Below are 72,089 nucleotides of genomic sequence, written 5' to 3'. Positions count from 1 at the left end.
GAATCAAAAATAAATAAATTCATAATAAATGTTGTAAAATACTTTCTTTAAAATTAAGACCAATATGCCACATTAGCTTAATAAGTTCTATAAAACAAAGTGTTTTTGATGTTACTAACTTGATTTTGTAATGATGCATATGTTTGATCTTACCACCACAAAGCAAAGAAGAATTGAGGCTCTAAGTGGATTTACATACATATGTTTTGAAGGCGTATCTTTGTTATAAGAAGTAGTAGTTGCTACATCCTTTTGATCTATTTGTGACCATGTATGAAGAATGTCTAACTTGAGCTTAGAAAATGAAAAAAAAAAAATACACTTCCATAGTTGTTATATGATTTCCTATCAAATGTGTGGCCATGATTGCCTTAAGTCGCTTCTATCCAACCATTATTCTAATTGACAAAGAAAAGAAAGTTATGAGAGTGCACACGATGGGACAAAATTCTAGTTATTTCTCCACTAAGAATTATTGGATTTCATTATCAATGTTGCTTACTTCATCATTCAAATTCAACAAAAGTATATCTTTTACTTTTAAGTTTGTCAATAAAAGTACTTGTAACCTTATCACTTAGACAAATAATACAAAATCTAGTTTTTAGATTAATACCATTCAAGGTAGTCTTGTAAATTTTGCATCATGTGTAATTGGAACTAAATCAAAAAAGAAATTGGTGATATATAGGCCACCTTTAGATACAATGAGGCAGACAATTTTTGCACTTTGTAGCAACATGCTATGCCTTTGACTATCCACCTCCACTTCCATGAGAAGTAGAGGTTTCAATTTAAATTTTATGCACCTAATCAAGATGGTCTTAAAATGTTTCATTGCATCTACCACCATTTCTTGATTTGTAGTGTAAAAATTAGAAAGATATGTTGTGTGGCTACCAACCATGCCAACATTATTTCATAGCTATAATGATATATTGTATGCCATTGATTAATAAATTAAAAAAGACTACCAAATTTGAATGGACTTTTGAATGCCAAGTCAAATTGCTATTATATCTATGTGTATACCACCAAATTGGAATCAACCTTCCTATGTCTATTGTGATGCTTTTGCATTGGTAGTGTATAGTGCATTATGTCAACCGGATGATAAGAGTGTGATTCATCCTATTGCCTTTCATAATAAACAATTGACAATTGCTGAACACAACTATACATCTACAAAATAGGAATGTTTGGCTATGGTCTTTAGTGTCAAAAATATCTGCCATTACCTTTTGATGAACAAAATCATCTTCTTTGTGGATCACATGGCCTTTAGATATATTGTAACTAAATTAGATTTAAGTAGTGGATTAGCAAGATAGGTGTTACTTTTAGTAGAGTTTGATTATTCTATGCAATACAAACTAAAGAAACAACACAAATAAGCTAATCATCTTTCACAATTATCAATGACCATAGATATCCAAAATATATATGATAAACTTTTTGATGCTCATTTGTTTTAGATTATGGTGGAAATTATATAATATGAATATATTGCCAAATTTTTGAATACTCAATAACTATTCAATGCCTTGTCAAAAAATGAACAACAAAATATTAATACATAATGTTCATTTTGATCTTATAGCTAAGAAATTATATCATTGAAGGATTGATGGAATTTTAAGACATTGTCTTACTTATGAAAAATACCATTTGTATGAGAAGTTTGTCACTCAAGTGCTTATGGTTGGCACTTCTTTACTCAATTAGGAATTCAAAAGATCCTTAAAAGAGGCTACTTTAGACCTAAAATATTTGTCAATTTAAAGTCTTTTGTAAGATCTTATAATCCTTGCCAAAGATATGCACGTAATGATTTAAATATTGAAATGTCTCTTAATCCTTAACTTTCACTTATTCCGTTTATAAAGTGAGTTATAGAATATATTGGACTTATTTATCTCACATCTTTATGTCAAATGTAACATATTGTTGTAGCTACAAAATATTTGACAAAGTGGGCAAAAGTAAAAGTTATTAAGAAGACAAATGCTAAAAAAATTGTTATATTTTTGTAAAAAAGCATCATAGCTTATTTTGGTTGTTTCAAAATCCTTGTGAGTGATAATGGCACTTATCTTTTGAATGAGGCTATTTAAAAAATGACCACATTCTTTATCATCAAGCATAGAAAGATTACTCTCCATTACCTTCAAACAAATGATTTTTTAGAAAGAGGCGACCAAACTTTAGTTTGGATATTGAAGAAAACTTTGATGTATTCCAAGTATGATTGGAATCTTAAGCTTACTTGAATTCTTTAGACTTATGAAACTTCTTACAAAGTTTTTACAAGAACTACAACTTTTTCTTTGATATATAAAATAAAAGCCATTTTACCTATAGAACTTATAGTTCCATTCTTATGTATTGTCAATGATAAAAGAATGGATACTTTATAATCTTTGAAAGAATAATTAGAGCATTTAGAAGGGCTAAACAAAACTCAAAGATTTGTAATTCAACATATAAAAACTATTTAGAAGAGAAGAAAGAAGATCTTTGATAAACAAATAAAAAAACATCTTTTTACTTTAGGAATGTGAGTGATGGTTCAAGGTGCTAAAAAATTAGAATTTCCAATCAAATTTGATTCACTTTAGATAAGACCATATATTATCAAAGAAGTCTTTGATAAAAATTCAATCCAATTCAAAACATTAGATGAAAAAGACTTTTCTATACAATCTAATGGAAGTTGTTGAAAGGAATATAAGATATAAATATCAGTTACAATACCAACATATTTAGTCATTTTTATAATGGTTCTAAATCATATCTATAGATGAATTTTATTTTTAATATAGTGCAAGGTAAGGTTTAGGGCAAAGGCGGCAAATATTGTTAAATATTATTTTTTTAAGTCATGATTCTCTCTTATGTAGCTAATAAGATTGGATTAAATTGTTACGGATTTACAATCATGTAGTCTATAGTATAAATCTTGATAGAAATATAACGGCTATCCAATATTGAGCAAGTGCCTAAGTAGAAAGTTGTTACATGTAGAAATATATTAAATCAAATACAAAAAAATTATTCTTATTTGTTTTTTTGATCAAAGTTTTGGTACTTATTTTTTTATTATATTCTATTTTTTTAAATAGATTATAATAACAATTTTTGTAATTTTCTTTATTATTTTTTATAGATCACATTAAAGATAGAGTTAGTTGTGTAAGTCCCATATAAGTTGTAGCATCTTGGATGTAGATAGAAAGATACATGTAAGGCCTTGAGGCCTTTCTATACACCCTTATACACCACATGTGAGCCTTGGTGAGGCTTAAACCTTTGATCTATAAGCAAGATATATCTTTGAGGTAAAATATTTTTATTTATTGACTTATTATGCTTATACCTTTATAACTTCTTTATAGTAAGTAAAATTTAGATGTCTCTTACATCATTGGAAAGATAATGAAATTATTTTTATAAAAAATTAACTTTTATTTCTTTAATTTTTATTTTTATTAAAAAATAAAATCTAACAAATAGATTGTGATCAAATTTTGAAGAATGTATTTGCTTGATTACATTCATTTTACTTGTTATTTTAATTACTCTTCTTTTGTTCTTTTTATTTTCTTGTCACACTTTAGACCACCATTTATAAACAATTCTTAATTAAAGCCAACTTTTAATTCAAATTGAGAAATCAATTTTATCCTCATAATTGTACATAATTGTATTCACATACTTTCAATAACCATACAACTAATTAACTTTCAAATGATGCATGGTGATATATCAAAAATAATAAGCATACATGGCTTTGTAATTCTTTTGATCCCAAATACCAATTGGTTTTTAGAATTTGACATTGTTTTGAGTAGCACAAAATATAAATCAACGTTTAAAAGCAATCACGATTGTATAAATGCTTTTAGCATCCAATGTGATTTCCATATTGAATTCCCAAATAAAAAAATCATTGTTGTGAAAAATTATAATTCTAAATTTTTCTCATCTTTCCATGAATTTCAAGAGTATTTAAACCAAGTGAATAGAATAGATTAGTTATCTATAGGATATCAAGTTGATAAGAAGTTATCAAATTAATAGTGAACAAAGAACCAAAATAACTACAAAGAGCCAAATTAGTAGCATATTCAAAAAATAATAAAGTAAAAAAATAAAAAATCCAAAGAATACAAAAGTGATTCCAAGTTAAGAAAGAAAGAAAAAACAACAAGTTAACAGGCATACAATGACAATCTAACAAAAAGAAGAAATTCCAAATCCAACAAAAAGAATAAGAAATGAAAATAGAACTAATAAGGTGATATAAAATATAACTATAATCTTGTAATATGAAAAACCATATATTTGAGGTGAATATGTCTATTACTTATTGAATTAATACACTTGTCACCAATAATCATTTATCCAACAATAGATGTAATTACATAAATTTTAAAATTATACAAATCTACTTTATAAGATTTGTCTTCAAGACACACTTGATTCTACTTTCATAACTAAATTCTACTCAACAAGTAATTCACTCACTAGAAAAGCATGATCCAACTTTGTTTAATATACTACTTTATATATTGCTAATTATGATTTATATTCTTATTCAAAAAATGGATGAACATATTCATCCAACAAAAACTTGACATGTAATATCCAACATTCCCTCCAATCAAGTCCACCATAATATTAAAATACCATACAATAGAAAAATAGGTTGGAAAAGCAATCACTAAAAGCCATGTATTTGCTTGTGACATGTCTCAACCTTGATTTCCATTATCCAATGTAGCCGTTTGAGATGTCAATATGTGGGTCAAAATAAATGTTAAAGAATTTGTATATTAGTGTGGACCCAACCTTGAAAGTATTCCTAGCATTGCCATACACCTATGGGGTTGCATTTGCCCAAAGAAACTTGAGAAAACAACAACTTTCTACTCCCCAATGCAACGTTCAAGTTGAGGATTGAGCTCAATTGTAGGATTCTCTCAAATCTGTTTCCCAACCCGTTCCAGTACTTTGACACCCTCCGTTGTCCCTCACTTGACTTCGTAAAGGCAATGCCGAACTTCTAGAAGGCAGACCAGAGGATTTGGTTTATCCTAGGGCGGTCGGGCCAGAGGTTGCTGCAACCATTTCAACGTAGAATGCTGGACAGTGCCAACAAATGGTTTCGAGGAGCGGGCGATGTCTAGCATGATGTTTGCACCAACCCACCCACCCTCGTCCAAAATCGGCTGCCGACCAAGTTGATCCATTCCTACATTTCAGACCGCGGTTACACAAAGCTTCAGGGCTCGATGCGCGCTGGTCTCCCCCTAAAAGTTTGTCACATGAAATCAGTTGCATCTGGAACGGGAGCACCATTGCATTACGGCATTCGAGAATCACTGCCAATCCGCTATCGGATTAGTTTACGATTGCGGAAGACTTGCATGTGACAAGAAGGATAACCCACAGCCTGGACACGAGGCATGGTATCCAGATTGAGGTCTGGCTTCCAGGAGCAAGCCTCTATTCCCATCCACACGCCGGATCTGCATCGTCCCGGCTGATGAAAGCCTGAGGCACACAGGCCCTAGTAGGGCTGGTCAGCAAGCCCATGACAACACTGCTCACCTTCACCGTCAAATCAAACCCTCGCTCGTCCCACCGCTCCGACGACCTCACGACCACGCACCAACGACTGAGCAATGAGCAGTGCCAAGTGTTCTGAGAATGGCACCCGCATGAATGCGTGCATTTCGGTGTGGATGTAGGGATTTTATTAATCAAGCAAGCCAGCTACAGCGCTTTCATCGCCCTCGCAGCGCTACATATTTCGCTATCACTCGCTCAATCTCCTACACATGTACCCTTTCTCACACATACGCCCGCTTCCTGTCGGTGGTCGGCGGTTCTGGTTCACCCAACGCATCCGCGGGAACGCCGCGCGCGGGTCGCCACACAGAAGCCATGCTCCAACGCTCAAACGCTCACAGAACTTTCGTGAGGCACAGCGGCAGGTCCACCTTCACCAGCAGCTTCAGCGGGTTGAGCACCCTCAAGATAACGTAGATGCCGCCGGCGCACTTATGTGCGTCCTGGCGGACGATAACTTCCAGTAAAGGCACGGTCAAGCCAACGACCTGTAGCAGAGCATCCACCAAGCCGAGGACTGTGGCGAGGAGCGATTGGAGCAAGCCTTCGTAGACGTAGGTGTGCACCTTGCCGTCGTGGGCAAGAACCTTGACGGTAACTGAAAGCGGCCCGAGCAAGAGGCTGAGGACAACCGGGGGAATGTTGACTAAGCCGTTTAATAGCTGTACACCGTTTACTGCTACGTAGATCACCTTCCCGGCTGTGGCCGGCACTTCATCGACAACCTTGACGGCCGTTCCGACGACCGTTCCGGAGGCATGGGCGCCTGGAGCACAAGTCCCCACCAGCAGGGACACCAGCAGCAGCATCGCCAGAGCAGAAAGCTTTCCGGAGGCGGCCATCACGGACGTGAAAAGTGCGGATCGCTCAGGAGTGTATTGGACAATCACCGTAATCGGGCCGCCACAACTGAGCAGTAAGCGATCGAGGGAAGGGGCGCTTGTAGATGGGTGTGAAGATGAGTGTGCTTATATACCCTTCCCCAACTGGCACCAGGCCGGGCGATCTGGGGCGAGATCGATCATCTACATGCAGACGTGCAATCGGATGAGGTCCAGTCAGTTCATGCAAGACCTCCAAAAGTGGAGCGCCGCGGTAGCAGCGTGTCAGAGCGTATCGTGAAGGCGTCTGTGCTGCTTTGACAAAGTCCCTGTGGCGTAAAATGCTTGGAGACCGAAATGAGGAGATGGTACTAGGGATAAATGCAACCTTTGCGTCTTGGAAATAGTAGAAACAGTTCCTCATTCACAGATTCATTCTGGGATTGCCGGGTAGCCAAGCAAAACGTTGAAAATGGGGGCTGGTTGGGCATCACAACCTGAATGGCCTCAGCAACAACAACAGCCAAGGGCGATGGCCATCTTTAAATCTTCAACAAGTAGTGAATCCAATCGAGCCATTGGCCACCTTTAAATCTTCAACTAGTGAATCCAATCGAGCCAATGATATGGAGGAGCAATTCATTGTTGGAGCAGCAGATTAGAATCAATACATGGATGTCCTACAAACCAAAAATGATGATGTAAGAAAGTTCCCAAAATTTGGATTCATCAAGATAAACTAAGATACACTAGGCATAACATGCATAGCTATAAGATGGAGTTATGATTTCTTTATCTTTTAAGATTTCCATGTTTGATTCTAATTTGGAGAATGGCCTCAACATAATATCTCCATCTTTTTAATCATTTTTTTTTTAATAGTTTTTGAAGTGATAATAAGAATAATAAAAAATAATTAACACCATGAGCCTTAGATGGTAGAGTTGACCAACCATGAAGGAAAATAAATCAAAGATCAAACCATAATTAGATGCACATTGCAAAGAATTATGTTTCTCTTTACATGATTAAGATCCTATAGTAGAAGAATCATTGATGTCATTAAAATCAATGCTTAACAAAGTACAAGCAAAAATTGCAAAACAATGAGCATCGATTTTAATAAGACTGTTTTCTTAAGATGAAATTTATGACAATGTTAAGGACATGGCAACAAACACAATCATAGGTCCAAATGATGTGGAAAGAAATGTTTTGAGATATTTTGGAATAAAAAGAGTGGAGATTTTTTAAACATGATCAACTTTGCATTATCAAGAGAGATTTTCCAACCAATAATATTGTGAGGCAATATCATCTTATTGTACAAAATGAGAGACAAATGTCTTTGGAGTGGTTATAGACCAATTTCTTTTTTAAATACATCTTACAAAGTATTTGCAAAAATGTTATAAAGAAAAGGCTCAAACTAATATTTATAAAAACCACATGTCTAAATCTATCAACCATTTTTTCATTTATGTTTATTTTACAAAATATAGTAGTAATATAAGAAACTATCATCTAGATAACGAAATGTTATTATTATTATTATTATTTTTTTTCTTTGGTAAAGATAGGTTTTTTAAAAGTACATAAGAAAGGTTTTAGAATTTCTTATTTCAGTTCTATAATTTAAGGGCTTCTATCAGCATTCTATATAACTTATTGGAATAGTATGTGTTAAAACAAAAATGAGTACTAATACCAATAGAAGTCTAATATGAGTTTTTTGAAATCCAAATTAGTAGAAGACCAGGGTTTCATCTAACCACCCATCTTTTACAATTGTCAACAAGGTTTATCAACCTAATCTTACAAATTACAAGTAATATAGAAGAAATTACAAAGATCAAAGTACACAATTTTTTAAAAAAAACTATTAGTGAATATGTTGATGTTTTTATGCTAGTAATGGTAAAAGAAAAATTATAAAAGATAGATTTGGCATGTTTTATTATTTCTATCCTAGCCTTTTTGTTATTTAAGTAAAATGCAAACAGAGTTTTTATACATTGCCAAGATAGAAAACAACCACTACTAAGATGGACAAAGAAGTTTGGTTGGCTATAGAAAATCACATAAGCCATAAGAAAATCTATAATTATGCCTATTGGTTTTTTTATTCTAAAATTTTGACCACGATTGAATTTTGATAGAATAGACCAAAATAAAGTTAGATTATTAGTACATGGTTCAATCCAACATAGCAAGTCAAAATCAAATTGTTCATGATAATTCTTTATCTTTGCTTTATTCTTTTACAATTTTATGGATTGGTTCATTGAAAGTCATGTATAAAATCAAATTCATGATCAAATTGATTTTAATGAGGAGTAGCACAATAAAAAAGTTATATTTGAGATTGCTTAAAAAATATGTTGTATATGAAGATCAAAACATAAGATTGCCACAATTGGTCCAAAAAAAGCCATGCTTGCAATCTAATCTAAACGGATTGTTGAGGCTTTGTAACCAAGTGACTTCAATATCCAAACTTTCAATGTGCATAAACTTGTGCTAGTCAAATCAACTACAGGCAAATGGTTGTCAAATTTCACCAAGTTGCTTACAACAAATCACAAATAGAATCTACAATCTAATCAATGATCTAAGATTCAAAAGGTATAAACCAAAATGGCAAAAGCCTTACATCTAAAAGAATTGAAATCATTAAAGATGATATGAAATAAATTACAATGTTGGAATCTTTGGATTTGGATGATTAATAAGTTTTTTCATATTATAGAGCATACAACTTTATAAAGAAGTCAATTATAAGTTTATTATGTTTATTTATTTAAAAATAAAAAAATAATAAACAACATAAAACAAACATTAGAAATAATAAAAGAATTTGATTTGACTATTTAAAAATACAAATTTTGAAATACAACAATAGTCTTAATTCCAAGGACTTAGATAAGTACACTTTGAAGATAGATTTTTTTCTAAAAATATAAAAATTGAATAGGTTTGCATGGAATAAAAGAAACTAAAATCCTCTAAAGAACTTATAAAGTACTTAAGTTGTTACAAATCATATTTGGAAGAAATCATTTTTGTTCTCTCAATATCTAATTGTATTAATACTTATAAAGTAGAAGGCCAATTCAAAGTCTTAAGATGGGCCAATGACTACTCCAAACATTATAACACTTAAAAATCTAAAATTGTTATATCTCCAACATCCATTGTATAAAAGATTGCCAAAGTAGTAAGATTCAGAAGCATTGCCGATGACAAAAAGAAAAATTCTATGGATCTCTAACTTTCTTATGAACCAATCAATAAACCTTGGTTTAATTCCAATCCTTAGTATTGGTATTAAGAAATTCTTATGATGACATATTCTACTAAATCAAAGTAAAAACCATTATATCTATGCATCAATTTTATAAAGAAGAATTTCAAATCCTAATTACATGTTTGATTGGCACAAACTATAGAACTATCTTTGTACTACCAAACAAGTAATAAAAAATTAAGTAAATTAGTACCAAGGTTTGGAAATTTATGCAAAGAATTATATTTTTTTCTTTTTTTTCTTTTTTTTTTAAATAAAAAAAATAAATGAAAAAATTAAAAATAAAATCAAAACCAGAATTTTTACAAGCTTGTTATATGTAAAAACTTCCATTTGTGAAATCAATCTCCTAAATGTTTTTGGAATTGCATACAAAGATGTCAAATATGGAATTAGGCCACCTTAACCATAATATAGAAAAAACTTGTAAAAAGTATATAAAGATGGAGACTGCAATAAGCATTTTCAAAGGTACAAATAGTTTTTGCTTAATTATTAGGTATATAATTTAAATGCTTTAACCAAGTAGAACCACTACATATAAGAATTTCTTTGTGGACAACATAGACCCACTAAAATTCCATGACACTTGCAAAAAATCAATACAAAACAAAACAAATATAACATTAGGTGATATAAAAAATAAAAATAAAAAACTTGTACAAACATATGACATGGACTAAATGAATAAAATCAAATGTTTTCAGAAAGATTCCCAAAAATAGTTTTAAAAAAACTAACCAAAACTTTTGAATACATGAAATATCATGCAGATGGCAAAAGACATGACAAGATCTTAGTATGAAATGATCAGGACATGACACACCAAAGATTTCCAGAGCAGTGCAGTACTTTACAACTTGGATGGAGATAGAAAAACAAGCTAAGATATCTAAGTTAGCTAGCTCAATATATAGTAGGATGCTCTATGGTTGACTCCAATGAAATATCGTTCTTTTTAACCATTGCGGAGGACATACCCAGTAGGTTGTTAACTCCAATGGAATATTGATCTCTTTAACCATTGTGGTCGACATACCCAGTAGGTGGTTAACTCCAATAGAATATCGTTCTCTTTAATCATTGCGTTCGACATATCCAGTAGGTGGTTAACTCCAATGGAATATCGTTCTCTTTAACCATTGTGGTGGACAAACCAAGTAGGTGGTTATCTCCAATGGAATATCGTTCTCTTTAACCATTGAGGTGGACATACAGAGTAGGTGGTTAACTCCAATGGAATATCGTTCTCTTTAACCATTGCGGTGGACATACCCAGTAGGTGGATAACTCCAATGGAATATTATTCTCTTTAACTATTGAGGTGGACATACAGAGTAGGTAGTTAACTCTAATGGAATATCGTTCTCTTTAACCATTGCGGTGGACATACCCAGTAGGTGGTTAACTCCAATGGAATATCGTTCTCTTTAACCATTGTGGTGGACAAACCAAGTAGGTGGTTAACTCCAATGGAATATCGTTCTCTTTAACCATTGTGGTGGACAAACCAAGTAGGTCATTAACTCCAATGGAATATCGTGATTGGGTACTTGTTTATGACAATAGTCTGGAAATCAACATAGTGCTTTGCGGAAATTTTCAAAACGTTGGTTTGGACCATATGTTGTAACAACTGTTCATGATAATGCGACTTACTCATTACGGGAGTTAGATGGTACAAAATTGAAAATACCAATTGCAGGGAAGAGAGTAAAAATATTTAAACGAAGACACGCAGAGATGAATATGGAAGACCTTAATGAAGGTACACAGATTCCGGAGCAAGAAGATGAAAGTGATATGGATAATGAAGGTGACGAAGACGAACTGGAGAAAGACGTAGGGGATATATTCTGAATCAAACAGCAATTGGGTAAATTGGTGCATACCGGAGGATGCACAGGTTCAGAGGGGGTGGATGTCGTGTTGTAACACGAGTATACAGTGAAAATAAAAAGAAAGGGGAATTTTATTAATATTCAGTTACCTCGAATATTGGGAGCATCGACCAACTCCAGTACAAATACTGAGTGGTCAGGTTTAGTGACTCCGTTACAGTCAGCCGGGGCATACTGAAATGCTCCATTCGATTCCAATAACGGGAGTCAGCAGGAAGAGAAGGACCAATTCACACAACGGGTTCGAGGAGCCAATTGGATCCAATTTCGATAATCCAATCCGGGTCCTCTTACCCAATATGAGACTTGTATTGGTGGGGCAACCCAATGTAGTCTAGTTACGGGAAATCCAGGTCTTACTACAGGTCTTAGCCAATCTGACGCGAGGACCAATTTGACCCAATTACGGGAACATCCAGGTTACTACGGGCATCTTTACCAATATAGGACCTGAATTGGTCGGGCGACTCAATGTGGTTCCGATTACGGGGTTCGATTCTGTTTCAGGCTGTCCTGTTCTCTGTGCCGTCTCAGGGAACGTTGTTTTTGATAAATGGATTTCTTAAAGGTAAAAACGGAGGAGAAAGCTTGGCGGCGAGAGCCAATTTTGGATCCAAGCTTGAGGTGGGAGCCAATTCCGGATCTAAGACGGAAGATTGAAGAAATTCAGAGGATAAGGTTAGGGGGGATATAATTTTGGGGGTGGTTTTTTTTTTGGGGGAAATCGAGGGGGGAGCTAGTTTTCAAGCTTCTGCAAGGTTACCAGTTCGTTTTTCATTAGAGGTTTTTGAAGATCAAGGGAATTAGAGAGAGGAGCTTCATGCTTCGGGTCGGAGAAGGAAAGACATAGGATTTGGATTTTTCTTCTTCGTGGAGTTTTGGGAAGACTGAGGCACTCGCTGCTGAAGTTAGTATTGTAATGGTGAATCGGGATTTTTAAATGAAGTGGGTTTGAATACTCTTGACTGTTTTGTAAAATCGAGTTACGTCTGTGATTGAAGGATTAAAGGGGTGTCTATAGGATTGAGAATGCGGAGTGAATGAAATTTATTAGGTTAATCTAACAGGACAGTCAGTGGATACAAGATCGTAAGTACAAAGGGGTATTGAAGATTAATAGTTTGGGTTGTTCGGGGTTCTCTGTAACGTCTAGAGACCTATCGGCTGGGGCAAAAAGGACTTCGACAAGCAGTCGAAGAGCACCCGTATAGATTTACTGTACATTGTTGCAGTCGTTTATATTCCAGCAGTCAAAAACTCATAGACTGCATGACTATCGGCGAATCTCCATACTACCTTCTACAGCCAGACGCCCGGCGCGTTCTCGAGCAAGAAAGCACGTAATACGACATAAGTGGACATACCCAGTAGGTGGTTAACTCCAATCGAATATCGTTCTCTTTAACCATTGCGGTGGACATACCCAATAGGTGGTTAACTCCAATGGAATATCGTTCTCTTTAACCATTGCGGTGGACATACCCAGTAGGTGGTTAACTCCAATGGAATATCGTTCTCTTTAACCATTGTGGTGGACAAACCGAGTAGGTGGTTCTCTTTAACCATTGCGGTGGACATACCCCGTAGGTGTCAGAAAAGATACAGAAATGTTGGAATGGTTATAAATACAAAGTATAAATTTTCTTCATGACTGAGTAACAAAGGGGCCAACTCTCATTATATTGCAGAAGGAGAAGACCCTGTAGCAGCGACAGCAGCTTTGGACTTGGAATATGTAACGTGGTAAAAGTGCGATGACGATGAACTCATGCACGTCGGGGGCGGTCGGAGGGATTAGGGTAGCCTCTCAAGGCTGGGATGATTTATCCGAAGTTCGGCCCAGCTCGAATGGGTGCGCTGGGGCGTGGTTGTCACCGGGTGCTCGTGCGACGGAGCTGCACGTGATCCGAAGCTGGTGCAGGAGTTAGCGCACGCGTCCCGGGTAGTTGGCACGCAGCCTCAGTATGAACTGCAACCACGAGTCTGCTGTGGGATACACAACACAGTAGGTCCCGAAGTGCATCCACGGCTGATGTGCCCAGCCTCTGGTGGTCCGTGGATACGATCCTACAACAACCGGCATGTGGCCGCAGCTAGCTCGCAGCTGTAACGGCATGCGTCACCCCAACCAGCCGGCTCCGTTAATCCGTCGCTCAGAGCATCGAAGGTTGCAGCATATGTCGTGTAAATCGGCACTGGCATCCCGGAAGCGGAAATGGATGGAAGCGTGCACTCTGAACTCTAAGTCTCAATCGGGAACCAGGGGTGCGTCGGAGCCGATATCCATCAAGGTCTTTCTTGTTGGCTCGTGAGCAAGTATGCGTTGCATGGTTGAGGTCGGCATTCCGCAGGGGCCTCGCCGAATGTGCATGTTGTGGCCAGTGCATTTGATGTATTAGTTTGTCCACCTCTTTCGACTTAACACTTCGTTTTATGCTCTTATCAAGCATCGAGCTTCCAAAACGTGTACACATGCTTCTTTCTTCACCAAAAGTGCAATCTCAAATTTGTGAACTGAGTGGACTGTCCAACCATGGACGTGAAATAAACACTTTATATCAGAATGCATAATTTCATATAAATCAGTGTAAAGACTACAAAAAGTGCACCTGGTGCGTTTACTTGAGTTTCCAAAAACCGTCGAAGCACACTCCAGCACTCCAAGACCTTAGCAGGCTCCTTTCACAGTCGAGTATTACTGTCGAACTTTAGTTCAATTGAGAGCTACACTTGTTATCAAACTGAGTGTTGAACTTCGCAAGCGTCGATCCTTTGCTTTTTGCAAGTTTCGGCGTGGAACTTCAGATGTGAAAGACGTTCCACATTTGGTCTGATGGAAGGTCTGTCCGTTTACTTAAATTATCGGCATCAATGATTGATCCACAAGTGGGTCTCCATAATTTTTCTACGACAAGCATTCTTCTTAGGTACAGTAATATGTTACCAGAATTGATCAACGACTGGTGTTTTGATCGTTATAATAATCCAATCACGTTTGAAATTGGGTGGGCTTTACCTTGTGCAGTGAACCATTTCACCCTTGTTTTTCAAGCTGTGTACATATACAGCTTAATAAGATGTGGTGTTACAAGATCTAGCTCAATAAAATGTTTAACTGAATAAGTGAACATGCCAAAAATATTTATGTAAGAGTATTTCAAAATATTTCTAAGGTTTTTAGCATGTTATTTCATTTTTCAGGATGAGAAAGATAGGATGAAAAGAACACATTTAACTTTCATGGGAATTGTTTTTCGACATCAAATTGGAGAAAGAAGTAGAAATGTCTTATACTTCTATCCAAGTAGATGTGACTAGTTTATTTGTTTTTCAAAACAACAATTTTGATAAGCGTACCAATTAGATTGAAGTGATTCTTTATGGTGTTGAATAATATGCAACTTATTTGGGAAAGTATCATTTTTTTATTTTATGAAAAATCTCATCACTTGAATATAATCATCTTTGTGATTTGTTGCTATCAAAAAGTTATATTTTTCTAATTACTAATTCATTTTATCTAAGTATTTGATCTTGCTTTTACCTAAGATTTAAGTATGTTTAATAATGAGACTATCTTATCCATTCCAAACCTAATAACGTTTCAACTATAAAAGATTTAAAAGCATATCAAGAAAATATAATTATACAAATCAATCAAATTAAATCTATAAATAATCTTAAATAAAATAATTTATTGATAAATAAAATAACTTACTACATATCTTTTAAAAAGACTAAGATGTAAGTTTGGCATAGATAGATAGATATTTACACACACATATATATATATATATATATATATATATATACATTGAAGTAATAGATAATCAATAGTAATGGTTGATTCTTAAAAACAAATTTTACAATCAATATTTTTAGCATATGGATATATTTATTTTTAAAAAATTACTATTTGTAAGCACAATAAAAATAAAATTTTAAATTTTAAAGATATGGTATATATTTTAATACCTACAAAAGTTAAAAGTTATACCAAATTATTTTGTTAAAAACATAAGCCTTAAAGCTTATTTTTTTAATATATTTTTGTATATTTTTAAGGTTTTTTTTACTTTACGACTTTCATTCTATCAATTTAAGTATTATTATTTTAAACTCTTCCCTACTAGTGATCTATTTTGTCATAAATATAAATTCCAATTGAATTCTTAGTTGATGGCTTTAAAATAGAAAAGCTCAATATTAGAGAGTTTCTTTTAACAATTATGAGAATGTACTTAGGTAGATATTAGTACAATTGTGGCTAAGTTTGAAAATATTTATTTAGAAAATATTTTTAATTCTAAAAATAAAAAAAATTGGAATCAAAAATAAATAAATTCATAATAAATGTTGTAAAATACTTTCTTTAAAATTAAGACCAATATGCCACATTAGCTTAATAAGTTCTATAAAACAAAGTGTTTTTGATGCTACTAACTTGATTTTGTAATGATGCATATGTTTGATCTTACCACCACAAAGCAAAGAAGAATTGAGGCTCTAAATGGATTTACATACATATGTTTTGAAGGCGTATCTTTGTTATAAGAAGTAGTAGTTGCTACATCCTTTTGATCTATTTGTGACCATGTATGAAGAATGTCTAACTTGAGCTTAGAAAATGAAAAAAAAAAAATACACTTCCATAGTTGTTATATGATTTCCTATCAAATGTGTGGCCATGATTGCCTTAAGTCGCTTCTATCCAACCATTATTCTAATTGACAAAGAAAAGAAAGTTATGAGAGTGCACACGATGGGACAAAATTCTAGTTATTTCTCCACTAAGAATTATTGGATTTCATTATCAATGTTGCTTACTTCATCATTCAAATTCAACAAAAGTATATCTTTTACTTTTAAGTTTGTCAATAAAAGTACTTGTAACCTTATCACTTAGACAAATAATACAAAATCTAGTTTTTAGATTAATACCATTCAAGGTAGTCTTGTAAATTTTGCATCATGTGTAATTGGAACTAAATCAAAAAAGAAATTGGTGATATATAGGCCACCTTTAGATACAATGAGGCAGACAATTTTTGCACTTTGTAGCAACATGCTATGCCTTTGACTATCCACCTCCACTTCCATGAGAAGTAGAGGTTTCAATTTAAATTTTATGCACCTAATCAAGATGGTCTTAAAATGTTTCATTGCATCTACTACCATTTCTTGATTTGTAGTGTAAAAATTAGAAAGATATGTTGTGTGGCTACCAACCATGCCAACATTATTTCATAGCTATAATGATATATTGTATGCCATTGATTAATAAATTAAAAAAGACTACCAAATTTGAATGAACTTTTGAATGCCAAGTCAAATTGCTATTATTTCTATGTGTATACCACCAAATTGGAATCAACCTTCCTATGTCTATTGTGATGCTTTTGCATTGGTAGTGTATAGTGCATTATGTCAACCGGATGATAAGAGTGTGATTCATCCTATTGCCTTTCATAATAAACAATTGACAATTGCTGAACACAACTATACATCTACAAAATAGGAATGTTTGGCTATGGTCTTTAGTGTCAAAAATATCTGCCATTACCTTTTGATGAACAAAATCATCTTCTTTGTGGATCACATGGCCTTTAGATATATTGTAACTAAATTAGATTTAAGTAGTGGATTAGCAAGATAGGTGTTACTTTTAGTAGAGTTTGATTATTCTATGCAATACAAACTAAAGAAACAACACAAATAAGCTAATCATCTTTCACAATTATCAATGACCATAGATATCCAAAATATATATGATAAACTTTTTGATGCTCATTTGTTTTAGATTATGGTGGAAATTATATAATATGAATATATTGCCAAATTTTTGAATACTCAATAACTATTCAATGCCTTGTCAAAAAATGAACAACAAAATATTAATACATAATGTTCATTTTGATCTTATAGCTAAGAAATTATATCATTGAAGGATTGATGGAATTTTAAGACATTGTCTTACTTATGAAAAATACCATTTGTATGAGAAGTTTGTCACTCAAGTGCTTATGGTTGGCACTTCTTTACTCAATTAGGAATTCAAAAGATCCTTAAAAGAGGCTACTTTAGACCTAAAATATTTGTCAATTTAAAGTCTTTTGTAAGATCTTATAATCCTTGCCAAAGATATGCACGTAATGATTTAAATATTGAAATGTCTCTTAATCCTTAACTTTCACTTATTCCGTTTATAAAGTGAGTTATAGAATATATTGGACTTATTTATCTCACATCTTTATGTCAAATGTAACATATTGTTGTAGCTACAAAATATTTGACAAAGTGGGCAAAAGTAAAAGTTATTAAGAAGACAAATGCTAAAAAAATTGTTATATTTTTGTAAAAAAGCATCATAGCTTATTTTGGTTGTTTCAAAATCCTTGTGAGTGATAATGGCACTTATCTTTTGAATGAGGCTATTTAAAAAATGACCACATTCTTTATCATCAAGCATAGAAAGATTACTCTCCATTACCTTCAAACAAATGATTTTTTAGAAAGAGGCGACCAAACTTTAGTTTGGATATTGAAGAAAACTTTGATGTATTCCAAGTATGATTGGAATCTTAAGCTTACTTGAATTCTTTAGACTTATGAAACTTCTTACAAAGTTTTTACAAGAACTACAACTTTTTCTTTGATATATAAAATAAAAGCCATTTTACCTATAGAACTTATAGTTCCATTCTTATGTATTGTCAATGATAAAAGAATGGATACTTTATAATCTTTGAAAGAATAATTAGAGCATTTAGAAGGGCTAAACAAAACTCAAAGATTTGTAATTCAACATATAAAAACTATTTAGAAGAGAAGAAAGAAGATCTTTGATAAACAAATAAAAAAACATCTTTTTACTTTAGGAATGTGAGTGATGGTTCAAGGTGCTAAAAAATTAGAATTTCCAATCAAATTTGATTCACTTTAGATAAGACCATATATTATCAAAGAAGTCTTTGATAAAAATTCAATCCAATTCAAAACATTAGATGAAAAAGACTTTTCTATACAATCTAATGGAAGTTGTTGAAAGGAATATAAGATATAAATATCAGTTACAATACCAACATATTTAGTCATTTTTATAATGGTTCTAAATCATATCTATAGATGAATTTTATTTTTAATATAGTGCAAGGTAAGGTTTAGGGCAAAGGCGGCAAATATTGTTAAATATTATTTTTTTAAGTCATGATTCTCTCTTATGTAGCTAATAAGATTGGATTAAATTGTTACGGATTTACAATCATGTAGTCTATAGTATAAATCTTGATAGAAATATAACGGCTATCCAATATTGAGCAAGTGCCTAAGTAGAAAGTTGTTACATGTAGAAATATATTAAATCAAATACAAAAAAATTATTCTTATTTGTTTTTTTGATCAAAGTTTTGGTACTTATTTTTTTATTATATTCTATTTTTTTAAATAGATTATAATAACAATTTTTGTAATTTTCTTTATTATTTTTTATAGATCACATTAAAGATAGAGTTAGTTGTGTAAGTCCCATATAAGTTGTAGCATCTTGGATGTAGATAGAAAGATACATGTAAGGCCTTGAGGCCTTTCTATACACCCTTATACACCACATGTGAGCCTTGGTGAGGCTTAAACCTTTGATCTATAAGCAAGATATATCTTTGAGGTAAAATATTTTTATTTATTGACTTATTATGCTTATACCTTTATAACTTCTTTATAGTAAGTAAAATTTAGATGTCTCTTACATCATTGGAAAGATAATGAAATTATTTTTATAAAAAATTAACTTTTATTTCTTTAATTTTTATTTTTATTAAAAAATAAAATCTAACAAATAGATTGTGATCAAATTTTGAAGAATGTATTTGCTTGATTACATTCATTTTACTTGTTATTTTAATTACTCTTCTTTTGTTCTTTTTATTTTCTTGTCACACTTTAGACCACCATTTATAAACAATTCTTAATTAAAGCCAACTTTTAATTCAAATTGAGAAATCAATTTTATCCTCATAATTGTACATAATTGTATTCACATACTTTCAATAACCATACAACTAATTAACTTTCAAATGATGCATGGTGATATATCAAAAATAATAAGCATACATGGCTTTGTAATTCTTTTGATCCCAAATACCAATTGGTTTTTAGAATTTGACATTGTTTTGAGTAGCACAAAATATAAATCAACGTTTAAAAGCAATCACGATTGTATAAATGCTTTTAGCATCCAATGTGATTTCCATATTGAATTCCCAAATAAAAAAATCATTGTTGTGAAAAATTATAATTCTAAATTTTTCTCATCTTTCCATGAATTTCAAGAGTATTTAAACCAAGTGAATAGAATAGATTAGTTATCTATAGGATATCAAGTTGATAAGAAGTTATCAAATTAATAGTGAACAAAGAACCAAAATAACTACAAAGAGCCAAATTAGTAGCATATTCAAAAAATAATAAAGTAAAAAAATAAAAAATCCAAAGAATACAAAAGTGATTCCAAGTTAAGAAAGAAAGAAAAAACAACAAGTTAACAGGCATACAATGACAATCTAACAAAAAGAAGAAATTCCAAATCCAACAAAAAGAATAAGAAATGAAAATAGAACTAATAAGGTGATATAAAATATAACTATAATCTTGTAATATGAAAAACCATATATTTGAGGTGAATATGTCTATTACTTATTGAATTAATACACTTGTCACCAATAATCATTTATCCAACAATAGATGTAATTACATAAATTTTAAAATTATACAAATCTACTTTATAAGATTTGTCTTCAAGACACACTTGATTCTACTTTCATAACTAAATTCTACTCAACAAGTAATTCACTCACTAGAAAAGCATGATCCAACTTTGTTTAATATACTACTTTATATATTGCTAATTATGATTTATATTCTTATTCAAAAAATGGATGAACATATTCATCCAACAAAAACTTGACATGTAATATCCAACATTCCCTCCAATCAAGTCCACCATAATATTAAAATACCATACAATAGAAAAATAGGTTGGAAAAGCAATCACTAAAAGCCATGTATTTGCTTGTGACATGTCTCAACCTTGATTTCCATTATCCAATGTAGCCGTTTGAGATGTCAATATGTGGGTCAAAATAAATGTTAAAGAATTTGTATATTAGTGTGGACCCAACCTTGAAAGTATTCCTAGCATTGCCATACACCTATGGGGTTGCATTTGCCCAAAGAAACTTGAGAAAACAACAACTTTCTACTCCCCAATGCAACGTTCAAGTTGAGGATTGAGCTCAATTGTAGGATTCTCTCAAATCTGTTTCCCAACCCGTTCCAGTACTTTGACACCCTCCGTTGTCCCTCACTTGACTTCGTAAAGGCAATGCCGAACTTCTAGAAGGCAGACCAGAGGATTTGGTTTATCCTAGGGCGGTCGGGCCAGAGGTTGCTGCAACCATTTCAACGTAGAATGCTGGACAGTGCCAACAAATGGTTTCGAGGAGCGGGCGATGTCTAGCATGATGTTTGCACCAACCCACCCACCCTCGTCCAAAATCGGCTGCCGACCAAGTTGATCCATTCCTACATTTCAGACCGCGGTTACACAAAGCTTCAGGGCTCGATGCGCGCTGGTCTCCCCCTAAAAGTTTGTCACATGAAATCAGTTGCATCTGGAACGGGAGCACCATTGCATTACGGCATTCGAGAATCACTGCCAATCCGCTATCGGATTAGTTTACGATTGCGGAAGACTTGCATGTGACAAGAAGGATAACCCACAGCCTGGACACGAGGCATGGTATCCAGATTGAGGTCTGGCTTCCAGGAGCAAGCCTCTATTCCCATCCACACGCCGGATCTGCATCGTCCCGGCTGATGAAAGCCTGAGGCACACAGGCCCTAGTAGGGCTGGTCAGCAAGCCCATGACAACACTGCTCACCTTCACCGTCAAATCAAACCCTCGCTCGTCCCACCGCTCCGACGACCTCACGACCACGCACCAACGACTGAGCAATGAGCAGTGCCAAGTGTTCTGAGAATGGCACCCGCATGAATGCGTGCATTTCGGTGTGGATGTAGGGATTTTATTAATCAAGCAAGCCAGCTACAGCGCTTTCATCGCCCTCGCAGCGCTACATATTTCGCTATCACTCGCTCAATCTCCTACACATGTACCCTTTCTCACACATACGCCCGCTTCCTGTCGGTGGTCGGCGGTTCTGGTTCACCCAACGCATCCGCGGGAACGCCGCGCGCGGGTCGCCACACAGAAGCCATGCTCCAACGCTCAAACGCTCACAGAACTTTCGTGAGGCACAGCGGCAGGTCCACCTTCACCAGCAGCTTCAGCGGGTTGAGCACCCTCAAGATAACGTAGATGCCGCCGGCGCACTTATGTGCGTCCTGGCGGACGATAACTTCCAGTAAAGGCACGGTCAAGCCAACGACCTGTAGCAGAGCATCCACCAAGCCGAGGACTGTGGCGAGGAGCGATTGGAGCAAGCCTTCGTAGACGTAGGTGTGCACCTTGCCGTCGTGGGCAAGAACCTTGACGGTAACTGAAAGCGGCCCGAGCAAGAGGCTGAGGACAACCGGGGGAATGTTGACTAAGCCGTTTAATAGCTGTACACCGTTTACTGCTACGTAGATCACCTTCCCGGCTGTGGCCGGCACTTCATCGACAACCTTGACGGCCGTTCCGACGACCGTTCCGGAGGCATGGGCGCCTGGAGCACAAGTCCCCACCAGCAGGGACACCAGCAGCAGCATCGCCAGAGCAGAAAGCTTTCCGGAGGCGGCCATCACGGACGTGAAAAGTGCGGATCGCTCAGGAGTGTATTGGACAATCACCGTAATCGGGCCGCCACAACTGAGCAGTAAGCGATCGAGGGAAGGGGCGCTTGTAGATGGGTGTGAAGATGAGTGTGCTTATATACCCTTCCCCAACTGGCACCAGGCCGGGCGATCTGGGGCGAGATCGATCATCTACATGCAGACGTGCAATCGGATGAGGTCCAGTCAGTTCATGCAAGACCTCCAAAAGTGGAGCGCCGCGGTAGCAGCGTGTCAGAGCGTATCGTGAAGGCGTCTGTGCTGCTTTGACAAAGTCCCTGTGGCGTAAAATGCTTGGAGACCGAAATGAGGAGATGGTACTAGGGATAAATGCAACCTTTGCGTCTTGGAAATAGTAGAAACAGTTCCTCATTCACAGATTCATTCTGGGATTGCCGGGTAGCCAAGCAAAACGTTGAAAATGGGGGCTGGTTGGGCATCACAACCTGAATGGCCTCAGCAACAACAACAGCCAAGGGCGATGGCCATCTTTAAATCTTCAACAAGTAGTGAATCCAATCGAGCCATTGGCCACCTTTAAATCTTCAACTAGTGAATCCAATCGAGCCAATGATATGGAGGAGCAATTCATTGTTGGAGCAGCAGATTAGAATCAATACATGGATGTCCTACAAACCAAAAATGATGATGTAAGAAAGTTCCCAAAATTTGGATTCATCAAGATAAACTAAGATACACTAGGCATAACATGCATAGCTATAAGATGGAGTTATGATTTCTTTATCTTTTAAGATTTCCATGTTTGATTCTAATTTGGAGAATGGCCTCAACATAATATCTCCATCTTTTTAATCATTTTTTTTTTAATAGTTTTTGAAGTGATAATAAGAATAATAAAAAATAATTAACACCATGAGCCTTAGATGGTAGAGTTGACCAACCATGAAGGAAAATAAATCAAAGATCAAACCATAATTAGATGCACATTGCAAAGAATTATGTTTCTCTTTACATGATTAAGATCCTATAGTAGAAGAATCATTGATGTCATTAAAATCAATGCTTAACAAAGTACAAGCAAAAATTGCAAAACAATGAGCATCGATTTTAATAAGACTGTTTTCTTAAGATGAAATTTATGACAATGTTAAGGACATGGCAACAAACACAATCATAGGTCCAAATGATGTGGAAAGAAATGTTTTGAGATATTTTGGAATAAAAAGAGTGGAGATTTTTTAAACATGATCAACTTTGCATTATCAAGAGAGATTTTCCAACCAATAATATTGTGAGGCAATATCATCTTATTGTACAAAATGAGAGACAAATGTCTTTGGAGTGGTTATAGACCAATTTCTTTTTTAAATACATCTTACAAAGTATTTGCAAAAATGTTATAAAGAAAAGGCTCAAACTAATATTTATAAAAACCACATGTCTAAATCTATCAACCATTTTTTCATTTATGTTTATTTTACAAAATATAGTAGTAATATAAGAAACTATCATCTAGATAACGAAATGTTATTATTATTATTATTATTTTTTTTCTTTGGTAAAGATAGGTTTTTTAAAAGTACATAAGAAAGGTTTTAGAATTTCTTATTTCAGTTCTATAATTTAAGGGCTTCTATCAGCATTCTATATAACTTATTGGAATAGTATGTGTTAAAACAAAAATGAGTACTAATACCAATAGAAGTCTAATATGAGTTTTTTGAAATCCAAATTAGTAGAAGACCAGGGTTTCATCTAACCACCCATCTTTTACAATTGTCAACAAGGTTTATCAACCTAATCTTACAAATTACAAGTAATATAGAAGAAATTACAAAGATCAAAGTACACAATTTTTTAAAAAAAACTATTAGTGAATATGTTGATGTTTTTATGCTAGTAATGGTAAAAGAAAAATTATAAAAGATAGATTTGGCATGTTTTATTATTTCTATCCTAGCCTTTTTGTTATTTAAGTAAAATGCAAACAGAGTTTTTATACATTGCCAAGATAGAAAACAACCACTACTAAGATGGACAAAGAAGTTTGGTTGGCTATAGAAAATCACATAAGCCATAAGAAAATCTATAATTATGCCTATTGGTTTTTTTATTCTAAAATTTTGACCACGATTGAATTTTGATAGAATAGACCAAAATAAAGTTAGATTATTAGTACATGGTTCAATCCAACATAGCAAGTCAAAATCAAATTGTTCATGATAATTCTTTATCTTTGCTTTATTCTTTTACAATTTTATGGATTGGTTCATTGAAAGTCATGTATAAAATCAAATTCATGATCAAATTGATTTTAATGAGGAGTAGCACAATAAAAAAGTTATATTTGAGATTGCTTAAAAAATATGTTGTATATGAAGATCAAAACATAAGATTGCCACAATTGGTCCAAAAAAAGCCATGCTTGCAATCTAATCTAAACGGATTGTTGAGGCTTTGTAACCAAGTGACTTCAATATCCAAACTTTCAATGTGCATAAACTTGTGCTAGTCAAATCAACTACAGGCAAATGGTAGTCAAATTTCACCAAGTTGCTTACAACAAATCACAAATAGAATCTACAATCTAATCAATGATCTAAGATTCAAAAGGTATAAACCAAAATGGCAAAAGCCTTACATCTAAAAGAATTGAAATCATTAAAGATGATATGAAATAAATTACAATGTTGGAATCTTTGGATTTGGATGATTAATAAGTTTTTTCATATTATAGAGCATACAACTTTATAAAGAAGTCAATTACAAGTTTATTATGTTTATTTACTTAAAAATAAAAAAATAATAAACAACATAAAACAAACATTAGAAATAATAAAAGAATTTGATTTGACTATTTAAAAATACAAATTTTGAAATACAACAATAGTCTTAATTCCAAGGACTTAGATAAGTACACTTTGAAGATAGATTTTTTTCTAAAAATATAAAAATTGAATAGGTTTGCATGGAATAAAAGAAACTAAAATCCTCTAAAGAACTTATAAAGTATTTAAGTTGTTACAAATCATATTTGGAAGAAATCATTTTTGTTCTCTCAATATCTAATTGTATTAATACTTATAAAGTAGAAGGCCAATTCAAAGTCTTAAGATGGGCCAATGACTACTCCAAACATTATAACACTTAAAAATCTAAAATTGTTATATCTCCAACATCCATTGTATAAAAGATTGCCAAAGTAGTAAGATTCAGAAGCATTGCCGATGACAAAAAGAAAAATTCTATGGATCTCTAACTTTCTTATGAACCAATCAATAAACCTTGGTTTAATTCCAATCCTTAGTATTGGTATTAAGAAATTCTTATGATGACATATTCTACTAAATCAAAGTAAAAACCATTATATCTATGCATCAATTTTATAAAGAAGAATTTCAAATCCTAATTACATGTTTGATTGGCACAAACTATAGAACTATCTTTGTACTACCAAACAAGTAATAAAAAATTAAGTAAATTAGTACCAAGGTTTGGAAATTTATGCAAAGAATTATATTTTTTTCTTTTTTTTCTTTTTTTTTAAATAAAAAAAATAAATGAACAAATTAAAAATAAAATCAAAACCAGAATTTTTACAAGCTTGTTATATGTAAAAACTTCCATTTGTGAAATCAATCTCCTAAATGTTTTTGGAATTGCATACAAACATGTCAAATATGGAATTAGGCCACCTTAACCATAATATAGAAAAAACTTGTAAAAAGTATATAAAGATGGAGACTGTAATAAGCATTTTCAAAGGTACAAATAGTTTTTGCTTAATTATTAGGTATATAATTTAAATGCTTTAACCAAGTAGAACCACTACATATAAGAATTTCTTTGTGGACAACATAGACCCACTAAAATTCCATGAAACTTGCAAAAAATCAATAAAAAACAAAACAAATATAACATTAGGTGATATAAAAAATAAAAATAAAAAACTTGTACAAACATATGACATGGACTAAATGAATAAAATCAAATGTTTTCAGAAAGATTCCCAAAAATAGTTTTAAAAAAACTAACCAAAACTTTTGAATACATGAAATATCATGCAGATGGCAAAAGACATGACAAGATCTTAGTATGAAATGATCAGGACATGACACACCAAAGATTTCCAGAGCAGTGCAGTACTTTACAACTTGGATGGAGATAGAAAAACAAGCTAAGATATCTAAGTTAGCTAGCTCAATATGTAGTAGGATGCTCTATGGTTGATTCCAATGAAATATCATTCTTTTTAACCATTGCGGAGGACATACCCAGTAGGTTGTTAACTCCAATGTAATATTGATCTCTTTAACCATTGTGGTCGACATACCCAATAGGTGGTTAACTCCAATAGAATATCGTTCTCTTTAATCATTGCGTTCAACATATCCAGTAGGTGGGTAATTCTCGTAGAATATCGTTCTCTTTAACCATTGCGGTGGAGATACAAAGTAGGTAGTTAACTCCAATGGAATATCGTTCTCTTTAACCATTGCGGTGGATATACTGAGTAGGTCGTTAACTCCAATGGAATATCGTTCTCTTTAACCATTGCGGTGGACATACCCAGTAGGTTGTTAACTCCAATGGAATATCAATCTCTTTAACCATTGTGGTGGACATACCCAGTAGGTGGTTAACTCCAATGGAATATCAATCTCTTTTACCATTGTGGTGGACATACCTAGTAGGTGGTTAACTCCAATGGAATATCGTTCTCTTTAACCATTGTGGTGGACAAACCAAGTAGGTGGTTAACTCCAATGGAATATCGTTCTCTTTAACCATTGTGGTGGACAAACCAAGTAGGTCATTAACTCCAATGGAATATCGTGATTGGGTACTTGTTTATGACAATAGTCTGGAAATCAACATAGTGCTTTGCGGAAATTTTCAAAACGTTGGTTTGGACCATATGTTGTAACAACTGTTCATGATAATGCGACTTACTCATTACGGGAGTTAGATGGTACAAAATTGAAAATACCAATTGCAGGGAAGAGAGTAAAAATATTTAAACGAAGACACGCAGAGATGAATATGGAAGACCTTAATGAAGGTACATAGATTCCGGAGCAAGAAGATGAAAGTGATATGGATAATGAAGGTGACGAAGACGAACTGGAGAAAGACGTAGGGGATATATTCTGAATCAAACAGCAATTGGGTAAATTGGTGCATACCGGAGGATGCACAGGTTCAAAGGGGGTGGATGTCGTGTTGTAACACGAGTATACAGTGAAAATAAAAAGAAAGGGGAATTTTATTAATATTCAGTTACCTCGAATATTGGGAGCATCGACCAACTCCAGTACAAATACTGAGTGGTCAGGTTTAGTGACTCCGTTACAGTCAGCCGGGGCATACTGAAATGCCCCATTCGATTCCAATAACGGGAGTCAGCAGGAAGAGAAGGACCAATTCACACGACGGGTTCGAGGAGCCAATTGGATCCAATTTCGATAATCCAATCCGGGTCCTCTTACCCAATATGAGACTTGTATTGGTGGGGCAACCCAATGTAGTCTAGTTACGGGAAATCCAGGTCTTACTACAGGTCTTAGCCAATCTGACGCGAGGACCAATTTGACCCAATTACGGGAACATCTAGGTTACTACGGGCATCTTTACCAATATAGGACCTGAATTGGTCGGGCGACTCAATGTGGTTCCGATTACGGGGTTCGATTCTGTTTCAGGCTGTCCTGTTCTCTGTGCCGTCTCAGGGAACGTTGTTTTTGATAAATGGATTTCTTAAAGGTAAAAACGGAGGAGAAAGCTTGGCGGCGAGAGCCAATTTTGGATCCAAGCTTGAGGTGGGAGCCAATTCCGGATCTAAGACGGAAGATTGAAGAAATTCAGAGGATAAGGTTAGGGGGGATATAATTTTGGGGGTGGTTTTTTTTTTGGGGGAAATCGAGGGGGGAGCTAGTTTTCAAGCTTCTGCAAGGTTACCAGTTCGTTTTTCATTAGAGGTTTTTGAAGATCAAGGGAATTAGAGAGAGGAGCTTCATGCTTCGGGTCGGAGAAGGAAAGACATAGGATTTGGATTTTTCTTCTTCGTGGAGTTTTGGGAAGACTGAGGCACTCGCTGCTGAAGTTAGTATTGTAATGGTGAATCGGGATTTTTAAATGAAGTGGGTTTGAATACTCTTGACTGTTTTGTAAAATCGAGTTACGTCTGTGATTGAAGGATTAAAGGGGTGTCTATAGGATTGAGAATGCGGAGTGAATGAAATTTATTAGGTTAATCTAACAGGACAGTCAGTGGATACAAGATCGTAAGTACAAAGGGGTATTGAAGATTAATAGTTTGGGTTGTTCGGGGTTCTCTGTAACGTCTAGAGACCTATCGGCTGGGGCAAAAAGGACTTCGACAAGCAGTCGAAGAGCACCCGTATAGATTTACTGTACATTGTTGCAGTCGTTTATATTCCAGCAGTCAAAAACTCATAGACTGCATGACTATCGGCGAATCTCCATACTACCTTCTACAGCCAGACGCCCGGCGCGTTCTCGAGCAAGAAAGCACGTAATACGACATAAGTGGACATACCCAGTAGGTGGTTAACTCCAATCGAATATCGTTCTCTTTAACCATTGCGGTGGACATACCCAATAGGTGGTTAACTCCAATGGAATATCGTTCTCTTTAACCATTGCGGTGGACATACCCAGTAGGTGGTTAACTCCAATGGAATATCGTTCTCTTTAACCATTGTGGTGGACAAACCGAGTAGGTGGTTCTCTTTAACCATTGCGGTGGACATACCCCGTAGGTGTCAGAAAAGATACAGAAATGTTGGAATGGTTATAAATACAAAGTATAAATTTTCTTCATGACTGAGTAACAAAGGGGCCAACTCTCATTATATTGCAGAAGGAGAAGACCCTGTAGCAGCGACAGCAGCTTTGGACTTGGAATATGTAACGTGGTAAAAGTGCGATGACGATGAACTCATGCACGTCGGGGGCGGTCGGAGGGATTAGGGTAGCCTCTCAAGGCTGGGATGATTTATCCGAAGTTCGGCCCAGCTCGAATGGGTGCGCTGGGGCGTGGTTGTCACCGGGTGCTCGTGCGACGGAGCTGCACGTGATCCGAAGCTGGTGCAGGAGTTAGCGCACGCGTCCCGGGTAGTTGGCACGCAGCCTCAGTATGAACTGCAACCACGAGTCTGCTGTGGGATACACAACACAGTAGGTCCCGAAGTGCATCCACGGCTGATGTGCCCAGCCTCTGGTGGTCCGTGGATACGATCCTACAACAACCGGCATGTGGCCGCAGCTAGCTCGCAGCTGTAACGGCATGCGTCACCCCAACCAGCCGGCTCCGTTAATCCGTCGCTCAGAGCATCGAAGGTTGCAGCATATGTCGTGTAAATCGGCACTGGCATCCCGGAAGCGGAAATGGATGGAAGCGTGCACTCTGAACTCTAAGTCTCAATCGGGAACCAGGGGTGCGTCGGAGCCGATATCCATCAAGGTCTTTCTTGTTGGCTCGTGAGCAAGTATGCGTTGCATGGTTGAGGTCGGCATTCCGCAGGGGCCTCGCCGAATGTGCATGTTGTGGCCAGTGCATTTGATGTATTAGTTTGTCCACCTCTTTCGACTTAACACTTCGTTTTATGCTCTTATCAAGCATCGAGCTTCCAAAACGTGTACACATGCTTCTTTCTTCACCAAAAGTGCAATCTCAAATTTGTGAACTGAGTGGACTGTCCAACCATGGACGTGAAATAAACACTTTATATCAGAATGCATAATTTCATATAAATCAGTGTAAAGACTACAAAAAGTGCACCTGGTGCGTTTACTTGAGTTTCCAAAAACCGTCGAAGCACACTCCAGCACTCCAAGACCTTAGCAGGCTCCTTTCACAGTCGAGTATTACTGTCGAACTTTAGTTCAATTGAGAGCTACACTTGTTATCAAACTGAGTGTTGAACTTCGCAAGCGTCGATCCTTTGCTTTTTGCAAGTTTCGGCGTGGAACTTCAGATGTGAAAGACGTTCCACATTTGGTCTGATGGAAGGTCTGTCCGTTTACTTAAATTATCGGCATCAATGATTGATCCACAAGTGGGTCTCCATAATTTTTCTACGACAAGCATTCTTCTTAGGTACAGTAATATGTTACCAGAATTGATCAACGACTGGTGTTTTGATCGTTATAATAATCCAATCACGTTTGAAATTGGGTGGGCTTTACCTTGTGCAGTGAACCATTTCACCCTTGTTTTTCAAGCTGTGTACATATACAGCTTAATAAGATGTGGTGTTACAAGATCTAGCTCAATAAAATGTTTAACTGAATAAGTGAACATGCCAAAAATATTTATGTAAGAGTATTTCAAAATATTTCTAAGGTTTTTAGCATGTTATTTCATTTTTCAGGATGAGAAAGATAGGATGAAAAGAACACATTTAACTTTCATGGGAATTGTTTTTCGACATCAAATTGGAGAAAGAAGTAGAAATGTCTTATACTTCTATCCAAGTAGATGTGACTAGTTTATTTGTTTTTCAAAACAACAATTTTGATAAGCGTACCAATTAGATTGAAGTGATTCTTTATGGTGTTGAATAATATGCAACTTATTTGGGAAAGTATCATTTTTTTATTTTATGAAAAATCTCATCACTTGAATATAATCATCTTTGTGATTTGTTGCTATCAAAAAGTTATATTTTTCTAATTACTAATTCATTTTATCTAAGTATTTGATCTTGCTTTTACCTAAGATTTAAGTATGTTTAATAATGAGACTATCTTATCCATTCCAAACCTAATAACGTTTCAACTATAAAAGATTTAAAAGCATATCAAGAAAATATAATTATACAAATCAATCAAATTAAATCTATAAATAATCTTAAATAAAATAATTTATTGATAAATAAAATAACTTACTACATATCTTTTAAAAAGACTAAGATGTAAGTTTGGCATAGATAGATAGATATTTACACACACATATATATATATATATATATATATATATATACATTGAAGTAATAGATAATCAATAGTAATGGTTGATTCTTAAAAACAAATTTTACAATCAATATTTTTAGCATATGGATATATTTATTTTTAAAAAATTACTATTTGTAAGCACAATAAAAATAAAATTTTAAATTTTAAAGATATGGTATATATTTTAATACCTACAAAAGTTAAAAGTTATACCAAATTATTTTGTTAAAAACATAAGCCTTAAAGCTTATTTTTTTAATATATTTTTGTATATTTTTAAGGTTTTTTTTACTTTACGACTTTCATTCTATCAATTTAAGTATTATTATTTTAAACTCTTCCCTACTAGTGATCTATTTTGTCATAAATATAAATTCCAATTGAATTCTTAGTTGATGGCTTTAAAATAGAAAAGCTCAATATTAGAGAGTTTCTTTTAACAATTATGAGAATGTACTTAGGTAGATATTAGTACAATTGTGGCTAAGTTTGAAAATATTTATTTAGAAAATATTTTTAATTCTAAAAATAAAAAAAATTGGAATCAAAAATAAATAAATTCATAATAAATGTTGTAAAATACTTTCTTTAAAATTAAGACCAATATGCCACATTAGCTTAATAAGTTCTATAAAACAAAGTGTTTTTGATGCTACTAACTTGATTTTGTAATGATGCATATGTTTGATCTTACCACCACAAAGCAAAGAAGAATTGAGGCTCTAAATGGATTTACATACATATGTTTTGAAGGCGTATCTTTGTTATAAGAAGTAGTAGTTGCTACATCCTTTTGATCTATTTGTGACCATGTATGAAGAATGTCTAACTTGAGCTTAGAAAATGAAAAAAAAAAAATACACTTCCATAGTTGTTATATGATTTCCTATCAAATGTGTGGCCATGATTGCCTTAAGTCGCTTCTATCCAACCATTATTCTAATTGACAAAGAAAAGAAAGTTATGAGAGTGCACACGATGGGACAAAATTCTAGTTATTTCTCCACTAAGAATTATTGGATTTCATTATCAATGTTGCTTACTTCATCATTCAAATTCAACAAAAGTATATCTTTTACTTTTAAGTTTGTCAATAAAAGTACTTGTAACCTTATCACTTAGACAAATAATACAAAATCTAGTTTTTAGATTAATACCATTCAAGGTAGTCTTGTAAATTTTGCATCATGTGTAATTGGAACTAAATCAAAAAAGAAATTGGTGATATATAGGCCACCTTTAGATACAATGAGGCAGACAATTTTTGCACTTTGTAGCAACATGCTATGCCTTTGACTATCCACCTCCACTTCCATGAGAAGTAGAGGTTTCAATTTAAATTTTATGCACCTAATCAAGATGGTCTTAAAATGTTTCATTGCATCTACCACCATTTCTTGATTTGTAGTGTAAAAATTAGAAAGATATGTTGTGTGGCTACCAACCATGCCAACATTATTTCATAGCTATAATGATATATTGTATGCCATTGATTAATAAATTAAAAAAGACTACCAAATTTGAATGGACTTTTGAATGCCAAGTCAAATTGCTATTATATCTATGTGTATACCACCAAATTGGAATCAACCTTCCTATGTCTATTGTGATGCTTTTGCATTGGTAGTGTATAGTGCATTATGTCAACCGGATGATAAGAGTGTGATTCATCCTATTGCCTTTCATAATAAACAATTGACAATTGCTGAACACAACTATACATCTACAAAATAGGAATGTTTGGCTATGGTCTTTAGTGTCAAAAATATCTGCCATTACCTTTTGATGAACAAAATCATCTTCTTTGTGGATCACATGGCCTTTAGATATATTGTAACTAAATTAGATTTAAGTAGTGGATTAGCAAGATAGGTGTTACTTTTAGTAGAGTTTGATTATTCTATGCAATACAAACTAAAGAAACAACACAAATAAGCTAATCATCTTTCACAATTATCAATGACCATAGATATCCAAAATATATATGATAAACTTTTTGATGCTCATTTGTTTTAGATTATGGTGGAAATTATATAATATGAATATATTGCCAAATTTTTGAATACTCAATAACTATTCAATGCCTTGTCAAAAAATGAACAACAAAATATTAATACATAATGTTCATTTTGATCTTATAGCTAAGAAATTATATCATTGAAGGATTGATGGAATTTTAAGACATTGTCTTACTTATGAAAAATACCATTTGTATGAGAAGTTTGTCACTCAAGTGCTTATGGTTGGCACTTCTTTACTCAATTAGGAATTCAAAAGATCCTTAAAAGAGGCTACTTTAGACCTAAAATATTTGTCAATTTAAAGTCTTTTGTAAGATCTTATAATCCTTGCCAAAGATATGCACGTAATGATTTAAATATTGAAATGTCTCTTAATCCTTAACTTTCACTTATTCCGTTTATAAAGTGAGTTATAGAATATATTGGACTTATTTATCTCACATCTTTATGTCAAATGTAACATATTGTTGTAGCTACAAAATATTTGACAAAGTGGGCAAAAGTAAAAGTTATTAAGAAGACAAATGCTAAAAAAATTGTTATATTTTTGTAAAAAAGCATCATAGCTTATTTTGGTTGTTTCAAAATCCTTGTGAGTGATAATGGCACTTATCTTTTGAATGAGGCTATTTAAAAAATGACCACATTCTTTATCATCAAGCATAGAAAGATTACTCTCCATTACCTTCAAACAAATGATTTTTTAGAAAGAGGCGACCAAACTTTAGTTTGGATATTGAAGAAAACTTTGATGTATTCCAAGTATGATTGGAATCTTAAGCTTACTTGAATTCTTTAGACTTATGAAACTTCTTACAAAGTTTTTACAAGAACTACAACTTTTTCTTTGATATATAAAATAAAAGCCATTTTACCTATAGAACTTATAGTTCCATTCTTATGTATTGTCAATGATAAAAGAATGGATACTTTATAATCTTTGAAAGAATAATTAGAGCATTTAGAAGGGCTAAAAAAAACTCAAAGATTTGTAATTCAACATATAAAAACTATTTAGAAGAGAAGAAAGAAGATCTTTGATAAACAAATAAAAAAACATCTTTTTACTTTAGGAATGTGAGTGATGGTTCAAGGTGCTAAAAAATTAGAATTTCCAATCAAATTTGATTCACTTTAGATAAGACCATATATTATCAAAGAAGTCTTTGATAAAAATTCAATCCAATTCAAAACATTAGATGAAAAAGACTTTTCTATACAATCTAATGGAAGTTGTTGAAAGGAATATAAGATATAAATATCAGTTACAATACCAACATATTTAGTCATTTTTATAATGGTTCTAAATCATATCTATAGATGAATTTTATTTTTAATATAGTGCAAGGTAAGGTTTAGGGCAAAGGCGGCAAATATTGTTAAATATTATTTTTTTAAGTCATGATTCTCTCTTATGTAGCTAATAAGATTGGATTAAATTGTTACGGATTTACAATCATGTAGTCTATAGTATAAATCTTGATAGAAATATAACGGCTATCCAATATTGAGCAAGTGCCTAAGTAGAAAGTTGTTACATGTAGAAATATATTAAATCAAATACAAAAAAATTATTCTTATTTGTTTTTTTGATCAAAGTTTTGGTACTTATTTTTTTATTATATTCTATTTTTTTAAATAGATTATAATAACAATTTTTGTAATTTTCTTTATTATTTTTTATAGATCACATTAAAGATAGAGTTAGTTGTGTAAGTCCCATATAAGTTGTAGCATCTTGGATGTAGATAGAAAGATACATGTAAGGCCTTGAGGCCTTTCTATACACCCTTATACACCACATGTGAGCCTTGGTGAGGCTTAAACCTTTGATCTATAAGCAAGATATATCTTTGAGGTAAAATATTTTTATTTATTGACTTATTATGCTTATACCTTTATAACTTCTTTATAGTAAGTAAAATTTAGATGTCTCTTACATCATTGGAAAGATAATGAAATTATTTTTATAAAAAATTAACTTTTATTTCTTTAATTTTTATTTTTATTAAAAAATAAAATCTAACAAATAGATTGTGATCAAATTTTGAAGAATGTATTTGCTTGATTACATTCATTTTACTTGTTATTTTAATTACTCTTCTTTTGTTCTTTTTATTTTCTTGTCACACTTTAGACCACCATTTATAAACAATTCTTAATTAAAGCCAACTTTTAATTCAAATTGAGAAATCAATTTTATCCTCATAATTGTACATAATTGTATTCACATACTTTCAATAACCATACAACTAATTAACTTTCAAATGATGCATGGTGATATATCAAAAATAATAAGCATACATGGCTTTGTAATTCTTTTGATCCCAAATACCAATTGGTTTTTAGAATTTGACATTGTTTTGAGTAGCACAAAATATAAATCAACGTTTAAAAGCAATCACGATTGTATAAATGCTTTTAGCATCCAATGTGATTTCCATATTGAATTCCCAAATAAAAAAATCATTGTTGTGAAAAATTATAATTCTAAATTTTTCTCATCTTTCCATGAATTTCAAGAGTATTTAAACCAAGTGAATAGAATAGATTAGTTATCTATAGGATATCAAGTTGATAAGAAGTTATCAAATTAATAGTGAACAAAGAACCAAAATAACTACAAAGAGCCAAATTAGTAGCATATTCAAAAAATAATAAAGTAAAAAAATAAAAAATCCAAAGAATACAAAAGTGATTCCAAGTTAAGAAAGAAAGAAAAAACAACAAGTTAACAGGCATACAATGACAATCTAACAAAAAGAAGAAATTCCAAATCCAACAAAAAGAATAAGAAATGAAAATAGAACTAATAAGGTGATATAAAATATAACTATAATCTTGTAATATGAAAAACCATATATTTGAGGTGAATATGTCTATTACTTATTGAATTAATACACTTGTCACCAATAATCATTTATCCAACAATAGATGTAATTACATAAATTTTAAAATTATACAAATCTACTTTATAAGATTTGTCTTCAAGACACACTTGATTCTACTTTCATAACTAAATTCTACTCAACAAGTAATTCACTCACTAGAAAAGCATGATCCAACTTTGTTTAATATACTACTTTATATATTGCTAATTATGATTTATATTCTTATTCAAAAAATGGATGAACATATTCATCCAACAAAAACTTGACATGTAATATCCAACATTCCCTCCAATCAAGTCCACCATAATATTAAAATACCATACAATAGAAAAATAGGTTGGAAAAGCAATCACTAAAAGCCATGTATTTGCTTGTGACATGTCTCAACCTTGATTTCCATTATCCAATGTAGCCGTTTGAGATGTCAATATGTGGGTCAAAATAAATGTTAAAGAATTTGTATATTAGTGTGGACCCAACCTTGAAAGTATTCCTAGCATTGCCATACACCTATGGGGTTGCATTTGCCCAAAGAAACTTGAGAAAACAACAACTTTCTACTCCCCAATGCAACGTTCAAGTTGAGGATTGAGCTCAATTGTAGGATTCTCTCAAATCTGTTTCCCAACCCGTTCCAGTACTTTGACACCCTCCGTTGTCCCTCACTTGACTTCGTAAAGGCAATGCCGAACTTCTAGAAGGCAGACCAGAGGATTTGGTTTATCCTAGGGCGGTCGGGCCAGAGGTTGCTGCAACCATTTCAACGTAGAATGCTGGACAGTGCCAACAAATGGTTTCGAGGAGCGGGCGATGTCTAGCATGATGTTTGCACCAACCCACCCACCCTCGTCCAAAATCGGCTGCCGACCAAGTTGATCCATTCCTACATTTCAGACCGCGGTTACACAAAGCTTCAGGGCTCGATGCGCGCTGGTCTCCCCCTAAAAGTTTGTCACATGAAATCAGTTGCATCTGGAACGGGAGCACCATTGCATTACGGCATTCGAGAATCACTGCCAATCCGCTATCGGATTAGTTTACGATTGCGGAAGACTTGCATGTGACAAGAAGGATAACCCACAGCCTGGACACGAGGCATGGTATCCAGATTGAGGTCTGGCTTCCAGGAGCAAGCCTCTATTCCCATCCACACGCCGGATCTGCATCGTCCCGGCTGATGAAAGCCTGAGGCACACAGGCCCTAGTAGGGCTGGTCAGCAAGCCCATGACAACACTGCTCACCTTCACCGTCAAATCAAACCCTCGCTCGTCCCACCGCTCCGACGACCTCACGACCACGCACCAACGACTGAGCAATGAGCAGTGCCAAGTGTTCTGAGAATGGCACCCGCATGAATGCGTGCATTTCGGTGTGGATGTAGGGATTTTATTAATCAAGCAAGCCAGCTACAGCGCTTTCATCGCCCTCGCAGCGCTACATATTTCGCTATCACTCGCTCAATCTCCTACACATGTACCCTTTCTCACACATACGCCCGCTTCCTGTCGGTGGTCGGCGGTTCTGGTTCACCCAACGCATCCGCGGGAACGCCGCGCGCGGGTCGCCACACAGAAGCCATGCTCCAACGCTCAAACGCTCACAGAACTTTCGTGAGGCACAGCGGCAGGTCCACCTTCACCAGCAGCTTCAGCGGGTTGAGCACCCTCAAGATAACGTAGATGCCGCCGGCGCACTTATGTGCGTCCTGGCGGACGATAACTTCCAGTAAAGGCACGGTCAAGCCAACGACCTGTAGCAGAGCATCCACCAAGCCGAGGACTGTGGCGAGGAGCGATTGGAGCAAGCCTTCGTAGACGTAGGTGTGCACCTTGCCGTCGTGGGCAAGAACCTTGACGGTAACTGAAAGCGGCCCGAGCAAGAGGCTGAGGACAACCGGGGGAATGTTGACTAAGCCGTTTAATAGCTGTACACCGTTTACTGCTACGTAGATCACCTTCCCGGCTGTGGCCGGCACTTCATCGACAACCTTGACGGCCGTTCCGACGACCGTTCCGGAGGCATGGGCGCCTGGAGCACAAGTCCCCACCAGCAGGGACACCAGCAGCAGCATCGCCAGAGCAGAAAGCTTTCCGGAGGCGGCCATCACGGACGTGAAAAGTGCGGATCGCTCAGGAGTGTATTGGACAATCACCGTAATCGGGCCGCCACAACTGAGCAGTAAGCGATCGAGGGAAGGGGCGCTTGTAGATGGGTGTGAAGATGAGTGTGCTTATATACCCTTCCCCAACTGGCACCAGGCCGGGCGATCTGGGGCGAGATCGATCATCTACATGCAGACGTGCAATCGGATGAGGTCCAGTCAGTTCATGCAAGACCTCCAAAAGTGGAGCGCCGCGGTAGCAGCGTGTCAGAGCGTATCGTGAAGGCGTCTGTGCTGCTTTGACAAAGTCCCTGTGGCGTAAAATGCTTGGAGACCGAAATGAGGAGATGGTACTAGGGATAAATGCAACCTTTGCGTCTTGGAAATAGTAGAAACAGTTCCTCATTCACAGATTCATTCTGGGATTGCCGGGTAGCCAAGCAAAACGTTGAAAATGGGGGCTGGTTGGGCATCACAACCTGAATGGCCTCAGCAACAACAACAGCCAAGGGCGATGGCCATCTTTAAATCTTCAACAAGTAGTGAATCCAATCGAGCCATTGGCCACCTTTAAATCTTCAACTAGTGAATCCAATCGAGCCAATGATATGGAGGAGCAATTCATTGTTGGAGCAGCAGATTAGAATCAATACATGGATGTCCTACAAACCAAAAATGATGATGTAAGAAAGTTCCCAAAATTTGGATTCATCAAGATAAACTAAGATACACTAGGCATAACATGCATAGCTATAAGATGGAGTTATGATTTCTTTATCTTTTAAGATTTCCATGTTTGATTCTAATTTGGAGAATGGCCTCAACATAATATCTCCATCTTTTTAATCATTTTTTTTTTAATAGTTTTTGAAGTGATAATAAGAATAATAAAAAATAATTAACACCATGAGCCTTAGATGGTAGAGTTGACCAACCATGAAGGAAAATAAATCAAAGATCAAACCATAATTAGATGCACATTGCAAAGAATTATGTTTCTCTTTACATGATTAAGATCCTATAGTAGAAGAATCATTGATGTCATTAAAATCAATGCTTAACAAAGTACAAGCAAAAATTGCAAAACAATGAGCATCGATTTTAATAAGACTGTTTTCTTAAGATGAAATTTATGACAATGTTAAGGACATGGCAACAAACACAATCATAGGTCCAAATGATGTGGAAAGAAATGTTTTGAGATATTTTTGAATAAAAAGAGTGGAGATTTTTTAAACATGATCAACTTTGCATTATCAAGAGAGATTTTCCAACCAATAATATTGTGAGGCAATATCATCTTATTGTACAAAATGAGAGACAAATGTCTTTGGAGTGGTTATAGACCAATTGCTTTTTTAAATACATCTTACAAAGTATTTGCAAAAATGTTATAAAGAAAAGGCTCAAACTAATATTTATAAAAACCACATGTCTAAATCTATCAACCATTTTTTCATTTATGTTTATTTTACAAAATATAGTAGTAATATAAGAAACTATCATCTAGATAACGAAATGTTATTATTATTATTATTATTTTTTTTCTTTGGTAAAGATAGGTTTTTTAAAAGTACATAAGAAAGGTTTTAGAATTTCTTATTTCAGTTCTATAATTTAAGGGCTTCTATCAGCATTCTATATAACTTATTGGAATAGTATGTGTTAAAACAAAAATGAGTACTAATACCAATAGAAGTCTAATATGAGTTTTTTGAAATCCAAATTAGTAGAAGACCAGGGTTTCATCTAACCACCCATCTTTTACAATTGTCAACAAGGTTTATCAACCTAATCTTACAAATTACAAGTAATATAGAAGAAATTACAAAGATCAAAGTACACAATTTTTTAAAAAAAACTATTAGTGAATATGTTGATGTTTTTATGCTAGTAATGGTAAAAGAAAAATTATAAAAGATAGATTTGGCATGTTTTATTATTTCTATCCTAGCCTTTTTGTTATTTAAGTAAAATGCAAACAGAGTTTTTATACATTGCCAAGATAGAAAACAACCACTACTAAGATGGACAAAGAAGTTTGGTTGGCTATAGAAAATCACATAAGCCATAAGAAAATCTATAATTATGCCTATTGGTTTTTTTATTCTAAAATTTTGACCACGATTGAATTTTGATAGAATAGACCAAAATAAAGTTAGATTATTAGTACATGGTTCAATCCAACATAGCAAGTCAAAATCAAATTGTTCATGATAATTCTTTATCTTTGCTTTATTCTTTTACAATTTTATGGATTGGTTCATTGAAAGTCATGTATAAAATCAAATTCATGATCAAATTGATTTTAATGAGGAGTAGCACAATAAAAAAGTTATATTTGAGATTGCTTAAAAAATATGTTGTATATGAAGATCAAAACATAAGATTGCCACAATTGGTCCAAAAAAAGCCATGCTTGCAATCTAATCTAAACGGATTGTTGAGGCTTTGTAACCAAGTGACTTCAATATCCAAACTTTCAATGTGCATAAACTTGTGCTAGTCAAATCAACTACAGGCAAATGGTAGTCAAATTTCACCAAGTTGCTTACAACAAATCACAAATAGAATCTACAATCTAATCAATGATCTAAGATTCAAAAGGTATAAACCAAAATGGCAAAAGCCTTACATCTAAAAGAATTGAAATCATTAAAGATGATATGAAATAAATTACAATGTTGGAATCTTTGGATTTGGATGATTAATAAGTTTTTTCATATTATAGAGCATACAACTTTATAAAGAAGTCAATTACAAGTTTATTATGTTTATTTACTTAAAAATAAAAAAATAATAAACAACATAAAACAAACATTAGAAATAATAAAAGAATTTGATTTGACTATTTAAAAATACAAATTTTGAAATACAACAATAGTCTTAATTCCAAGGACTTAGATAAGTACACTTTGAAGATAGATTTTTTTCTAAAAATATAAAAATTGAATAGGTTTGCATGGAATAAAAGAAACTAAAATCCTCTAAAGAACTTATAAAGTATTTAAGTTGTTACAAATCATATTTGGAAGAAATCATTTTTGTTCTCTCAATATCTAATTGTATTAATACTTATAAAGTAGAAGGCCAATTCAAAGTCTTAAGATGGGCCAATGACTACTCCAAACATTATAACACTTAAAAATCTAAAATTGTTATATCTCCAACATCCATTGTATAAAAGATTGCCAAAGTAGTAAGATTCAGAAGCATTGCCGATGACAAAAAGAAAAATTCTATGGATCTCTAACTTTCTTATGAACCAATCAATAAACCTTGGTTTAATTCCAATCCTTAGTATTGGTATTAAGAAATTCTTATGATGACATATTCTACTAAATCAAAGTAAAAACCATTATATCTATGCATCAATTTTATAAAGAAGAATTTCAAATCCTAATTACATGTTTGATTGGCACAAACTATAGAACTATCTTTGTACTACCAAACAAGTAATAAAAAATTAAGTAAATTAGTACCAAGGTTTGGAAATTTATACAAAGAATTATATTTTTTTCTTTTTTTTCTTTTTTTTTAAATAAAAAAAATAAATGAACAAATTAAAAATAAAATCAAAACCAGAATTTTTACAAGCTTGTTATATGTAAAAACTTCCATTTGTGAAATCAATCTCCTAAATGTTTTTGGAATTGCATACAAAGATGTCAAATATGGAATTAGGCCACCTTAACCATAATATAGAAAAAACTTGTAAAAAGTATATAAAGATGGAGACTGCAATAAGCATTTTCAAAGGTACAAATAGTTTTTGCTTAATTATTAGGTATATAATTTAAATGCTTTAACCAAGTAGAACCACTACATATAAGAATTTCTTTGTGGACAACATAGACCCACTAAAATTCCATGACACTTGCAAAAAATCAATACAAAACAAAACAAATATAACATTAGGTGATATAAAAAATAAAAATAAAAAACTTGTACAAACATATGACATGGACTAAATGAATAAAATCAAATGTTTTCAGAAAGATTCCCAAAAATAGTTTTAAAAAAACTAACCAAAACTTTTGAATACATGAAATATCATGCAGATGGCAAAAGACATGACAAGATCTTAGTATGAAATGATCAGGACATGACACACCAAAGATTTCCAGAGCAGTGCAATACTTTACAACTTGGATGGAGATAGAAAAACAAGCTAAGATATCTAAGTTAGCTAGCTCAATATGTAGTAGGATGCTCTATGGTTGACTCCAATGAAATATCGTTCTTTTTAACCATTGCGGAGGACATACCCAGTAGGTTGTTAACTCCAATGGAATATTGATCTCTTTAACCATTGTGGTCGACATACCCAGTAGGTGGTTAACTCCAATAGAATATCGTTCTCTTTAATCATTGCATTCGACATATCCAGTAGGTGGTTAACTCCAATGGAATATCGTTCTCTTTAACCATTGTGGTGGACAAACCAAGTAGGTGGTTATCTCCAATGGAATATCGTTCTCTTTAACCATTGAGGTGGACATACAGAGTAGGTGGTTAACTCCAATGGAATATCGTTCTCTTTAACCATTGCGGTGGACATACCCAGTAGGTGGATAACTCCAATGGAATATTATTCTCTTTAACCATTGAGGTGGACATACAGAGTAGGTAGTTAACTCCAATGGAATATCGTTCTCTTTAACCATTGCGGTGGACATACCCAGTAGGTGGTTAACTCCAATGGAATATCGTTCTCTTTAACCATTGCGGTGGACATACCCAGTAGGTTGTTAACTCCAATGGAATATCAATCTCTTTAACCATTGAGGTGGACATACAGAGTAGGTAGTTAACTCCAATGGAGTATTGTTCTCTTTAACCATTGTGGTGGACAAACCAAGTAGGTGGTTAACTCCAATGGAATATCGTTCTCTTTAACCATTGCGGTGGACATACCCAGTAGGTGGATAACTCCAATGGAATATTATTCTCTTTAACCATTGTGGTGGACAAACCAAGTAGGTGGTTAACTCCAATGGAATATCGTTCTCTTTAACCATTGCGGTGGACATACCCAGTAGGTTGTTAACTCCAATGGAATATCATTCTCTTTAACCATTGTGGTCGACATACAGAGTAGGTCGTTAACTCCAATGGAATAGCGTTCTCTTTAACCATTGCGGTGGACATACCCAGTAGGTGGTTAACTCCAATCGAATATCGTTCTCTTTAACCATTGCGGTGGACATACCCAATAGGTGGTTAACTCCAATGGAATATCGTTCTCTTTAACCATTGCGGTGGACATACCCAGTAGGTGGTTAACTCCAATGGAATATCGTTCTCTTTAACCATTGTGGTGGACAAACCGAGTAGGTGGTTCTCTTTAACCATTGCGGTGGACATACCCCGTAGGTGTCAGAAAAGATACAGAAATGTTGGAATGGTTATAAATACAAAGTATAAATTTTCTTCATGACTGAGTAACAAAGGGGCCAACTCTCATTATATTGCAGAAGGAGAAGACCCTGTAGCAGCGACAGCAGCTTTGGACTTGGAATATGTAACGTGGTAAAAGTGCGATGACGATGAACTCATGCACGTCGGGGGCGGTCGGAGGGATTAGGGTAGCCTCTCAAGGCTGGGATGATTTATCCGAAGTTCGGCCCAGCTCGAATGGGTGCGCTGGGGCGTGGTTGTCACCGGGTGCTCGTGCGACGGAGCTGCACGTGATCCGAAGCTGGTGCAGGAGTTAGCGCACGCGTCCCGGGTAGTTGGCACGCAGCCTCAGTATGAACTGCAACCACGAGTCTGCTGTGGGATACACAACACAGTAGGTCCCGAAGTGCATCCACGGCTGATGTGCCCAGCCTCTGGTGGTCCGTGGATACGATCCTACAACAACCGGCATGTGGCCGCAGCTAGCTCGCAGCTGTAACGGCATGCGTCACCCCAACCAGCCGGCTCCGTTAATCCGTCGCTCAGAGCATCGAAGGTTGCAGCATATGTCGTGTAAATCGGCACTGGCATCCCGGAAGCGGAAATGGATGGAAGCGTGCACTCTGAACTCTAAGTCTCAATCGGGAACCAGGGGTGCGTCGGAGCCGATATCCATCAAGGTCTTTCTTGTTGGCTCGTGAGCAAGTATGCGTTGCATGGTTGAGGTCGGCATTCCGCAGGGGCCTCGCCGAATGTGCATGTTGTGGCCAGTGCATTTGATGTATTAGTTTGTCCACCTCTTTCGACTTAACACTTCGTTTTATGCTCTTATCAAGCATCGAGCTTCCAAAACGTGTACACATGCTTCTTTCTTCACCAAAAGTGCAATCTCAAATTTGTGAACTGAGTGGACTGTCCAACCATGGACGTGAAATAAACACTTTATATCAGAATGCATAATTTCATATAAATCAGTGTAAAGACTACAAAAAGTGCACCTGGTGCGTTTACTTGAGTTTCCAAAAACCGTCGAAGCACACTCCAGCACTCCAAGACCTTAGCAGGCTCCTTTCACAGTCGAGTATTACTGTCGAACTTTAGTTCAATTGAGAGCTACACTTGTTATCAAACTGAGTGTTGAACTTCGCAAGCGTCGATCCTTTGCTTTTTGCAAGTTTCGGCGTGGAACTTCAGATGTGAAAGACGTTCCACATTTGGTCTGATGGAAGGTCTGTCCGTTTACTTAAATTATCGGCATCAATGATTGATCCACAAGTGGGTCTCCATAATTTTTCTACGACAAGCATTCTTCTTAGGTACAGTAATATGTTACCAGAATTGATCAACGACTGGTGTTTTGATCGTTATAATAATCCAATCACGTTTGAAATTGGGTGGGCTTTACCTTGTGCAGTGAACCATTTCACCCTTGTTTTTCAAGCTGTGTACATATACAGCTTAATAAGATGTGGTGTTACAAGATCTAGCTCAATAAAATGTTTAACTGAATAAGTGAACATGCCAAAAATATTTATGTAAGAGTATTTCAAAATATTTCTAAGGTTTTTAGCATGTTATTTCATTTTTCAGGATGAGAAAGATAGGATGAAAAGAACACATTTAACTTTCATGGGAATTGTTTTTCGACATCAAATTGGAGAAAGAAGTAGAAATGTCTTATACTTCTATCCAAGTAGATGTGACTAGTTTATTTGTTTTTCAAAACAACAATTTTGATAAGCGTACCAATTAGATTGAAGTGATTCTTTATGGTGTTGAATAATATGCAACTTATTTGGGAAAGTATCATTTTTTTATTTTATGAAAAATCTCATCACTTGAATATAATCATCTTTGTGATTTGTTGCTATCAAAAAGTTATATTTTTCTAATTACTAATTCATTTTATCTAAGTATTTGATCTTGCTTTTACCTAAGATTTAAGTATGTTTAATAATGAGACTATCTTATCCATTCCAAACCTAATAACGTTTCAACTATAAAAGATTTAAAAGCATATCAAGAAAATATAATTATACAAATCAATCAAATTAAATCTATAAATAATCTTAAATAAAATAATTTATTGATAAATAAAATAACTTACTACATATCTTTTAAAAAGACTAAGATGTAAGTTTGGCATAGATAGATAGATATTTACACACACATATATATATATATATATATATATATATATATACATTGAAGTAATAGATAATCAATAGTAATGGTTGATTCTTAAAAACAAATTTTACAATCAATATTTTTAGCATATGGATATATTTATTTTTAAAAAATTACTATTTGTAAGCACAATAAAAATAAAATTTTAAATTTTAAAGATATGGTATATATTTTAATACCTACAAAAGTTAAAAGTTATACCAAATTATTTTGTTAAAAACATAAGCCTTAAAGCTTATTTTTTTAATATATTTTTGTATATTTTTAAGGTTTTTTTTACTTTACGACTTTCATTCTATCAATTTAAGTATTATTATTTTAAACTCTTCCCTACTAGTGATCTATTTTGTCATAAATATAAATTCCAATTGAATTCTTAGTTGATGGCTTTAAAATAGAAAAGCTCAATATTAGAGAGTTTCTTTTAACAATTATGAGAATGTACTTAGGTAGATATTAGTACAATTGTGGCTAAGTTTGAAAATATTTATTTAGAAAATATTTTTAATTCTAAAAATAAAAAAAATTGGAATCAAAAATAAATAAATTCATAATAAATGTTGTAAAATACTTTCTTTAAAATTAAGACCAATATGCCACATTAGCTTAATAAGTTCTATAAAACAAAGTGTTTTTGATGCTACTAACTTGATTTTGTAATGATGCATATGTTTGATCTTACCACCACAAAGCAAAGAAGAATTGAGGCTCTAAATGGATTTACATACATATGTTTTGAAGGCGTATCTTTGTTATAAGAAGTAGTAGTTGCTACATCCTTTTGATCTATTTGTGACCATGTATGAAGAATGTCTAACTTGAGCTTAGAAAATGAAAAAAAAAAAATACACTTCCATAGTTGTTATATGATTTCCTATCAAATGTGTGGCCATGATTGCCTTAAGTCGCTTCTATCCAACCATTATTCTAATTGACAAAGAAAAGAAAGTTATGAGAGTGCACACGATGGGACAAAATTCTAGTTATTTCTCCACTAAGAATTATTGGATTTCATTATCAATGTTGCTTACTTCATCATTCAAATTCAACAAAAGTATATCTTTTACTTTTAAGTTTGTCAATAAAAGTACTTGTAACCTTATCACTTAGACAAATAATACAAAATCTAGTTTTTAGATTAATACCATTCAAGGTAGTCTTGTAAATTTTGCATCATGTGTAATTGGAACTAAATCAAAAAAGAAATTGGTGATATATAGGCCACCTTTAGATACAATGAGGCAGACAATTTTTGCACTTTGTAGCAACATGCTATGCCTTTGACTATCCACCTCCACTTCCATGAGAAGTAGAGGTTTCAATTTAAATTTTATGCACCTAATCAAGATGGTCTTAAAATGTTTCATTGCATCTACCACCATTTCTTGATTTGTAGTGTAAAAATTAGAAAGATATGTTGTGTGGCTACCAACCATGCCAACATTATTTCATAGCTATAATGATATATTGTATGCCATTGATTAATAAATTAAAAAAGACTACCAAATTTGAATGGACTTTTGAATGCCAAGTCAAATTGCTATTATATCTATGTGTATACCACCAAATTGGAATCAACCTTCCTATGTCTATTGTGATGCTTTTGCATTGGTAGTGTATAGTGCATTATGTCAACCGGATGATAAGAGTGTGATTCATCCTATTGCCTTTCATAATAAACAATTGACAATTGCTGAACACAACTATACATCTACAAAATAGGAATGTTTGGCTATGGTCTTTAGTGTCAAAAATATCTGCCATTACCTTTTGATGAACAAAATCATCTTCTTTGTGGATCACATGGCCTTTAGATATATTGTAACTAAATTAGATTTAAGTAGTGGATTAGCAAGATAGGTGTTACTTTTAGTAGAGTTTGATTATTCTATGCAATACAAACTAAAGAAACAACACAAATAAGCTAATCATCTTTCACAATTATCAATGACCATAGATATCCAAAATATATATGATAAACTTTTTGATGCTCATTTGTTTTAGATTATGGTGGAAATTATATAATATGAATATATTGCCAAATTTTTGAATACTCAATAACTATTCAATGCCTTGTCAAAAAATGAACAACAAAATATTAATACATAATGTTCATTTTGATCTTATAGCTAAGAAATTATATCATTGAAGGATTGATGGAATTTTAAGACATTGTCTTACTTATGAAAAATACCATTTGTATGAGAAGTTTGTCACTCAAGTGCTTATGGTTGGCACTTCTTTACTCAATTAGGAATTCAAAAGATCCTTAAAAGAGGCTACTTTAGACCTAAAATATTTGTCAATTTAAAGTCTTTTGTAAGATCTTATAATCCTTGCCAAAGATATGCACGTAATGATTTAAATATTGAAATGTCTCTTAATCCTTAACTTTCACTTATTCCGTTTATAAAGTGAGTTATAGAATATATTGGACTTATTTATCTCACATCTTTATGTCAAATGTAACATATTGTTGTAGCTACAAAATATTTGACAAAGTGGGCAAAAGTAAAAGTTATTAAGAAGACAAATGCTAAAAAAATTGTTATATTTTTGTAAAAAAGCATCATAGCTTATTTTGGTTGTTTCAAAATCCTTGTGAGTGATAATGGCACTTATCTTTTGAATGAGGCTATTTAAAAAATGACCACATTCTTTATCATCAAGCATAGAAAGATTACTCTCCATTACCTTCAAACAAATGATTTTTTAGAAAGAGGCGACCAAACTTTAGTTTGGATATTGAAGAAAACTTTGATGTATTCCAAGTATGATTGGAATCTTAAGCTTACTTGAATTCTTTAGACTTATGAAACTTCTTACAAAGTTTTTACAAGAACTACAACTTTTTCTTTGATATATAAAATAAAAGCCATTTTACCTATAGAACTTATAGTTCCATTCTTATGTATTGTCAATGATAAAAGAATGGATACTTTATAATCTTTGAAAGAATAATTAGAGCATTTAGAAGGGCTAAACAAAACTCAAAGATTTGTAATTCAACATATAAAAACTATTTAGAAGAGAAGAAAGAAGATCTTTGATAAACAAATAAAAAAACATCTTTTTACTTTAGGAATGTGAGTGATGGTTCAAGGTGCTAAAAAATTAGAATTTCCAATCAAATTTGATTCACTTTAGATAAGACCATATATTATCAAAGAAGTCTTTGATAAAAATTCAATCCAATTCAAAACATTAGATGAAAAAGACTTTTCTATACAATCTAATGGAAGTTGTTGAAAGGAATATAAGATATAAATATCAGTTACAATACCAACATATTTAGTCATTTTTATAATGGTTCTAAATCATATCTATAGATGAATTTTATTTTTAATATAGTGCAAGGTAAGGTTTAGGGCAAAGGCGGCAAATATTGTTAAATATTATTTTTTTAAGTCATGATTCTCTCTTATGTAGCTAATAAGATTGGATTAAATTGTTACGGATTTACAATCATGTAGTCTATAGTATAAATCTTGATAGAAATATAACGGCTATCCAATATTGAGCAAGTGCCTAAGTAGAAAGTTGTTACATGTAGAAATATATTAAATCAAATACAAAAAAATTATTCTTATTTGTTTTTTTGATCAAAGTTTTGGTACTTATTTTTTTATTATATTCTATTTTTTTAAATAGATTATAATAACAATTTTTGTAATTTTCTTTATTATTTTTTATAGATCACATTAAAGATAGAGTTAGTTGTGTAAGTCCCATATAAGTTGTAGCATCTTGGATGTAGATAGAAAGATACATGTAAGGCCTTGAGGCCTTTCTATACACCCTTATACACCACATGTGAGCCTTGGTGAGGCTTAAACCTTTGATCTATAAGCAAGATATATCTTTGAGGTAAAATATTTTTATTTATTGACTTATTATGCTTATACCTTTATAACTTCTTTATAGTAAGTAAAATTTAGATGTCTCTTACATCATTGGAAAGATAATGAAATTATTTTTATAAAAAATTAACTTTTATTTCTTTAATTTTTATTTTTATTAAAAAATAAAATCTAACAAATAGATTGTGATCAAATTTTGAAGAATGTATTTGCTTGATTACATTCATTTTACTTGTTATTTTAATTACTCTTCTTTTGTTCTTTTTATTTTCTTGTCACACTTTAGACCACCATTTATAAACAATTCTTAATTAAAGCCAACTTTTAATTCAAATTGAGAAATCAATTTTATCCTCATAATTGTACATAATTGTATTCACATACTTTCAATAACCATACAACTAATTAACTTTCAAATGATGCATGGTGATATATCAAAAATAATAAGCATACATGGCTTTGTAATTCTTTTGATCCCAAATACCAATTGGTTTTTAGAATTTGACATTGTTTTGAGTAGCACAAAATATAAATCAACGTTTAAAAGCAATCACGATTGTATAAATGCTTTTAGCATCCAATGTGATTTCCATATTGAATTCCCAAATAAAAAAATCATTGTTGTGAAAAATTATAATTCTAAATTTTTCTCATCTTTCCATGAATTTCAAGAGTATTTAAACCAAGTGAATAGAATAGATTAGTTATCTATAGGATATCAAGTTGATAAGAAGTTATCAAATTAATAGTGAACAAAGAACCAAAATAACTACAAAGAGCCAAATTAGTAGCATATTCAAAAAATAATAAAGTAAAAAAATAAAAAATCCAAAGAATACAAAAGTGATTCCAAGTTAAGAAAGAAAGAAAAAACAACAAGTTAACAGGCATACAATGACAATCTAACAAAAAGAAGAAATTCCAAATCCAACAAAAAGAATAAGAAATGAAAATAGAACTAATAAGGTGATATAAAATATAACTATAATCTTGTAATATGAAAAACCATATATTTGAGGTGAATATGTCTATTACTTATTGAATTAATACACTTGTCACCAATAATCATTTATCCAACAATAGATGTAATTACATAAATTTTAAAATTATACAAATCTACTTTATAAGATTTGTCTTCAAGACACACTTGATTCTACTTTCATAACTAAATTCTACTCAACAAGTAATTCACTCACTAGAAAAGCATGATCCAACTTTGTTTAATATACTACTTTATATATTGCTAATTATGATTTATATTCTTATTCAAAAAATGGATGAACATATTCATCCAACAAAAACTTGACATGTAATATCCAACATTCCCTCCAATCAAGTCCACCATAATATTAAAATACCATACAATAGAAAAATAGGTTGGAAAAGCAATCACTAAAAGCCATGTATTTGCTTGTGACATGTCTCAACCTTGATTTCCATTATCCAATGTAGCCGTTTGAGATGTCAATATGTGGGTCAAAATAAATGTTAAAGAATTTGTATATTAGTGTGGACCCAACCTTGAAAGTATTCCTAGCATTGCCATACACCTATGGGGTTGCATTTGCCCAAAGAAACTTGAGAAAACAACAACTTTCTACTCCCCAATGCAACGTTCAAGTTGAGGATTGAGCTCAATTGTAGGATTCTCTCAAATCTGTTTCCCAACCCGTTCCAGTACTTTGACACCCTCCGTTGTCCCTCACTTGACTTCGTAAAGGCAATGCCGAACTTCTAGAAGGCAGACCAGAGGATTTGGTTTATCCTAGGGCGGTCGGGCCAGAGGTTGCTGCAACCATTTCAACGTAGAATGCTGGACAGTGCCAACAAATGGTTTCGAGGAGCGGGCGATGTCTAGCATGATGTTTGCACCAACCCACCCACCCTCGTCCAAAATCGGCTGCCGACCAAGTTGATCCATTCCTACATTTCAGACCGCGGTTACACAAAGCTTCAGGGCTCGATGCGCGCTGGTCTCCCCCTAAAAGTTTGTCACATGAAATCAGTTGCATCTGGAACGGGAGCACCATTGCATTACGGCATTCGAGAATCACTGCCAATCCGCTATCGGATTAGTTTACGATTGCGGAAGACTTGCATGTGACAAGAAGGATAACCCACAGCCTGGACACGAGGCATGGTATCCAGATTGAGGTCTGGCTTCCAGGAGCAAGCCTCTATTCCCATCCACACGCCGGATCTGCATCGTCCCGGCTGATGAAAGCCTGAGGCACACAGGCCCTAGTAGGGCTGGTCAGCAAGCCCATGACAACACTGCTCACCTTCACCGTCAAATCAAACCCTCGCTCGTCCCACCGCTCCGACGACCTCACGACCACGCACCAACGACTGAGCAATGAGCAGTGCCAAGTGTTCTGAGAATGGCACCCGCATGAATGCGTGCATTTCGGTGTGGATGTAGGGATTTTATTAATCAAGCAAGCCAGCTACAGCGCTTTCATCGCCCTCGCAGCGCTACATATTTCGCTATCACTCGCTCAATCTCCTACACATGTACCCTTTCTCACACATACGCCCGCTTCCTGTCGGTGGTCGGCGGTTCTGGTTCACCCAACGCATCCGCGGGAACGCCGCGCGCGGGTCGCCACACAGAAGCCATGCTCCAACGCTCAAACGCTCACAGAACTTTCGTGAGGCACAGCGGCAGGTCCACCTTCACCAGCAGCTTCAGCGGGTTGAGCACCCTCAAGATAACGTAGATGCCGCCGGCGCACTTATGTGCGTCCTGGCGGACGATAACTTCCAGTAAAGGCACGGTCAAGCCAACGACCTGTAGCAGAGCATCCACCAAGCCGAGGACTGTGGCGAGGAGCGATTGGAGCAAGCCTTCGTAGACGTAGGTGTGCACCTTGCCGTCGTGGGCAAGAACCTTGACGGTAACTGAAAGCGGCCCGAGCAAGAGGCTGAGGACAACCGGGGGAATGTTGACTAAGCCGTTTAATAGCTGTACACCGTTTACTGCTACGTAGATCACCTTCCCGGCTGTGGCCGGCACTTCATCGACAACCTTGACGGCCGTTCCGACGACCGTTCCGGAGGCATGGGCGCCTGGAGCACAAGTCCCCACCAGCAGGGACACCAGCAGCAGCATCGCCAGAGCAGAAAGCTTTCCGGAGGCGGCCATCACGGACGTGAAAAGTGCGGATCGCTCAGGAGTGTATTGGACAATCACCGTAATCGGGCCGCCACAACTGAGCAGTAAGCGATCGAGGGAAGGGGCGCTTGTAGATGGGTGTGAAGATGAGTGTGCTTATATACCCTTCCCCAACTGGCACCAGGCCGGGCGATCTGGGGCGAGATCGATCATCTACATGCAGACGTGCAATCGGATGAGGTCCAGTCAGTTCATGCAAGACCTCCAAAAGTGGAGCGCCGCGGTAGCAGCGTGTCAGAGCGTATCGTGAAGGCGTCTGTGCTGCTTTGACAAAGTCCCTGTGGCGTAAAATGCTTGGAGACCGAAATGAGGAGATGGTACTAGGGATAAATGCAACCTTTGCGTCTTGGAAATAGTAGAAACAGTTCCTCATTCACAGATTCATTCTGGGATTGCCGGGTAGCCAAGCAAAACGTTGAAAATGGGGGCTGGTTGGGCATCACAACCTGAATGGCCTCAGCAACAACAACAGCCAAGGGCGATGGCCATCTTTAAATCTTCAACAAGTAGTGAATCCAATCGAGCCATTGGCCACCTTTAAATCTTCAACTAGTGAATCCAATCGAGCCAATGATATGGAGGAGCAATTCATTGTTGGAGCAGCAGATTAGAATCAATACATGGATGTCCTACAAACCAAAAATGATGATGTAAGAAAGTTCCCAAAATTTGGATTCATCAAGATAAACTAAGATACACTAGGCATAACATGCATAGCTATAAGATGGAGTTATGATTTCTTTATCTTTTAAGATTTCCATGTTTGATTCTAATTTGGAGAATGGCCTCAACATAATATCTCCATCTTTTTAATCATTTTTTTTTTAATAGTTTTTGAAGTGATAATAAGAATAATAAAAAATAATTAACACCATGAGCCTTAGATGGTAGAGTTGACCAACCATGAAGGAAAATAAATCAAAGATCAAACCATAATTAGATGCACATTGCAAAGAATTATGTTTCTCTTTACATGATTAAGATCCTATAGTAGAAGAATCATTGATGTCATTAAAATCAATGCTTAACAAAGTACAAGCAAAAATTGCAAAACAATGAGCATCGATTTTAATAAGACTGTTTTCTTAAGATGAAATTTATGACAATGTTAAGGACATGGCAACAAACACAATCATAGGTCCAAATGATGTGGAAAGAAATGTTTTGAGATATTTTTGAATAAAAAGAGTGGAGATTTTTTAAACATGATCAACTTTGCATTATCAAGAGAGATTTTCCAACCAATAATATTGTGAGGCAATATCATCTTATTGTACAAAATGAGAGACAAATGTCTTTGGAGTGGTTATAGACCAATTGCTTTTTTAAATACATCTTACAAAGTATTTGCAAAAATGTTATAAAGAAAAGGCTCAAACTAATATTTATAAAAACCACATGTCTAAATCTATCAACCATTTTTTCATTTATGTTTATTTTACAAAATATAGTAGTAATATAAGAAACTATCATCTAGATAACGAAATGTTATTATTATTATTATTATTTTTTTTCTTTGGTAAAGATAGGTTTTTTAAAAGTACATAAGAAAGGTTTTAGAATTTCTTATTTCAGTTCTATAATTTAAGGGCTTCTATCAGCATTCTATATAACTTATTGGAATAGTATGTGTTAAAACAAAAATGAGTACTAATACCAATAGAAGTCTAATATGAGTTTTTTGAAATCCAAATTAGTAGAAGACCAGGGTTTCATCTAACCACCCATCTTTTACAATTGTCAACAAGGTTTATCAACCTAATCTTACAAATTACAAGTAATATAGAAGAAATTACAAAGATCAAAGTACACAATTTTTTAAAAAAAACTATTAGTGAATATGTTGATGTTTTTATGCTAGTAATGGTAAAAGAAAAATTATAAAAGATAGATTTGGCATGTTTTATTATTTCTATCCTAGCCTTTTTGTTATTTAAGTAAAATGCAAACAGAGTTTTTATACATTGCCAAGATAGAAAACAACCACTACTAAGATGGACAAAGAAGTTTGGTTGGCTATAGAAAATCACATAAGCCATAAGAAAATCTATAATTATGCCTATTGGTTTTTTTATTCTAAAATTTTGACCACGATTGAATTTTGATAGAATAGACCAAAATAAAGTTAGATTATTAGTACATGGTTCAATCCAACATAGCAAGTCAAAATCAAATTGTTCATGATAATTCTTTATCTTTGCTTTATTCTTTTACAATTTTATGGATTGGTTCATTGAAAGTCATGTATAAAATCAAATTCATGATCAAATTGATTTTAATGAGGAGTAGCACAATAAAAAAGTTATATTTGAGATTGCTTAAAAAATATGTTGTATATGAAGATCAAAACATAAGATTGCCACAATTGGTCCAAAAAAAGCCATGCTTGCAATCTAATCTAAACGGATTGTTGAGGCTTTGTAACCAAGTGACTTCAATATCCAAACTTTCAATGTGCATAAACTTGTGCTAGTCAAATCAACTACAAGCAAATGGTAGTCAAATTTCACCAAGTTGCTTACAACAAATCACAAATAGAATCTACAATCTAATCAATGATCTAAGATTCAAAAGGTATAAACCAAAATGGCAAAAGCCTTACATCTAAAAGAATTGAAATCATTAAAGATGATATGAAATAAATTACAATGTTGGAATCTTTGGATTTGGATGATTAATAAGTTTTTTCATATTATAGAGCATACAACTTTATAAAGAAGTCAATTACAAGTTTATTATGTTTATTTATTTAAAAATAAAAAAATAATAAACAACATAAAACAAACATTAGAAATAATAAAAGAATTTGATTTGACTATTTAAAAATACAAATTTTGAAATACAACAATAGTCTTAATTCCAAGGACTTAGATAAGTACACTTTGAAGATAGATTTTTTTCTAAAAATATAAAAATTGAATAGGTTTGCATGGAATAAAAGAAACTAAAATCCTCTAAAGAACTTATAAAGTATTTAAGTTGTTACAAATCATATTTGGAAGAAATCATTTTTGTTCTCTCAATATCTAATTGTATTAATACTTATAAAGTAGAAGGCCAATTCAAAGTCTTAAGATGGGCCAATGACTACTCCAAACATTATAACACTTAAAAATCTAAAATTGTTATATCTCCAACATCCATTGTATAAAAGATTGCCAAAGTAGTAAGATTCAGAAGCATTGCCGATGACAAAAAGAAAAATTCTATGGATCTCTAACTTTCTTATGAACCAATCAATAAACCTTGGTTTAATTCCAATCCTTAGTATTGGTATTAAGAAATTCTTATGATGACATATTCTACTAAATCAAAGTAAAAACCATTATATCTATGCATCAATTTTATAAAGAAGAATTTCAAATCCTAATTACATGTTTGATTGGCACAAACTATAGAACTATCTTTGTACTACCAAACAAGTAATAAAAAATTAAGTAAATTAGTACCAAGGTTTGGAAATTTATGCAAAGAATTATATTTTTTTCTTTTTTTTCTTTTTTTTTAAATAAAAAAAATAAATGAACAAATTAAAAATAAAATCAAAACCAGAATTTTTACAAGCTTGTTATATGTAAAAACTTCCATTTGTGAAATCAATCTCCTAAATGTTTTTGGAATTGCATACAAACATGTCAAATATGGAATTAGGCCACCTTAACCATAATATAGAAAAAACTTGTAAAAAGTATATAAAGATGGAGACTGCAATAAGCATTTTCAAAGGTACAAATAGTTTTTGCTTAATTATTAGGTATATAATTTAAATGCTTTAACCAAGTAGAACCACTACATATAAGAATTTCTTTGTGGACAACATAGACCCACTAAAATTCCATGAAACTTGCAAAAAATCAATAAAAAACAAAACAAATATAACATTAGGTGATATAAAAAATAAAAATAAAAAACTTGTACAAACATATGACATGGACTAAATGAATAAAATCAAATGTTTTCAGAAAGATTCCCAAAAATAGTTTTAAAAAAACTAACCAAAACTTTTGAATACATGAAATATCATGCAGATGGCAAAAGACATGACAAGATCTTAGTATGAAATGATCAGGACATGACACACCAAAGATTTCCAGAGCAGTGCAGTACTTTACAACTTGGATGGAGATAGAAAAACAAGCTAAGATATCTAAGTTAGCTAGCTCAATATGTAGTAGGATGCTCTATGGTTGATTCCAATGAAATATCATTCTTTTTAACCATTGCGGAGGACATACCCAGTAGGTTGTTAACTCCAATGTAATATTGATCTCTTTAACCATTGTGGTCGACATACCCAATAGGTGGTTAACTCCAATAGAATATCGTTCTCTTTAATCATTGCGTTCAACATATCCAGTAGGTGGGTAATTCTCGTAGAATATCGTTCTCTTTAACCATTGCGGTGGAGATACAAAGTAGGTAGTTAACTCCAATGGAATATCGTTCTCTTTAACCATTGCGGTGGATATACTGAGTAGGTCGTTAACTCCAATGGAATATCGTTCTCTTTAACCATTGCGGTGGACATACCCAGTAGGTTGTTAACTCCAATGGAATATCAATCTCTTTAACCATTGTGGTGGACATACCCAGTAGGTGGTTAACTCCAATGGAATATCAATCTCTTTTACCATTGTGGTGGACATACCTAGTAGGTGGATAATTCCAATAGAATATTATTCTCTTTAACCATTGAGGTGGACATACAAAGTAGGTAGTTAACTCCAATGGAATATCGTTCTCTTTAACTATTGCGGTGGACATACAGAGTAGGTCATTAACTCCAATGGAATACCGTTCTCTTTAACCATTGCGGTAGACATACCCAGTAGGTTGTTAACTCCAATGGAATATCAATCTCTTTAACCATTGTGGTGGACATACCCAGTAAGCGGATAACTCCAATGGAATATTATTCTCTTTAACCATTGAGGTGGACATACAGAGTAGGTAGTTAACTCCAATGGAATATCGTTCTCTTTTACCATTGCGGTGGACATACCCAGTAGGTGGTTAACTCCAATGGAATATCGTTCTCTTTAACCATTGTGGTGGACATACCCAGTAGGTGGTTAACTCCAATGGAATATCAATCTCTTTTACCATTGTGGTGGACATACCTAGTAGGTGGATAACTCCAATGGAATATTATTCTCTTTAACCATTGAGGTGGACATACAAAGTAGGTAGTTAACTCCAATGGAATATCGTTCTCTTTAACTATTGCGGTGGACATACAGAGTAGGTCATTAACTCCAATGGAATACCGTTCTCTTTAACCATTGCGGTAGACATACCCAGTAGGTTGTTAACTCCAATGGAATATCAATCTCTTTAACCATTGTGGTGGACATACCCAGTAAGCGGATAACTCCAATGGAATATTATTCTCTTTAACCATTGAGGTGGACATACAGAGTAGGTAGTTAACTCCAATGGAATATCGTTCTCTTTTACCATTGCGGTGGACATACCCAGTAGGTGGTTAACTCCAATGGAATATCGTTCTCTTTAACCATTGCGGTGGATATACTGAGTAGGTGGTTAACTCCAATGGAATATTATTCTCTTTAACCATTGTGGTGGACAAACCAAGTAGGTGGTTAACTCCAATGGAATATCGTTCTCTTTAACCATTGCGGTGGACATACCCAGTAGGTGGATAACTCCAATGGAATATTATTCTCTTTAACCATTGAGGTGGACATACAGAGTAGGTAGTTAACTCCAATAGAATATCGTTCTCTTTAACGATTGCGGTGGACATACCTAGTAGGTTGTTTACTCCAATGGAATATCAATCTCTTTAACCATTGTGGTGGACATACCCAGTAGGTGGATAACTCCAATGGAATATTATTCTCTTTTACCATTGAGGTGGACATACAGAGTAGGTAGTTAACTCCAATGGAATATCGTTCTCTTTAACCATTGCGGTGGACATACCGAGTAGGTGGTTAACTCCAATGGAATATTAATCTCTTTAACCATTGCGGTGGATATACTGAGTAGGTGGTTAACTTCAATGGAATATTATTCTCTTTAACCATTGTGGTGGACAAACCAAGTAGGTGGTTAACTCCAATGGAATATCGTTCTCTTTAACCATTGCGGTGGACATACCCAGTAGGTGGATAACTCCAATGGAATATCGTTCTCTTTAACCATTGTGGTGGACATACAGAGTAGGTCGTTAACTCCAATGGAATATCGTTCTCTTTAATTATTGCGGTGGACATACCTAGTAGGTGGTTAACTCCAACGGAATATCGTTCTCTTTAACCATTGCGGTGGACATATTCAATAGGTGGTTAACTCCAATGGAATATCGTTCTCTTTAACCATTGCGGTGGACATACCCAGTAGGTGGTTAACTCCAATGGAATATCAATCTCTTTAACCATTGTGGTGGAGATACCCAGTAAGCGGATAACTCCAATGGAATATTATTCTCTTTAACCATTGAGGTGGACATACAGAGTAGGTAGTTAACTCCAATGGAATATCGTTCTCTTTTACCATTGCGGTGGACATACCCAGTAGGTGGTTAACTCCAATGGAATATCGTTCTCTTTAACCATTGCGGTGGATATACTGAGTAGGTGGTTAACTCCAATGGAATATTATTCTCTTTAACCATTGTGGTGGACAAACCAAGTAGGTGGTTAACTCCAATGGAATATCGTTCTCTTTAACCATTGCGGTGGACATACCCAGTAGGTGGATAACTCCAATGGAATATTATTCTCTTTAACTATTGAGGTGGACATACAGAGTAGGTAGTTAACTCCAATAGAATATCGTTCTCTTTAACGATTGCGGTGGACATACCTAGTAGGTTGTTTACTCCAATGGAATATCAATCTCTTTAACCATTGTGGTGGACATACCCAGTAGGTGGATAACTCCAATGGAATATTATTCTCTTTAACCATTGAGGTGGACATACAAAGTAGGTAGTTAACTCCAATGGAATATCGTTCTCTTTAACCATTGCGGTGGACATATTCAATAGGTCATTAACTCCAATGGAATACCGTTCTCTTTAACCATTGCGGTAGACATACCCAGTAGGTTGTTAACTCCAATGGAATATCAATCTCTTTAACCATTGTGGTGGACATACCCAGTAAGCGGATAACTCCAATGGAATATTATTCTCTTTAACCATTGAGGTGGACATACAGAGTAGGTAGTTAACTCCAATGGAATATCGTTCTCTTTTACCATTGCGGTGGACATACCCAGTAGGTGGTTAACTCCAATGGAATATCGTTCTCTTTAACCATTGCGGTGGATATACTGAGTAGGTGGTTAACTCCAATGGAATATTATTCTCTTTAACCATTGTGGTGGACAAACCAAGTAGGTGGTTAACTCCAATGGAATATCGTTCTCTTTAACCATTGCGGTGGACATACCTAGTAGGTGGATAACTCCAATGGAATATTATTCTCTTTAACTATTGAGGTGGACATACAGAGTAGGTAGTTAACTCCAATAGAATATCGTTCTCTTTAACGATTGCGGTGGACATACCTAGTAGGTTGTTTACTCCAATGGAATATCAATCTCTTTAACCATTGTGGTGGACATACCCAGTAGGTGGATAACTCCAATGGAATATTATTCTCTTTAACCATTGAGGTGGACATACAAAGTAGGTAGTTAACTCCAATGGAATATCGTTCTCTTTAACCATTGCGGTGGACATATTCAATAGGTCATTAACTCCAATGGAATACCGTTCTCTTTAACCATTGCGGTAGACATACCCAGTAGGTTGTTAACTCCAATGGAATATCAATCTCTTTAACCATTGTGGTGGACATACCCAGTAAGCGGATAACTCCAATGGAATATTATTCTCTTTAACCATTGAGGTGGACATACAGAGTAGGTAGTTAACTCCAATGGAATATCGTTCTCTTTTACCATTGCGGTGGACATACCCAGTAGGTGGTTAACTCCAATGGAATATCGTTCTCTTTAACCATTGCGGTGGATATACTGAGTAGGTGGTTAACTCCAATGGAATATTATTCTCTTTAACCATTGTGGTGGACAAACCAAGTAGGTGGTTAACTCCAATGGAATATCGTTCTCTTTAACCATTGCGGTGGACATACCGAGTAGGTGGTTAACTCCAATGGAATATTAATCTCTTTAACCATTGCGGTGGATATACTGAGTAGGTGGTTAACTTCAATGGAATATTATTCTCTTTAACCATTGTGGTGGACAAACCAAGTAGGTGGTTAACTCCAATGGAATATCGTTCTCTTTAACCATTGCGGTGGACATACCCAGTAGGTGGATAACTCCAATGGAATATCGTTCTCTTTAACCATTGTGGTGGACATACAGAGTAGGTCGTTAACTCCAATGGAATATCGTTCTCTTTAATTATTGCGGTGGACATACCTAGTAGGTGGTTAACTCCAACGGAATATCGTTCTCTTTAACCATTGCGGTGGACATATTCAATAGGTCATTAACTCCAATGGAATACCGTTCTCTTTAACCATTGCGGTAGACATACCCAGTAGGTTGTTAACTCCAATGGAATATCAATCTCTTTAACCATTGTGGTGGACATACCCAGTAAGCGGATAACTCCAATGGAATATTATTCTCTTTAACCATTGAGGTGGACATACAGAGTAGGTAGTTAACTCCAATGGAATATCGTTCTCTTTTACCATTGCGGTGGACATACCCAGTAGGTGGTTAACTCCAATGGAATATCGTTCTCTTTAACCATTGCGGTGGATATACTGAGTAGGTGGTTAACTCCAATGGAATATTATTCTCTTTAACCATTGTGGTGGACAAACCAAGTAGGTGGTTAACTCCAATGGAATATCGTTCTCTTTAACCATTGCGGTGGACATACCCAGTAGGTGGATAACTCCAATGGAATATTATTCTCTTTAACCATTGAGGTGGACATACAGAGTAGGTAGTTAACTCCAATAGAATATCGTTCTCTTTAACGATTGCGGTGGACATACCTAGTAGGTTGTTTACTCCAATGGAATATCAATCTCTTTAACCATTGTGGTGGACATACCCAGTAGGTGGATAACTCCAATGGAATATTATTCTCTTTTACCATTGAGGTGGACATACAGAGTAGGTAGTTAACTCCAATGGAATATCGTTCTCTTTAACCATTGCGGTGGACATACCGAGTAGGTGGTTAACTCCAATGGAATATTAATCTCTTTAACCATTGCGGTGGATATACTGAGTAGGTGGTTAACTTCAATGGAATATTATTCTCTTTAACCATTGTGGTGGACAAACCAAGTAGGTGGTTAACTCCAATGGAATATCGTTCTCTTTAACCATTGCGGTGGACATACCCAGTAGGTGGATAACTCCAATGGAATATCGTTCTCTTTAACCATTGTGGTGGACATACAGAGTAGGTCGTTAACTCCAATGGAATATCGTTCTCTTTAATTATTGCGGTGGACATACCTAGTAGGTGGTTAACTCCAACGGAATATCGTTCTCTTTAACCATTGCGGTGGACATATTCAATAGGTGGTTAACTCCAATGGAATATCGTTCTCTTTAACCATTGCGGTGGACATACCCAGTAGGTGGTTAACTCCAATGGAATATCAATCTCTTTAACCATTGTGGTGGAGATACCCAGTAAGCGGATAACTCCAATGGAATATTATTCTCTTTAACCATTGAGGTGGACATACAGAGTAGGTAGTTAACTCCAATGGAATATCGTTCTCTTTTACCATTGCGGTGGACATACCCAGTAGGTGGTTAACTCCAATGGAATATCGTTCTCTTTAACCATTGCGGTGGATATACTGAGTAGGTGGTTAACTCCAATGGAATATTATTCTCTTTAACCATTGTGGTGGACAAACCAAGTAGGTGGTTAACTCCAATGGAATATCGTTCTCTTTAACCATTGCGGTGGACATACCCAGTAGGTGGATAACTCCAATGGAATATTATTCTCTTTAACCATTGAGGTGGACATACAGAGTAGGTAGTTAACTCCAATAGAATATCGTTCTCTTTAACGATTGCGGTGGACATACCTAGTAGGTTGTTTACTCCAATGGAATATCAATCTCTTTAACCATTGTGGGGGACATACCCAGTAGGTGGATAACTCCAATGGAATATTATTCTCTTTTACCATTGAGGTGGACATACAGAGTAGGTAGTTAACTCCAATGGAATATCGTTCTCTTTAACCATTGCGGTGGACATATTCAATAGGTCATTAACTCCAATGGAATACCGTTCTCTTTAACCATTGCGGTAGACATACCCAGTAGGTTGTTAACTCCAATGGAATATCAATCTCTTTAACCATTGTGGTGGACATACCCAGTAAGCGGATAACTCCAATGGAATATTATTCTCTTTAACCATTGAGGTGGACATACAGAGTAGGTCGTTAACTCCAATGGAATATCGTTCTCTTTTACCATTGCGGTGGACATACCCAGTAGGTGGTTAACTCCAATGGAATATCGTTCTCTTTAACCATTGCGGTGGATATACTGAGTAGGTGGTTAACTCCAATGGAATATTATTCTCTTTAACCATTGTGGTGGACAAACCAAGTAGGTGGTTAACTCCAATGGAATATCGTTCTCTTTAACCATTGCGGTGGACATACCCAGTAGGTGGATAACTCCAATGGAATATTATTCTCTTTAACCATTGAGGTGGACATACAGAGTAGGTAGTTAACTCCAATGGAATATCGTTCTCTTTTACCATTGCGGTGGACATACCCAGTAGGTGGTTAACTCCAATGGAATATCGTTCTCTTTAACCATTGTGGTGGACATACCCAGTAGGTGGTTAACTCCAATGGAATATCAATCTCTTTTACCATTGTGGTGGACATACCTAGTAGGTGGATAACTCCAATGGAATATTATTCTCTTTAACCATTGAGGTGGACATACAAAGTAGGTAGTTAACTCCAATGGAATATCGTTCTCTTTAACTATTGCGGTGGACATACAGAGTAGGTCATTAACTCCAATGGAATACCGTTCTCTTTAACCATTGCGGTAGACATACCCAGTAGGTTGTTAACTCCAATGGAATATCAATCTCTTTAACCATTGTGGTGGACATACCCAGTAAGCGGATAACTCCAATGGAATATTATTCTCTTTAACCATTGAGGTGGACATACAGAGTAGGTAGTTAACTCCAATGGAATATCGTTCTCTTTTACCATTGCGGTGGACATACCCAGTAGGTGGTTAACTCCAATGGAATATCGTTCTCTTTAACCATTGCGGTCGATATACTGAGTAGGTGGTTAACTCCAATGGAATATTATTCTCTTTAACCATTGTGGTGGACAAACCAAGTAGGTGGTTAACTCCAATGGAATATCGTTCTCTTTAACCATTGCGGTGGACATACCCAGTAGGTGGATAACTCCAATGGAATATTATTCTCTTTAACTATTGAGGTGGACATACAGAGTAGGTAGTTAACTCCAATAGAATATCGTTCTCTTTAACGATTGCGGTGGACATACCTAGTAGGTTGTTTACTCCAATGGAATATCAATCTCTTTAACCATTGTGGTGGACATACCCAGTAGGTGGATAACTCCAATGGAATATTATTCTCTTTAACCATTGAGGTGGACATACAAAGTAGGTAGTTAACTCCAATGGAATATCGTTCTCTTTAACCATTGCGGTGGACATATTCAATAGGTCATTAACTCCAATGGAATACCGTTCTCTTTAACCATTGCGGTAGACATACCCAGTAGGTTGTTAACTCCAATGGAATATCAATCTCTTTAACCATTGTGGTGGACATACCCAGTAAGCGGATAACTCCAATGGAATATTATTCTCTTTAACCATTGAGGTGGACATACAGAGTAGGTAGTTAACTCCAATGGAATATCGTTCTCTTTTACCATTGCGGTGGACATACCCAGTAGGTGGTTAACTCCAATGGAATATCGTTCTCTTTAACCATTGCGGTGGATATACTGAGTAGGTGGTTAACTCCAATGGAATATTATTCTCTTTAACCATTGTGGTGGACAAACCAAGTAGGTGGTTAACTCCAATGGAATATCGTTCTCTTTAACCATTGCGGTGGACATACCCAGTAGGTGGATAACTCCAATGGAATATTATTCTCTTTAACCATTGAGGTGGACATACAGAGTAGGTAGTTAACTCCAATAGAATATCGTTCTCTTTAACGATTGCGGTGGACATACCTAGTAGGTTGTTTACTCCAATGGAATATCAATCTCTTTAACCATTGTGGTGGACATACCCAGTAGGTGGATAACTCCAATGGAATATTATTCTCTTTTACCATTGAGGTGGACATACAGAGTAGGTAGTTAACTCCAATGGAATATCGTTCTCTTTAACCATTGCGGTGGACATACCGAGTAGGTGGTTAACTCCAATGGAATATTAATCTCTTTAACCATTGCGGTGGATATACTGAGTAGGTGGTTAACTTCAATGGAATATTATTCTCTTTAATCATTGTGGTGGACAAACCAAGTAGGTGGTTAACTCCAATGGAATATCGTTCTCTTTAACCATTGCGGTGGACATACCCAGTAGGTGGATAACTCCAATGGAATATCGTTCTCTTTAACCATTGTGGTGGACATACAGAGTAGGTCGTTAACTCCAATGGAATATCGTTCTCTTTAATTATTGCGGTGGACATACCTAGTAGGTGGTTAACTCCAACGGAATATCGTTCTCTTTAACCATTGCGGTGGACATATTCAATAGGTGGTTAACTCCAATGGAATATCGTTCTCTTTAACCATTGCGGTGGACATACCCAGTAGGTGGTTAACTCCAATGGAATATCGTTCTCTTTAACCATTGAGTTGGACATACCCAATAGATGGTTAACTCCAATAGAATATCGTTCTCTTTAACTATTGCGGTGTCGTGTTGTAACACGAGTATACAGTGAAAATAAAAAGAAAGGGGAATTTTATTAATATTCAGTTACCTCGAATATTGGGAGCATCGACCAACTCCAGTACAAATACTGAGTGGTCAGGTTTAGTGACTCCGTTACAGTCAGCCGGGGCATACTGAAATGCTCCATTCGATTCCAATAACAGGAGTCAGCAGGAAGAGAAGGACCAATTCACACAACGGGTTCGAGGAGCCAATTGGATCCAATTTCGATAATCCAATCCGGGTCCTCTTACCCAATATGAGACTTGTATTGGTGGGGCAACCCAATGTAGTCTAGTTACGGGAAATCCAGGTCTTACTACAGGTCTTAGCCAATCTGACGCGAGGACCAATTTGACCCAATTACGGGAACATCCAGGTTACTACGGGCATCTTTACCAATATAGGACCTGAATTGGTCGGGCGACTCAATGTGGTTCCGATTACGGGGTTCGATTCTGTTTCAGGCTGTCCTGTTCTCTGTGCCGTCTCAGGGAACGTTGTTTTTGATAAATGGATTTCTTAAAGGTAAAAACGGAGGAGAAAGCTTGGCGGCGAGAGCCAATTTTGGATCCAAGCTTGAGGTGGGAGCCAATTCCGGATCTAAGACGGAAGATTGAAGAAATTCAGAGGATAAGGTTAGGGGGGATATAATTTTGGGGGTGGTTTTTTTTTTGGGGGAAATCGAGGGGGGAGCTAGTTTTCAAGCTTCTGCAAGGTTACCAGTTCGTTTTTCATTAGAGGTTTTTGAAGATCAAGGGAATTAGAGAGAGGAGCTTCATGCTTCGGGTCGGAGAAGGAAAGACATAGGATTTGGATTTTTCTTCTTCGTGGAGTTTTGGGAAGACTGAGGCACTCGCTGCTGAAGTTAGTATTGTAATGGTGAATCGGGATTTTTAAATGAAGTGGGTTTGAATACTCTTGACTGTTTTGTAAAATCGAGTTACGTCTGTGATTGAAGGATTAAAGGGGTGTCTATAGGATTGAGAATGCGGAGTGAATGAAATTTATTGGGTTAATCTAACAGGACAGTCAGTGGATACAAGATCGTAAGTACAAAGGGGTATTGAAGATTAATAGTTTGGGTTGTTCGGGGTTCTCTGTAACGTCTAGAGACCTATCGGCTGGGGCAAAAAGGACTTCGACAAGCAGTCGAAGAGCACCCGTATAGATTTACTGTACATTGTTGTAGTCGTTTATATTCCAGCAGTCAAAAACTCATAGACTGCATGACTATCGGCGAATCACCATACTACCTTCTACAGCCAGACGCCCGGCGCGTTCTCGAGCAAGAAAGCACGTAATACGACATAAGTGGTGAACCCGACGTGAAAGCTTGAGGTAGAAGGTATTGGATTTCGGTTGATTTTATCTTTATTTTTATGGAAAACGAAAATAAAAATTTTGAAGGATTTTTGGGAGAAGTTTCTGGTGGGGAGTCTTCTAAAGGACAAGGTATGCACATGGATCCGTCTATTGCTAGTTTGTTTCCAGCCTTCTCATTGTCAATGCAGCAACAGCAAAGCAATGATCGAAAGGAAGCTTTGGCAACCAAAGCATTGCAAGCTGTGGTCAATAAAATTGATCAATTTGATGGGAGGAATATTTCAAGGTATTTAAGATGTTATGTTCGTGAAATGGAATTAAATCGGGTTTCTGAGAAAAAAATGGTTGCACTATTTGGACTTGCCACGATACCGGAGATAAGGGACCACATTACATCGATTACGGATCGTTGTGGGAATTCATGGGAGGATTTTTCACATGCATTGAAAGACGAATATTTCTTGGAAGATGCTGATCGCGTTACTAAGAAGCTGTTTCTGGGATGGATTGAACGGCCCAATAAGAATTTGCAAGCAACAGAGCTACTAAGGGAATTTGAGAGGCAGTACTCTCAATTATCGAAGGTAGAAAAATTGACATTGGAGCCGAACAAAGTTGATCTATTTCTTCAAGCTGCTGATGGAGAATTGCAAGAGAAATTAGAACCCCTTCTTGAAGACAAAGAAGAAGATGAAGGATTGACAACGAAGTGGAAGAACGTTGAAGATGCGGTGGGGTTGCTTACAAAAAAAGAAAGGAGGAAGGATAGGAGTAATATTTCGAAAACAGTACAAGCACCCAAAGCTCCAATACGTACAACACCACCGACAATGCCTACAGTTCAACCTTCGACATCCTTGTCAAAGAAAGCAGATATGGGTATGGAAGAAATTATACGAGGAATACGAGATCTTCAAATCAAATTGGCAAGACTTGAAGAAAATACTTCTATAAACAATTCGAAGAATGTTTCAAAATAAGGATATGTACAAAGATGCATTTGGTGTGATGATGCTTCACACACTAGAAAAGATTGCAATGAATTTAATAATATGATACGGCAGGGAATTATTTGCTGGAAAGATGGGAAGATAGCATTGAAAGATAGGGAGGGTCTTCTTCAAACCAATTTTGGCAAGGGAGGAATGAAAGCATTGGTTCAAGATTACTTAAAAGGACATGAAACAGTAGCACGAGAAAGTGCAAGTTATGGTGCTAGAGTAGATGATGAAATTGGTGGAAGTACGGAAACTAGTGAGTTTTGGGCTTCTGCCGTTTCTACAATGCAAGAAGGGAAATTACCTCGAGAAGCGTTATTGAGAACTGCAGCTACAATACGAGGAAGAACAGGTTGGGAGGATCCTGTTGAGTCTCTTTCAGTTCATGCATATATTGCTAAGAGCCAACATGAAGCTTTGATGGAAGAAAAAAAACGAAGAAATTTTGATGATACTAGAGAAGGAAATTCTTTTAAGAGGCAAACTCAAGGAGACAAGGCTCGGGAGGCAGCTTCACAAGAATTGCCTGTAAAGGATACCTCAGCATCATTGGGAGAAAAAACAACGGAGACAAAAGATAAGGGCAAATCAATTGCTTATAAGCTACTTTCTGACATTGAAGCGGCAACAAATTTGAAAGGGGTGTTGGAAGAACGTATATTAAACGCTAAGGTGGAATTCACATTGAAAGAAGTCTTGGGAATTGCAAAGAAGGAGTTTCATGATGTTATCATTGACAGCATTAAGCGAAAGAGGCAATTAATGAGCGAAACTGGAATGAGTCATGCTATTGACCCAAGAATATGTAGAGATGAAGAAGAGGTTGATATTGGTTACAAGCAACCAACAAATGAAAAGAATGGGTATAATCAGCGAGTACGTTTCGAAGATTCTAGTGACAAGGAAATGGAAACCTTTAGCCATTATACTCGAAAGCATTGGGCAAGGGCAACTACTGAGGTATTGGTGAAGGTAGGAGATATAGAAGAACCAATAGTTGCTTTGGTGGACCATGGTTCTGAAATAAATCTCATGTCTAAAGATCTTTATAAGAAGCAAAAATGGCCAATTGATATGGAACATGGATGGGCAATACGAGCAGCTAATAACACACGAGGTGAATTATATGGAGCTTATCCAGATGTCAAAATTCGGATTGGGGATGTTACGACGGAGCAACATTTCTTCGTTCAAGATACAACGTCTTATCCGTTGATTTTAGGACAACCTTATATCACGGCAACACGGATGGAAACAAAGGTACTTGACGATGGTTCTGCTTATGCAAGGGTACGGAGCGAAGATGGGAGGAAAGCTGTACAATTTCTAACAGTACCTCCTAACCATGAACGGAATCGAGATAGGTTGAGGGAGAAACCATTGCCAAAGATTGTTGAAGGATTTAAGGATTTTGGGGAGGTACCACTGTAAAGCGAGATTATGGAGGTACAAAAGAGGAGGTACTCTCGCGAGATGAAGGTGCCTTTGATGCGAGTTTTATTGGTATATTGGAGAATGGAAATATTATGTATAAGAAAGTTGATGATTTTAAAAGAAAAGAAAGAAAAAGATTATATGATATTGAAGGACAGTTACGCAAGATAGGTACATTGCAAGATGATGAGAGGATTTTGGGTGTTTATGAAGAAAATGGGCTGGAAGATTCATTGGAATTGATTACATCTATTGGGTTAGGGGATAATGATAAGATTGTTGAGATTCATTCGAGAGAGGTTTATACCATGCTTGAATCTTTTCAAGCACCAGAAGTCACAGTAGAGACGAGATATGAAACGGCAGATAAGAAGGTAAAGCCTGTTGCCGGACCATTACCAGAGGATTCTAAAGAACAAATGGGAGAAGCATCAAAAGAAGCAAGTTTAAGAGATCCAATGAGTATTGGACATCAGTTTACTGAAGAGACTTTTGAAGAATTGAAGATTGGTTCTGATGGTTCTTTATTGCCGAAGGAAATTACTTGCTTCAAAAAGATGTTGGCTAAACAAGGTAGATTGTTTGCCTTCGAATCTCATGAAATTGGGTGTGTGGATCCAAATATTATAACACCTATGGTTATCTTCACTGTACCGCATGTACCTTGGAATCTAAGACCGATTCCAGTACCGATGGCACATTTACTTAAATTGGTGGAACTATTGAAAGAAAAGATAAAGATGAAAATATTAGAACCTTCATTTGCACCGTATTCTAGTCGATGGTTTACGGTACCTAAGAAGAATGGGTCACTGCGGTTTATTCAAGATATGCAGCCGGTGAATGCTGTAACTGTCAGGAATGCAGGAATTGGACCTATTGTGGATGAATTTGCTGAGGCGTTTGCTGGAAGGGCGATCTATTCAATGGGTGATTTATATTCAGGTTATGATCAATTTCAACTTGCCGAAGGAAGTAGAGATATGACAACGATGAGGACACCGCTTGGATTGGTTAGAATGTGCACTCTTCCTCAAGGCGCGACCAACTCAGTTGCGCATATGATGAATGGGATGAATAAGGTATTGAGAGATTTTATTCCGGAAAAGACTATGCCTTTTCTAGATGATGTTCCTATAAAAGGGTGCAAAGAAGGAGACAAGGATGAAACTTTAGATACGAGGGGGTGTGGCAGATATGTTGTTGATCATATACAAGATTGTGAAAAGATTTTAACTCGACTTGGAGAAGTTCATCTTACATTATCGGGTATGAAGTCCGTATTTGGAGTGCGAGAGGTTGTAATTGTTGGACATTTATGCGGATCTTACGGAAGAAAACCAGATCCGACTAAAGTTGATGCAATTGGAAGGATGAAAGAGGATTGTGGTTCTTTAACAGAGGTTCGCAGGTTTTTGGGTGCATGTGTATTTTATCGAATCTGGATTCTTCATTTTGCTCACATAGCGGATCCATTATATAAACTGTTACACAAGGGTTACCGATTTGAATGGAAAGAAAGGCATATTCTGGCAATGCAAAGATTGAAGAAATTATTGATGTCACCTCCAATATTGAGGAAGGTCGATTATAAGTGCAATAGACCAGTGATTCTTACTGTAGACGCTAGTCCAATTGCCGTTGGATGGGCGGTGGGTCAAGATGATTCGAATGGGAGTAGATTTGCAGTTCGATTTGGGGCTAAAGTTTTAAGTATTCGTCAGCGTGCATATTCGCAAGTCAAAAGAGAACTTTGGGGAGTCGTTTCGGCTATGAAAGCTGAAAAGGACTATTTGATTGGGGTAGTAGTAGTAATTGAAACAGATTGCTTGCCATTGCTTGAAATGATTATTAACTGTTCAACGCCAGATATTGCAATGTTGAGATGGATTGCTTATATTAAGTCACTAAATCCAGAATTTAAGCATATCACTGGAAAAGACAATTTAGTAGCAGACATGCTATCTCGAGCAAGATACGAGAGGGAGGACAAAATGGTTGAAGACATTCATGATGTCGGATTGAAATTCTATTCAATATCAAATCTCAACAGAGAAGACAAGCTATTTCTTGAAGAATCTTATGAAAGAGAATTATTGGATATTGGTCATTATTTGAATACCTTGTCTAAGCAGGAGAATTGGTCTACAGAAAAATTCAAACAAATAAGAAAAAAAGCATAGGGATTTTTACTTCGAGATGGATTCTTATGGAAGAGACCGAAGAAAGGAATTGGGACGCCACAACGAGTGATAGGCAAAAGGGAAGAAAAACTAAAATTATT

This window comes from Physcomitrium patens, chromosome 15 (genome assembly GCF_059467195.1).
Source record: "Physcomitrium patens ecotype Gransden chromosome 15, ASM5946719v1, whole genome shotgun sequence".
Lineage (NCBI taxonomy): Eukaryota > Viridiplantae > Streptophyta > Bryopsida > Funariales > Funariaceae > Physcomitrium > Physcomitrium patens.
Note: the sequence above shows the minus strand (reverse complement) of the source record.